General features: G+C 37.8%; 1 protein-coding gene and 1 pseudogene across 1 annotated transcript; both read right to left on the bottom strand.

Annotated features, from left to right (window-relative positions):
- Nucleotides 1-10,174: 10,174 nt before the first annotated feature.
- Nucleotides 10,175-12,080, bottom strand: LOC100665846 (olfactory receptor 2L13-like). Its single transcript, XM_003404962.3, has one exon. It carries the CDS (start codon nucleotides 11,161-11,163, stop codon nucleotides 10,225-10,227), a length of 939 nt encoding a protein of 312 aa, XP_003405010.2. The 5' UTR covers nucleotides 11,164-12,080; the 3' UTR covers nucleotides 10,175-10,224.
- Nucleotides 12,081-53,886: 41,806 nt separating this feature from the next.
- Nucleotides 53,887-54,943, bottom strand: LOC100665562 (olfactory receptor 2L13-like; annotated as a pseudogene).
- Between the last annotated feature and the right edge of the window lie 17,146 nt (nucleotides 54,944-72,089).

The raw sequence follows: 72,089 nt of genomic DNA, 5'->3' as shown, positions 1-72,089 counted from the left end.
TAATATGGTTATATCTTCTTGGTGTATTGTCCCTTTAATCATTATATAGTGTCCTTCCTTATCCTTTATGATGGGTTTAAATTTAAAGCCTATTTTGTCAGAAATTAATATTGCCACTGCTGCTCTTTTTTGATTGTTGTTTGCTTGATATATTTTTTCCATCCTTTGAGTTTTAGTTTGTTTGTGTCTCTAAGGTGTGTCTCTTGTAGGCAACATATAGATGGATCTTGTTTTTTAATCCATTCTGCCACTCTCTGTCTCTTTATTGGTGCATTTAGTCCATTTATGTTCAGAGTAATTATGGATAGGTATGAATGTAGTGCTATCATTTTGATGTTTTTCTTTTTTTAACGTGTTGTTGACAGTTTCTTTTTCCCACTTGATTTTATGTGCTGAGTAGATTTTCTTTATATTGTCATTTCCTCATATTTGTTATTGTTGATTTTGCTTCCGCTGAGTCTCTATTTTTCCTTGTATTTTATTTTGATGAGTAGGATAGTTTGTCTCCTTTGTGGTTACCTTATTATTTACCCCTATTTTTCTAAATTTAAAACTAACTTTTATTTCTATGTATTGCCATATCTTCCTCTCCATCTGGAAGGTGTATGATTATGTTTCTTAATCCCTATTTATTATTTTAATGTTGTCTTCTTTTATATAATAACATCACAGTTACCCTGTTTTGGGCTTTTTTTTTTTTTTTAATAATCTTGCTTTGTTTTTTTGGATTTCCCTGTCTGGGTTGACTTCTGATTGTTCTGCCCAGTGCTCTAATCTTGGGTTGATAACTGATATTATTGATTTTCTAACCAAAGAATTCCCTTTAGTATTTCTTGTAGTTTCGGTTTGTTTTTTACAAATTCTCTCAACTTGTGTTTATCTGGAAATGTCTTATTTTCACCTTCATATTTAAGAGACGGTTTTGCTGGATATATGATTCTTGGCTGGCAATGTTTTTCCTTCAATTTTTTAAATATGTCATCCCATTGTCTTCTTGCCTGCATGGTTTCTGCTGAGTAGTCCGATCTTACTCTTATTGGCTCTCCTTTGTAGGTGACTTTTCATTTATCCCTCTCTGCTATTATAATTCTGTCTTTATCTTTAGTTTTGGCAAGTTTGATTATAACATGTCTTGGTGAGTTTCTTTTCAGATCTACCTTATGTGGAGTTTGATGAGCATCTTGAATAGATATCTTCTCATCTTTCACAATATCAGGGAAGTTTTCTGCCAACAAACCTTCAACAATTTTCACTGTATTTTCTGTTATCCCTCCCTGTTCTGGAACTCTGATCACTCGTAGGTTATTTCTCTTGATAGAGTCCCACATGATTCTTAAGGTTTCTTCAATTTTTAAAATTCTTTTATCTGATTTTTTCTTCAAATATATTAGTGCCAAGTGATTTATCTCCGAGTTCAGAAATTCTAGCTTCTATTTGCTCAATTCTGCTCCTCTGACTTTCTATTGAGTTGTCTATTTCTGTAATTTTATTGTTAATTTTCTGAATTTCTGATTGCTGTCTGTCTATGGATTTTCCAGCTTATTAAACTTTTCATTATGTTCCTGAATAATCTTTCTAATTTCTTCAGTTGCTTTATCTGTGTGTTCTTTGGCTTGTTATGTGTATTGCCTCATTTCCTTCCTGATGTCTTGAACGGTTCTGTAAATTAAACTTCTGTATTCTGCAGCTGGTAGTTCCAGGATTGCACTTTTATCTAGAAAACCCCTGGATTCTTTGTTTTGAGAGCTTGGTGAGGAAATCATGGTCTGTTTCTTTATGTGACTTGATATTGACTGTTGTCTCCTAGCCATCTATAAGTTATTGTATTATTTTATGCTTGCTTACTGTGTCATAGCTGAAATGGTTGGAGTTTGCCAGCAAGGGCCTATTCTCCTGAAATAGGCCCATGCAGGTCCATGCAGAAGGAAAAGGTGCTCAAGGTCCACGGACGGTTTATGCCTGGACAGGAGCCGCTTCGGTCCTGAGCTCCCCACTTAATGGAGCTAGCAAATTACCTTTTAGCCCCAGTTGCAAATTTTTTCTTTCCCCAAGGCCAGGAGGATGGCTCTAGGTGCTCATCAGGGTCTGTCTCAGGGCTAGGGATTCAGCCGCTGAAGCCAGCTTGGGGGTGTAGGGGACGCAGTAAAATATACACAAGTACTTAGCTTTTGCCGAGAGGGCCGTTCTCCTCAGGTTCCGGAGGTGTGAGTAGGCTGTGTGGCTGGCTGCTTCTCCCTGAGGTAACTGCGGCCAAGCACTAGTACCAGCCTTCTGCCACCTCTGGTCCAGAAATGGTGCCTGAGGGCTCCCTGTGATTCAGGTCCAGTAACTCCTCTCCACTTCTGAACATTCTCTCTCTCCCCCTGCTGCTCAGTTTGTTGCCTAACCTTGCCTTTTATGCTCAGGGCTCCCAGCTTGTCACAAATATACTTGTTTCACTTGTTTTTTTCTGGTCTTTGTTGTAAAGAGGGCTCGCCAGAAGCGTCTGTCTATTCTGCCATCTTGGCTCCCCCTTCTCTAATTAGAACATTTTTATCACCTCCCAAAGTAATCTTGTACCTATATCAATAAGTCCCAACCCCACAACCGATCTTCCTATCCTTTCCCCACCACATCCTTCATCCAGTCCTATGTCACAACCAATTCACTTTGTGTTTCTATGGATTTTGTATAAGTGGTATCATATAAAAAGTGGTATTTTGTGACTGCCTTATTTTACAAGGCATAATATTTTTTTGTTTTTGAGGTTTATTCATGCTGTAGCATTTTTCTGTACTTCATCCCTGTTATTGCCAAGTAAATTCAACTGTATGGTTATACCCTGTATTGTTTATCCATTCATCTATTAATGGATATTTGTGCTGTTTCTACTTTTTAGGCATTAATGGTGGATTTTTTTAGAAGTACGTTGCTAAGCCTGTCTTCCAAGGTGTTTACGTGTGGACTCAAATCTCCAACCTTTAGGTTAGCAACCAAGTGCTTAACAGCTTGGAGGACCCCTCAAGGGACCCCCGCATTGCAAAGATCTTCCTTTTTAAGCTGCTATGTCATGTTTCTGGGGATGGAATTGTTTAAATCCTTTCTTTAATTTACCAGGATTTCTTAATGTTTTCATAGATCTTTTTTCATGAATTTTAGATGATTCTCTATACTTATCTTTTTAAATATTTTACTTGTCACATTATTTTTCTTCTGTTTCTTCCTGAGACTTCTCAAAAAGATATTAAAAGCATAGCTCAGGCTGCCTCTCAGCTGCTTCTTGCTATTTAGCACCAAATCAAGGCTCACTTTTCTTGATTTCCATCTTCTCCAGGATGTTGATACAGCAAGTCCACAGTGTCTGCTTAGGTTATAACACTTTTAGGAAAATTACTTTATAATGTTTTAACTAGATTTTTTAGTTGCCTTCAACTGGAAGGTTAATCAGAATTTACTAATTTGTAAGTATTAGAAATGTAAGTCTCCATCTTGCTTTTTTATTTAATGTATATAGAATTCTTCCCTATAAGACCATACTGAATTAATATGACAAAAATTACTCACTTACATAAGATATTTTACATTAGAGTAGGTATATCTGAGGAGACTTGGTGGTGCAATGCTTAAGAGCTATGGCTGCAAACCAAAAGGTTGGCAGTTCGAATCCACCACCCACTCCTTTGAAACCCTATGGGGCAATTCTACTCTGTCCTATTGGGTCCTATGAGTCAGAATTGACTCAATGGCAACGGGTTGTTAGGTAGTAGGTATGTCCCTAAGGGATGTTTCCAGAATTTGTATTATTAAGCCAAAGGGGAATTTTTAAATTTTGGCTTTACCAAAATTGTCCACCCTATAGGTTATACAAATTTACATATAATAACAATGTGTAAGAATGTGTTTCTGCCATCCCTCAGCAACACAACCCATTGTGTTTTAAGGTGTTTTGAGGCATCTGCTTTCTAGATGAATACTGATTTTTTTAGTGTAGTTTTATTTGCATAACTAAGACTGAACATCTTTTCACGCATTCTAGAGCCATTTGTATTTCCATTTACGTCAACTGCTACTCAATTTAATTACATTGTAGGTTTTATTGTTTCTTCCATTTTTTTTTTTTCTTTTTGGAAACCTTTGTATTTCAAGGGTCCCCATCTCTGTGTAATATAATTCAATATTCTTGTAAGTTGTATTCATCTTTTGTCTTTTTTTTATAATTATCACTGCCATCTAGAGATGTTTATAAATATTCAAATTTATCAATATGTCTCTTAGAAATTATGATTTTGGTGTCATGTTTTAAGGATTATTTGTAGTTAAAATTATTTTTAATTTTTTTCCTGATTTCTTCAGAAAGTTTGCTTTTTTAAAATGTATTTAATTTATTTTTGGAAGCAATATGTACAACCAAACTATCTCCATTCACAATTTCTACATGAATGGTTCAATAGCATTAGTTACATACTTCACGTCATGTCACCATTCTCACTCTCTACTTGTATTGTTTCATCACAGTAGGTTCCCTACCACTTTAAGTTCTCAACTGTGCTTCAGATTAGGTATTGTCTGCTTCAGCTCATAGAGATTATTATTTAAAAGAGTGCTATGCTGAGCTCAGACATTCTTTATTAATTAATTTAAACTGTTACTTAGTTTGGAGCCCTGGTGGCATGGTACTTAAGAGCTCAGCTGCTAACTAAAAGGTCGGCAGTTCAAATCTACCAGTAACTCCTTGGAAACATTTGACGACATTGGACTTGGAAACACTACTTGGATACACAACTTGGAAACACTAGGGCAGTTCTACTCTGTCCTATAGGGCTGCTATGAGTGGGAATCAACTGTAAGGCAATGGTTTTTGGTTGTTTGGTTTAATGATGGCTTCAGGGGATAGTACTGGCTCAAGGATTAAAGATTATTTCTAGGCAGTAGATTTGGGAGTTTCCCCAAGCTCAATTGATCCAGTACGTCTGGTTTCCATATGAGTTTGAAATTCTGCTCCACATTTTTTTTTTTTCATTCTGATCAGGATTCATCTGTTGTGTCCTTAATCAAAATGGTCAGTAATGGTCACCGAGAACTATCCATTTCTTCTTCTCTCATGGTAATGGTGACACTAGTTTATGGATATAGTTAGACATGCAGTCCATTTCCTTCTGATTCCTGGATCATCTTCCTCTGCTGTTTCCAGGCAAATAGAGATCACTTGTATCTTGGGTGGTCACTCACAAGTTTTTAAGACCCCAGGCACTACTCACCAAACTAGGAGGTAGAACAAAAACTCTGAAAACAATGTTAGGCCAATTGACTGGATAGACACGTGAAGCCATGAGTCAAAACCTTCAAACCAAGAAGAGTAATCGTGTGAAATATTTAGTTGTATCTAAGTAGTATCAACTGTTTTTTTTTTTTTTTCCCCTTGTGGTTAAAATAAGACAGTTTATTTGCCATTTTGCACCCCTTCCCTTTATTTCCCCTGGTGCACAGCTTAATGATGACAGGATGACAGCTTCATTAGTCTGATTGTGTACCCATTGCCTTTAGTTGATAACTAAATTTCAGATCACCATAGACAAAAATTCACTACTTCCCAGTGAGTGATTTCCCCTTTCCCTCCCTCTTCCCACCTCCCCTCCTAGTAACCACTAGTAACCATTGGTCTGTATATAATTACTTATTCTTGTCATTTCATATAAGTAAAACCATACAATTGTCCAGTCATAATTGTTTTATTTCACTCAGTGCAATGTCGTCAAGGTTCATCCATGTTGTAGTATATATAAGGACTTCATTCTTCTATTTCTGATTAGTATTCCACTGTATATACTTACCACATTTTGTTTATCCATTCGTCTGTTGAAGGACACGTGGGTTGTTTCCAGCTTTTTCCATTGTGAATAATGCTGCAAGGAACATCAGTGTACATATGTCTGCTTGTCTCATTGCTTTTAGGTCCTTAGGGCATATATCTAGAAGTGAAATCACTGGGTCCTATGGTAATTCCATGCATCCTGAATTGTATCATTTTACTTCTGCATAATTAATGTAAGATACCGTGTAACCATGAGTACATTCTGTGAGTTTTTATATGTTCTTTGTGACTGTTCCAGCAAATTATTGCACCTAGAAATAGAAAGTGAAATAATCGGAGAAGTGGGAAGGTGGAGGTATATTTTTGTCCCACAATGTAGGAGCCAGCCTTACTCTGAGTCTGGTTCACAATGCTTACAGTGTGTTAGGACCACAGAAGCATTAATCCCACAGGGAGCCAGAACTCTGCATACTTTGACTGAAATTATGTTAGGAATAATAACGTCGAACAGTGTGTCTTCTGATTGAGTTGAAAAAGCACCCTTCTTATTCAGAGAATAATGTTCAATTTGGCCCATGGTCTATTACAAAAGTTTTTACATGTAATTTGAAGTGTCTTAGGACTCTTTATACTGTGGGAGAAAGGGGAGAATATAGTTTTGCACAACTACATTCCCCTCCAAAATGCTTCCTGAGTGGTCCGTAACAGCATTTTTTTCTGTCCTAGGCTAAGATATTTGGGTGAGAAAAGTTAGAAATCTCAATGTCAATGTCCAAAATCTGATCCTAGAGACTATATTCAGAGCAGGAATAGGCACCTGTTATTTTTATTTTAATTCCAGAGGAAAATGTGATTCAAGTAGAGCAAAAGAATGAGAGGCATCTGAGATTGAGAATCCAGTACTCATTTCCTTGCCATTTAAGGAGGTAAAAGGAGGCTGTGGGCACTGATCCCTTGACTTTGCATAGAGAAACTATCTGGTTATACTATGCCTTGGTTCTGTCAGGAAACATGACCACAGTTTTTATGAACTAGTATTGAAGCTGTCACAGAGGCTTCCCCCACTCTAAGGCAGTTCTTCTCCCCCCTTATAGCTCACGAACTGCTGTTTCATTTGGCATCAAAGTCCCACACACAGCAGCCTGAGATCTCCACACATGTGTGGGACATGAAGCACTGTGGATGGAACTTGACCCAGACCTGAAGTTTGCTGGAGAGGAAGACTGTTCTCCTGCACACAGCTGCACCCAAGGCCATTTGCACAGCAAAAGTTCACTTCCTTTGAAAATGACTCAGCACATGGACCTTCAAATATGGACATGGGAGGGACCATGATGTCAGATTTTGGGTGCCAATCCCACTCACTGGAGACTGGAGGTCATAAAAGCTCCAAGTCCCCTGGTGCTGGGAGTGGGTGGTCTTTCAGCGGCTAGACCCTGCATTGCTCCTTGTTTGCACAAACAATAAATTTCCACTTTCTGTTTCCCTTGCACGTGGTGGTGTTGTGTCTGTCCTATTTCTATTGGCTAATAAATAAGACAGGACAAGAACCCATGTTCTGTTACAGTATCACATGTCAATAAGCACAGTTGAGTTTCCAAATGACACCATTAAGAAAACTGATGTCTCCAGCATTTGCATGTCACAGATATGGGCTATTCTGTTGGTATGTTGTTGTTTTTAGCTCCCATCAAGTCAGTCCTGACTCAACGTTATCCATACACAACAGGATCAGACCATTGTGATCCATAGGTTTTCATTGGGTCATATTTTGGAAGCGGATTACCAGACCTTTCTTCCTAGTTTTTCTTTGAAGCTCCACTGAAACCTGTTCAGCATCACACCAACATGCAAACCTCCACTGACAAATGGGTGGTGGCTGTGACTGAGGCACGTTGGCTGAGAAAAGAATCTGGGACTCTGGAATGGAAGGTGAGAATTCTACCACTGAACCACCACGGCCCCCTCTGTAGGGGAAACTCAGACCAAAATGGCAATGACAGTGTAAAGTGGGGATTAGGAGCCATGGCTTTAGATGCTGAGAAATCTGACTTCTAAGTCTAGTGCTACTTTTCCCAGCACTCTGACCCAAGGTAACTTTTGAAACAAAGTGGAAAAAATATCAGAACCACAGTTTTGTAGGGAGCTTTAAGTTGCATATACAGGTTATGCATTTACACTTAGTAAACATTAAACATTCAAACCAAAAACCATACCTGCCGCCACTGAGTCGGTTCAGACTCATAGTGAGCTTGAAGGACAGAGTAGAACTGCCCCATAGGGTTTCCAAGGAGTGTCTGGTGGATTCGAACTGCTGACCTTTTACTTCGCAGCCATAGCTCTTAACCACTATGCCACCAGGGTTTCCTAGTAAATATTAGCTGGTGTTATCATCCTGATTATTACTTATCTGCCATGCACTTTGATTTGGAAGGAAACACAGACATAAAAATGAGTGTCAATTTAACTATGGTGTCTTAAAAACATAGAAGTGGATGTTTGTGGAAGAATAGGTTACCTGTGGATGCGAGGAGATGGAAAGTGAATTTTTACTTACTTCTTAAAAAAAAAAGGCAGAGCTGATATTGGCAGACACAAAAAATGAGGAGTAGAATTTTTCATGAAGGGGAAATGGTTTTAGCAAAGTTTCAGATGTGTGGGGACATGAAATGCTACAGGTGCAAGCTAGAAAAAAAAAAAAAACAGGTGCAAGCTAGAGGATGGCAAAAAGTAAAGTTAAACATAATGTAGATTTCAGAAATATTTGAATATGAGTTTAAGTCTGGAACTTGTGAACCTAGCAGGGAATAATTGTCTTAAAAAGGCAGAATGACAAGATCATGTCTATATTTTAGTAAAATAACTTGGATGTTAATATATTTTAAGTTAAAATGAATTCCAGCTACCAAAAATGGGAAGATATTAAAAGAGTCCCTGGAAAGACATTGGGAAAGTGAGCTTCAACAATGAATACAGAGTGGGGGGGGGATAGTCTCTTCTAGGTCCCCATTTTTTTTTTCCCCCATGATCATTAAAAACTCTTCCTAAACAATTTCTTTGGTAAGTTTGAAGTAACTGAAGTTTATGAGTAAAATAACAATAATAAAACTTTCTTTAAACAAAACATGGTGATTTATTAGCATAGAATTTCAACCTCTGCAAAATCCCTATTTTCATTTTGTTTCAATGCTGTAGCCCCAAGTAGCTCTAGACAAATAACATATGTGACTACAAAAACTTCTTTAAGGTTATTTAAATACATATTTTTGTTCATTTGAATGTAGAATAAATCATCTATAATTCTCTTGCCCCTATCCAGGTCATTTACCTCACTTATAGCGATTCTCACTATAAGTCAGAATCAACTCAATGGCAATGGGTTTGGCTTTTTGGTTTTAAATTTATTGAAATAAAAAATTCCTAAGTCAAGAAACCACTTGCCATCGAGTCTACTCAGGCTCATAGTGACCCTATGTGTGTCAGAGTAGAACTTTGTTTCATAGAGTTTTCAATGACTGATCTTTCAGGTGTATATCTCTAGGCCATTCTTCTGAGGCACCTGTGGGTAGACTCAAACCACAAATTTTTCAGTTAGCAGCCAAGCACATTAATAGTGTTCATCGCTGGAGGACTCCAAATCAAAAAAGATCTCTCCAAATAGTCTTGTAAAAGGAGACTAGGAAAGGATGGACTCCAGATGTCAATTATAATCAAGATATACATGCTAAAAAGGAGTAAAACAAATAAACTCTTAAAAAGACAACATTAGCATACTTATTTTGGTTAGTTTATATCCAGTCACCCATATTTTATACACCACATATGTACTTTTATACACCACAGATATATTCTTTCCAAAACATATTCCTGGATGCTCTAAAATTGTGCTGTCCAACACTGTTGCCACTGGACCCATGTGGCTATTGACACTTGAAATGAGTATAGTATTAGATTACAATGTGCTTTAAGTATAATGTATACATAAGATTGTGAAGACTTAGAATGAAAACAATGTAAAAATATCACATAAATACTTTTATATTGATTACATGTACAAATGATAATATTTCAATATAATAATAAAACATTATATTAATAGTAATATATACACAAAACATACTATACTATATGTGTGTATGTATGTGTATGCATATATGTTATATGCATAGCATATGTATGTAATACATTGTAATAATAGAATATACAATAAAATCAATATAGATAAAATTTACATTAGTTACATTACTAATGTTTTGGTTAAATAAATATATTATGTAAATTAATTTCACTTTTGTTTAACTTTTTAATATGTCTACTAGAAAATTTAAAATTACATGTGTCTTCTGTTGTATTTCTATTGAAAAGCACTTCTCTAGGATGTTCGACACAACACAAAAAAGAAAATAAAGAAAAAGAAGTAAGAACAGCCATGACTATTCTTTCTTCGAAGAGAATATTCCAAACACTCTTGTCATGGCCCCCAGGACTTCCTTATTCCTCAGGCTGTAGATAATGGGATTGAACATGGGAGTGAGGATGGTGTAAAGAACAGCCAAAATCTTATCTTCTGCTGGTGAGCGGAGATTCTTGGGCTGAAGATAGGTGTACACAAATGGTGCATAGTATAAGGTAACTACAGTTAAATGAGTTGAACAGGTGGTGAAGGCCTTTTTTCTTCCCTCTTTGGAGCGCATATGGTAGACAGCCAAAAGGACTCTGCCATAGGAAGCAGTGATGCCAAGGAAAGGAAGGAGGAGAAAGATACTAGTGCTCACAAAAACCATGTACTCATAGAGCCGGGTAGCCATACATGCAAGAGACACCATGGCTGGGACATCACAAAATAAATGATCAATGGCCCTGGACTGGCAGTAAGGAATATGAAGGATATAGGCTGTGTGTGCCAAAGAGTTGATGGACCCCAAGATCCAAGATCCTATGATCATCTGGACACACATCCCTCTACTCATACGGTTGGGATAATGGAGGGGGTGACAGATGGCCACGTAACGGTCATAGGCCATGGAGGCCAAGAGTAAGCCTTCAGCACCGCCTGTTGTCAAGAAGAAGAAGCTTTGAAAGCCACATCCTAGGAAAGAGATGCTCTTCTGGCCAGAGAGGAAGTTATGCACCATCTTGGGGACGGTAGTAGAGATGTACATCAGGTCTGTGAGTGAGAGCTGGCTAAGGAGAAAGTACATGGGTATGTGGAGACGGGGATCCACACAGATGATGTAAATTATGGTTGAGTTTCCCAACGAGGCCAGAAAGAATACAAGGATGGTGAGGAACGAGAGCAGGATGCCAGTTTGATTTGCGGGAAAAAGCCCCAACAAAATGAAATCGTTAGAAGTTTGATTCCATTTCTCCATGAAAGCTTATTGTTTTAATTTTCTTGAAAGAAAAAAAAAATGAAGAAAGAAAGAACAAGAGCTTAAAAAGGAATTTTAAATTCATTAATGTTTGTTTACATTTTTCTTTTTCTAACTCTTCATCTTTTGTTGAATTCAGTTTTGGAATGGAATGTCCCAACCTCTTCCCAATGTATTATCTGGTAAGCAAGTGAGCAAGCCATGGAGAAAAGCAGTTTTTAAATATAAAATCTAGTACCATATACAATAAAGACAAACAACTGAAGACTCCCCTCCCTGGAAGGACTACTGGCCAGTCCCACTAGAAGTGATTTTTCAGGGGTCTCAGTCATTAAGAAAAAAAAAGAATTTTTGTGGAGTCAACTCTGACTTATTATGGCGATTTCATGTGTCAGAGTAGAACTGTGCTCCATAGAGTTTTTGGAGGGACCTTTGTGTGGATTCTAACTGTCAGCTTTTTGGTTACTACCTGAGCATTTAACAGTTTGCACAACCCAGATCCTGCATTTCCCCACCATCAATTGTATAGGGCATATGTACCATAATAACCGACGTATAACTCAGGAACTTTTTATATACTGAAATTCTACATCTTCTATTTCTAACCTTCTTCTGCATTGTTACTTTCTGGTCTTCCCTCCCTAACAGGCACTAAACCAGCCAGATAATCTTTGATTCTACCTTACTTCTCATGTTCTTTATCACTGTTGTGCTTTTTCTTAAAATACACCCACCATTTGAAATCACTGTCCTTGAACTGTAAAATCCTGCATGCCTACTGTTGCTAAGTACTATCAGGTTGATTTTCAACTCATAGCAACCCCATGTGACAGAGAAGAACTGATCCATGTGGTTTTCTAGACTGTAATCTTTATAGAAGCATATGACCAGGTCTTTCTCCTGTGGAGCCACTGGATGGGGTTGATCCTCCAACCTTTTTGTTAGTAGAAAAGCACTTAACAACTGTGCCACCAGGGTTCCCTCGTGCCCTATGAAATCCACACTATTTAAAAAATATTATTGAATATTACCTCATTCCTACTGATGTTTTCATTTTCTGGAGCCCTGTAGAACTTGAAATTAAATGCATACATTTTTCTATATAGCTTTTGTTTCTTTATGTAGATGAAGTGTGTGAAGTCACAGATTCTATAATATACTTTTTTAAATTTTATTTTCCACTGTCCCCATCAATAAGTAGTATGATAAGGGAGCTATAACAAGGAGCAGGGAGATTAAAACTAGTATAAACTGGAAGCTCTTAGATTCATAGGATTTTTTTCACTTTAACTCATTCGTTATAACCCTCCCCCAAATTCTGTAAATTTAGGCATAAATATCCACTTTTTTTTAAATAATAGAAGTACTATTCGTAGATATGACAAATAACTTCCTCAAACAGAGTTAACAATGTAATCCAAATTTACATCTTTTCTTGCTTTAAATTTTTTTTTTCATATCCCAAGATTGCTTATTGTTTGGTAAATGACTTTGTGCCTAGTGCCTAATTTGTCTCAATTTAAGTTGCGTAACAATTAACCTTTTGCAAGAGATTGGGGTTTACTCCATATTTGCAAATAGGCCAGAGCATATTGAGATTTTAAAAAAATGATTAAAATTTTTGCTAATGAGTCTGTTCTGTCTAAAAAGGACCTCACATGTGTCAGAGTAGAACTGTGCTCCACAGGGTTTTCAATAAGTGATTTTTTTGGAAGTAGATCAACCAGGGCTTTCTTTCCACATAACTCTGGGTGGCCTTGAACCTCCAAACTTTGCATTAGCAGCCCAGCTCCTTAACTGCTCTCACCACCCAGGAAACCACATGCAGAATCAAGAGGGCATTTATTTTCTTCTCCTGTAGTTTGATTTTCATATAGTAGATGGCAGCAGAGTCAGGCAGTTGCAAAGCTGTTCAACTAGAAAGGCAGATACAAGATGTATGCTCTGGCTTCTATATCGATTTATAGATTACATATGGTCACAATTATTTTAAGACCTTATTATGTAATGTCATGAAATTGAAATCAAATATTAATCATTTAGAATAATAAAATCAAGAAGAGTTAGAAGTAAAGAACTTATCTTTTCTGGTGAATTTTTCTAGCTTTTTATTCCCAAACATTTCTCTGGGAATATTGTAACTCAACCTTTCATAGCCTCTCTTTTTATATTTATGTAACCTCAATTCTGATAATTTTTTTTTCTCAACTCAGTTCCCTAAACAAACATAAACTGTGATTGTGGCATTTCTTGTATTTCTACTATATATACACTTTTATCCTTAACCCATTCTAGGCATGGGGTTTCCTGCCTTATGCTACAAGCTCGTGTCTGAAGAGAGAACCTGAATACTGTATTCCCTCCAGGTTATCCATTCAAATAGCAATCTTGGATTATTGATTTTGAAACAGGAAAGGGGAGCAATCAATGGTTTGCTATAATTCTTCACATCTGATAACTTAAAATCAACTGCTGCTTCATATAACTTTGATATAAATTTTTTTTTTTAAATGCATAAGTAAAATTGTGAGTTTGTGATAGAAAAACGCAAAAATTTTATAGCTGTCTTCTTGACAAATACTAACAGTGAAAAAGAAAAAAATCACTATCAGGGAACATGACAGATGCATGATACCATTGAATGAGGATGCTAGTTGGGATGGTAGCAGGTAGATGGGTTCATGGGGGTATTTCTTTTAACTTGTAGAAATAAGAACTGAGGATCTAACAGATAAAGATTGTCATCATCGTCAGCACGACATATTTATTCACTCAAAAAATATTCTTCAATTTTCTATTTACTGCAGTCCTGTTGGTACTGAGATGTACTGGCGATTACACCATACACCATATAAGCCCCTATAATCCTGTAGTTAAACTTTAACAGGTGATAAAAAAAAAACGAGTAAACTAAAACATACAATACAAGGTTATGTAACAATGAATGAAGTAAAATAGAGTAAGGAGCTAGAGCACTTTCAGGACATAAGAGATTTCAAGAGAGCCCCTATTAGGAAGCAATATTAGAACAGGTCTGGTTGAGGAATCCCAGAACCCAGTGCCGTTGAGTGGATGGTTGAGAAATAGTCTACCCAAAATGAACAGCAAGTGAAAAGCCTTGTAGTGAGAACATATTTATTTTTATTTTGAGGAAAATAAGAAGGAAACCAGTGTTTCCAAAGCACAGGGCGTAAGAGGGAATGGCATATGATACGGCAAATGCCAGGCCATGATGAGGATTTAGATTTGCTTCTGGGCAAGATGAGATGCCATTAGAGTGTGGAGTAATCTTACCTGTGTGTTAGAGATTACACAGGGTGCTCTGGGGTGAGCAAAAAGTTTCATTAAATGTACAAGTAGGAGACTGGTTTGGAGGGAATGGAAACAGGCCCAGGAAGAGAGGGGAGTGGCCTTTCTAACTGGTGTCATAGCAGTTATCCTCAGGGACCAGGTTCACAGGCCTTTAAAGCTAATGCTTCCTTTTGTGAGAATTAAATAAATAAATGCAAAACGCTTCATACAGGCCTGTGGTTTCTCCTCCAGGGAGCCTAACTGTCATTATAATAACCTTAATATAACCTTAAATCCAGTTACCATGGAGTCAGCTCTGACTCATGGAGACCCCATGTGCATCAGAGTAGAACTGTGATGCATAGGTTTTTCTAATGGCTGATGTTTTTGAAATTAGATCTCACTAGACCTTTTTCTGAGGCACCCTTTGGAGTTCAGTTTGTTTAATCATTAAGGGCTTCAGGCCCAGAAAGGTTAACTATTTTAATTACGATCACAGCACTCCAGAGCCCCACTTTGTAGAATTTTCACAGGTTCAGATTACCTCTCTGTTCACTGTAAAGTCATTTTTAGCTTTTCCAATTTGACACGGAACTGATCTGTTCTTTGTACGGCAGAAAGGGTTTGTCCAGGATTGGAAAACCGCATGTCCAAAATATCTCCCTGAGGTTAGAGCCAACCAAAACCAACTGCTTCAACAATATCATGGTGACTCACCTTGTCTGAAGTGCCTGAGTTTGTATTTTGGAAGGAAGTCATTCTATAATAGCAAAACTTCCTGTTAAGCGTCCACTGAATTATTTTAAAAACTTTTAAGTACCAAACTCTCCTCACATACACTCTCAGACTATGCTGAGAGATCATGCCACTAACCAATATGCTCTGCAATTAAACCAAAACCTCTTTCTGAGAACCTTTTCTTTATCTGCTAAAATTTACAAAGAGGAAATTGCCACAGACTCATTGTAACTTTCTTTCCTCATTAGTCCTGTCACTGGTCATCCTCTATAACATAAAACCTATGACCACATTTGAAGGTTCTTTTATTTAGGACTTTTTGGAATTAAAAAAATAACTTCATCCTGTTTTGTGCAATATTCCTCCATTTGTGTGTGTATATTGATTGCAAGCAGTCCCTGGATTATGAAAGAGTTCCTTTCCTAAACTTGTCTTTAAGTCAAATTTGTACATAAGTCAGGACACTTAGGTAGGGTTCATGTCTAACATCAATTAGTCAAATGTTTGTCTTAGTATATAGTAAATAGTCTGTTTCTATGCATAAAAAATGTAAGGGGAGAGCTTGCACTCGGGAAAGAAAGAGATGAAATGGATGATGTAAGGGGGAGGGGGAGAGCTTGCACTCGAGAAAGAGAATGGCAGGAAAGGGTCTCTGACTTGGCAGTCAAACGTTAAGCCATCAAAGAGCTCCAGCCCATAGAAGGGAAGGCGGCCCACAAGAAAAAGGAGTGGGAGGTAGTAGAAAAGGGTATAAAGCCCTAAGAAAATGACTGTATCAGGGCACTCAGACTCTCTCTCTCTCTCTGAGTAGCCTGTTTGACACTCCCTGGTCAAGTGTACTTTCGCTACTAACCCTCTGCTAGCTAATAAACCTCTGTTTGCTTGGCACTACTTGTCTCAGTGTTCAGATTCTTTCCTACACCGAAGACAAGAACCCAGGACATTTTCTCCGGGAACAAAAATATTAAAGAAACCCTTCCAGATCCACTAAAACATCTTTAACATAATAATACAGTAATAATAATAATGTTTTGATGAGCATCTCAAAGAGCTCCTATTTGTTATTAGGAACCTTTGTATGTATCTCAACTTTTTAACAGAATGGGCTTTATGTGGTTTGGTTTGAAACTAAGGTTGTATGTACCTCAGAAGTTCATATATGGGGAATTTTTTTCTTTCTAAGATCTTGCTTTCATGTTATCTTGTTCCAACGAAAATAGAATAAGCTATTTCACACCTAATCTAATCAAATTCCTGTAAGTTCTACTGTTGAAAGACAGAAGGATGAGCTGCTGTATTTTATATAGACAGCCTTACATCCTCAAGCCTTAGATATTCTTTTTTTCTCTGTTAATTGATCCCCAATGTCCAAGTCCATGGGGGCCATAACCCTGGCCATTTCAGTTGACTCTCTTTATTAGAGATCAAATCAGATATTCACTTAGACCAAAGCAATCTACCTGGAGAACTCTGTTTTATTTGGCTAGTACCCACAGTTAGGCAAAAAAGGAGGGCTTTATTACTCCAAAATATTATTTGAAAGCTATAAGGGATATTAGAATATATTATTAAAATATCCTCGCTTTGCATATAAGAGAGCTAAGGATTAAAGAAGCCAGATCCAACAGTGATTAGAAAGGTGACTTGGGGAAATTAGTTAACAGTCTACTTTGTTTCCATATCTGTAAGTCTGGGCTTAGGTATACTGTAAGAGTTAAATGAGATGACGTATGTTAAATGTTTAGATCGTGTCGGAGACAGTGAAAGGGCTCAACAGATTTTAGGATCTCTTACTATCCTGCTGAAACCATAGATTTCAAAACCATGAAGTGTACATTTAAGCTGTTTTTTTCTTAATTGTGTTTTCAGTGAAAGTTTAGAGTTCAAGTTAATTTCTCATACAAATATTTATACACATACTGTTTTGTGACATTAATTGCAATCCCCACAACATGACAGCACAGTCCTGCTTTCCATCCCTGGTCCCCTTTGTGCATTCCTGTCTCTTCCTGACTTCTCATCTTGCCTCTGGACAGGACCCACCCATTTGGTCTCATGTATTCAACAGAACTAAGAAGCACGCTCCTCATGTGTATTATTTTTTGTTTTATAGCCCTGTCTAATCTTTGTCTGCAGAGTGGGCTTCAGAAATGGCTTCAGTTCTGGGTTTAACAGAGGTCTGGGGGCTATAGTTTTGGAGGTTCCTTCAGTCTCTGTCAGACCATTAATTCTGGTCTTTTACGTGAATTTGAGTTCTGCTCCACACTTTCCCCCCACTCCATCCATGACTCTTTGTTGTGCTCCCTGTCAGGGCTGTCACTGATAGGGGCCGGGCCGGGCACCATCTAGTTCTTCTGGACTCAGGCTTGTGGAGTCTCTGGTTCGTGTGGTCCATTAGTCTCTTGGGCTAATATTTTCATTGTGTTTTTGTTTTCTTCATTTTCCTTTGCTCCAAGCAGGATGAGACCAGTTGATGCATCTTAGATGGCCATTCGCAAGCTTTTAAGACCCCAAACACCACTCACCAAAGAGGGATACAGAACATTTTCTTAAGAAACTTTGTTATGGCGTCTTCCATCTTTTTGGTATTGTGAACAATGCTACAATGAACGTGAGTGTTTATATGTCTATTTGCGCAGCAGCTTTTATTTCTGTAAGCATATTCCTAGGAGCGGGATTGCTGGATCATATTGTACTTCTGTTTCTAGCTTTTTAAGGAAGCACCAAATCATTTTCCAAAGTGGATTTAACATTTTACATTCCCACCACCAGTGCATAAGTTTTCCAGTCTCTCCACAACCTCTCCAACATTTATTATTTAGTGTTTTTTGGATTACGGCCAGCCTCGTTGGGGTGAAATGGTATCTCATTATAGTTTTGATTTGCATTTCTTTAATGGCTAATGATCATGAGCATTTCCTTATGTGTCTGTTAGCTGCCTGAATGTCTTCTTTGGTGAAGTTTCTGCTTGTGTTCTTAGCCCATTTGTTAGTTGATTTATTTGTCTTTTCGTTGTTGAGGTGTTGCAGTATCTTGTAGATTTTAGAGATTAGACCTTTTTGGATATGTCATAGCCAAAAACTTTTTCCCAGTCTGTGGGTTCTCTTTCTACTCTTTTGGTGAGGTCTCTTGATGAGAATAAATGTTTGATTTTTAGCAGCTCTCAGTTATCTGGTTTCTCTTCTGATGTTTGTGCATTGTTAGTTATGGTTTGTAAAGTATTTATGCCATGTACTAGAGCTCCTAGCATTGTGCCTATTTTTTCTTCCATGATCTTTATCATTTTATAATTTATGTTTAGGTCTTTGATTCATTCTGACTTAGTTTCTGTGCATGGTGCAAGGTATGTGTCTTTTTACAGATGGATATCCAGTTACACTACCACCATTTGTCAAAGAGACTGTCTTTTCCCCATTTAACTTTAGGCCTTCATCAAATCTCAGCTGCTCATATGTGGGTGGATTTATGTCTGGATTCTCAATTCCATTCCGTTGTTCTATGTATCTGTTGTTGTACCAGTACCAGGCTGTTTTGACTACCGTGGTGGTATAGTAGGTTCTAAAATCAGGTAGTGTGAGGCCTCCCATTTGGTTCTTCTTCTTCAGTAATGCTTTATTTATCTGGGGATTCTTCCCTTTCCAGATGAAGTTGGTGATTTATTTTTTCATCTTGTTAAAAAATGTCAGTGGAATTTGGATTAGGATTGTGTTGTATCAGTAGATAGCTTTGGGTAGAACTGACATTTTCTCAATGTTAAGACTTTCTATCCATGAGCATAGCATGTTTTTCCACTTATGTAGGTCTCTTTAATCGACTCGATGGCACTGGGTTACTGGGTTATGTCTCTTTTGGTTTCTTGTGTAGTGTCTTGTTGTTTTCTTTGTATAGGTCTTTAACATCTCGGCTTAGATTTATTCCTAAGTACTTTTATCTTCTTGGGGGCTATTGTAAATGGTACTGATTTGGTGACTCTCTTTGCAAAGTTCTCTTTGTTGGTGTAGAGGAATCCAACTGATTTTTGTATATTTACCTTGTATCCTGATACTTTGCTGAAATCTTCTACTAGTTCCAGTAGTTTTCTTGTGAATTCTATGGGGTTTTTTACGTATAAGATCATATCATCTGCAAATAGGGATACTTTTACTTCTTCCTGACCAATTTGGTTGGCTTTTATTTCTTTTCCTAGCCTAATTGCTCCGGCGAGGACTTCCAGCACAATGTTGAATAAGAGTGGTGAAAAAGAGCATCCTTGCCTGGTTTCCATTCTTAAGGGAAATGCTCTCAGACTCTGTCCATCTAGAATGTTGGCTGCTGGTCCTGTATAAATTTCATTTATTGTGTCAAAGGTTTTCTCTTTTATTCCTATTTTCCTGAGTGTTTTTGTCATGCATGGTTTTTGGACTTTATCAAATGCCTTTTCTGCAACGATTGATAAGATCATGTGGTTCTTGTCTTTTGTTTTATTTACGTGATGGATTACATTGATTGTTTTTCTAATGTTGAACCATCCCTGCATAATGAATTCCACTTAGTGATGATGAATTGTTTTTTTGATATATTGTTGAATTCTGTTGGCTAGAATTTTGTTGAGGGTTTCTGCATCCATGTTCTTGAGGAACATTGGCTTATAATTTTCTTTTTTTGTGTTTTTTTACCTGGCTTTAATATTAGGTTATGCTGGCTTCATAGAATGAGCTTGGGAGTATTCCATCCTTTTCTGTGCTCTGAAATACCTTAAGTATTACTGGTGTTAACTCTTCTCTGAAAGTTTAGTAGAATTTTCCAGTGAAGCCGTCCAGGCCAGGGCTTTTTTGTTGTTGTGAGTTTTTTTTTTTTTTTTAATTATCTCCTCAATCTCTTCTTTTATTATGAGTGTATTTAGTTTTTCTACCTCTATTTTTGTTAGTTTAGGCCAGTAGTGTGTTTCTAGAGATTTGTCCATTTCCTCCAGGTTTTCAAATTTGTTGGAGTACAATATTTTATTCTGTTATGATTATTTTTAATTCAGTTAGATCTATTGTGATATTGCCTGTCTTAGTCATCTAGTGCTGCTATAACAGAAATACCACAAGTGGATGGCTTTAACAAAGAAAAATTTATTTTCTCCTAGTCTAGTAGAAATCCAAATTCAGGTGCCAGCTCTAGGGGAAGTCTTGTTCTCTCTGTTGGCTCTGGAGGAAGGTCTTTGTCATCAGTCTTGCCTTGGTCTGGGAGCATCTCAGCACAGGACCCTCAGGTCAAAAGGATTTGCTCTGCTCCTGGCACTGCTTTCTTGGTGGTTTGAGGTCCCCAACTCTCTGCTTGCTTCCCTTTCCTTTTTATCTCTTGAGAGATAAAAGGTGATGCAGACCACACCCAAGGGAAACTCCCTTTATATTGGATGAGTGATGTGACCCGGATAAGGATAAAGTTACAATCCCACCCTAATCCTTTTTAACGTAAAATTACAATCACAAAATGGAGAACAACCACACAATGCTGGAAATCATGGCCTAGCCAAGTTGAAAAACACGTTTTTTGGGGGACATAATTCAATCCATGACATTGCCCATCTTATTTATTATTTGGGTTATTTGCTTCGTCTCCTGTTTTCATTTGCCATTTGGGCTGGTGGTTTGAATATATTGTTGATCTTTTCAAAGAAACAACTTTTCATCTTGTTGACTATTTCAATTGCTTTTCTATTCTCTACTTCATTTCTTTCTACTCTAATCTTTATTATTTCTTTTCGTCTGGTGCCCAAGGGCTTATTTTGCTGCTCTCTTTCTGTTTGTTTGAGTTATAGGGTTAATGTTCTGATTTTGACTCTTTCTTGTTTTGGATATGTGCATTTATAGCTATGAATTGACCTCTAAGCACTGCTTTTTCTGTGTTCAAAGTTTCTGGTAAGATGTTTTCATTTTCATTTGATTCTAAGAATTTCTGTATTCATTCCTTGATTTCTTCTATAACCCAATAATTTTTGAGCAAGGCATTGTTCATTTTCCATGTCTTTGATTTTCTTTTTCTTGCTTTTTCTATTATTGATTTCTACTTTTATGGATTTATAGTCAGAAAAGATCCTCTGTAATATTTTGATATTTTGAATTCTGCTAAGGCTTGCTTTGTGGCCTAAAATGTCTATTCTGGAGAATGTTCCATGTGTGTTGGAAAAGAATGTATACTTGGCCACTGTTGCATGGAGCGTTCTGTATATGTCTACGAGATCAATTCGATTGATTGTGGCATTTACATCTCCCTTGTCTTTATTGAGCTTCTTTCTAGATACTGTGTCTTTCACTGAAAGTGGTGTGTTGAACTCTTCTGCTATTATTGTGGAGCTGTCTATTTCTCTTTTTAATCCTGCTAGAGTTTGTTTTATGTATTTTTGAACCCTAGCATTAAGTATATATTAATTATGGTTATGTCCTCCTGGTGTATCGATCCTTTAATCATTATATAACATTCTTCCTTATCCTTTCTGGTGGATTTTGCTTCAAAGTCCGTTTTGTCAGAGATTAATATGACCACGTCTGCTCTTTTTTAATTGTTGCTTTCTTGATGTATTTTTTTACATTCTTTGAGTTTTAGTTTGTTTCTGTCCTTGAGTCTAAGGTGTGTCTTTTTTAGGCAGAGTAGAGACAGATTGAATTTTTTATCCATTCTGCCATGCTCTGTCTCTTTATTGGTGCATTTAATTCTTTTACATTCAGTATAATTATTGATAGGTATGAGGTTACTGCTATCATTTTGTTGTAATATTTTTTGTGTGTGGTGTTGACAGTTTTTGTTCCACTTAATTTTCTGTGCTGAGTTTTCTTCATATTTTTTCTTTTAATCTTTTTCATTATTGTTGATTTTGTGTTTTCTGAGTCTTTATATTTTTCTTCTTTTTTATTTTAATGGGTAGATTTATTACCTTCCTTTGTGGCTATCTTAAATTTAATTTTATATTCCTAAGTTTAAACCGATCTTTTATTTCTTTTTTTTTAAATAATTTTTATTGTGCTTCAAGTGAAAGTTTACAAATCAAGTAAGCCTGTCACATATAACCTTATGTACACCTTACTCCATACTTCCACTTACTCTCCCCCTAATGAGTCAACCTGCTCCCTCCTTCCAGACTCTCCTTTCATAACGATTTTGACAGTTTCTAACCCTCTCTACCCTGCCACCTCCCCTCAAGACAGGAAATGCCATCACAGTCTCAAGTGTCCACCTGATACAAGTAGTTCACTCTTCATCAGCATCTCTCTCCAACATATTGTCCAGTCCCTTCCATGTCTGTTGTCTTCGGGAAGGGTTCCTGTCCTGGGCCAACAGAAGGTTTGGGGACCATGACCACCAGGATTCTTCTAGTCTCAGTCGACCATTAAGTCTGGTCTTTTTCTGAGAATTTGGGGTCTGCATCCCACTGTTCTCCTGCTCCCTCAGGGGTTCTCTGTTGTGCTCCCTGTCAGGGCAGTCATCGGTTGTGGCCGGGCACCATCTAGTTCTTCTGGTCTCAGGATGATGTAAGTCTCTAGTTCATGTGGCCCTTTCTGTCTCTTGGGCTCATACATATCATGTGACATTGGTGTTCTTCATTCACCTCTGATCCAGGTGGGTTGAGACCAACTGATGCATCTTAGATGGCTGCTTGTTAGAATTTAAGACCCCAGACGCCACACTTCAAAGTGGGATGCAGAATGTTTTCATGACAGAATTTATTTTGCCAAGTGACTTAGAAGTCCCCTTAAGCCATAGTCCCCAAACCCCCACCCTTGCTCCGCTGACCTTCGAAGCATTAAGTTTATCCCAGAAACTTCTTTGCTTTTGGTCCAGTCCAGTTGAGCTGACCTTCCATGTATTGAGTATTGTCCTTCTCTTCACCTAAAGTAGTTCTTATCTACTGACTAATCAGGAAATAACCCTCTCCCACCCTCCCTCCTTCCCCCCCCCCATAACCACAAAAGTATGTGTTCTTCTCAGTTTATACTATTTCTCAAGATCTTGTACTAGTGGTCTTATACAATATTTGTCCTTTTGCCTCTGACTGATTTCACTCAGCATAATGCCTTCCAGGTTCCTCCATGTTATGAAATGTTTCATAGATTCTTCACTGTTCTTTGTCGATGCGTAATATTCCATTGTGTGAATATACCATATTTTTTTTAACCATTCATCTGTTGTTGGACACCTTGGTTTCTTCCAAATTTTTGCTATTGTAAACACTGCTGCAATAAACACGGGTGTGCATATATCTGTTCATGTAAAGGCTCTTATTTCTCTAGGGTATATTCCGAGGAGTGGGATTTCTGGGTTGTATGGTAGTTCTATTTCTAACTTTTTAAGAAAACACCAGACAGATTTCCAAAGTGGTTGTACCATTTGACATTCCCACCAGCAGTGTATAAGAGTTCCAATCTCTCCGCAGCCTCTCCAACATTTATTATTTTGTGTATTTTGGATTAATGCCAGCCTTGTTGGAGTGAGATGGAATCTCATCATAGTTTTAATTTGCATTTCTCTAATGGCTAATGATCGAGAGCATTATCTCATGTATCTGTTAGCTGCCTGAATATCTTCTTTAGTGAAGTGCATGTTCATATCCTTTGCCCAATTTTTGATTGGGTTGTTTGTCTTTTTGTGGTTGAGTTTGAACAGAATCATATAGATTTCAGAGATCAGGCGCTGGTCGGAGATGTCATAGCTGAAAATTCTTTCCCAGTCTGTAGGTGGTCTTTTAACTCTTTTGGTGAAGTCTTTAGATGAGCATAGGTGTTTGATTTTTAGGAGCTCCCAGTTATCGGGTTTCTCTTCATTTTTGGTAATGTTTTGTATTCTGTTTATGCCTTGTATTAGGGCTCCTAACGTTGTCCCTATTTTTTCTTCCATGATCTTTATCATTTTAGTCTTTATGTTTATGTCTTTGATCCCCTTGGACTTAGTTTCTGTGCATGGTGTGAGGTATGGGTCCTGTTTCATTTTTTTGCAAATGGATATCCAGTTATGCCAACACCATTTGTTAAAAAGACTATCTTTTCCCCAATTAACTGACACTGGGCCTTTGTCAAATATCAGCTGCTCATATGTGGATGGATTTATATCTGGGTTCTCAATTCTGTTCCACTGGTCTATGTGCCTGTTGTTGTACCAGTACCAGGCTGTTTTGACTACTGTGGCTGTATAATGTGTTCTAAAATCAGGTAGAGTGAGACCTCCCACTTTCTTCTTCCTTTTCAGTAATGCTTTACTTATTTGGGGTTTCTTTCCCTTCCATATGAAGCTTGTGATTTGTTTCTCCATCACATTAAAAAATGTCATTGGAATTTGGATCGGAAGTGCATTGTATGTATAGACAGCTTTTGGTAGAATAGACATTTTTACTATGTTAAGTCTTTCTATCCATGAGCAAGGTATGTTTTTCCACTTATGTAGGTCCTTTTTAGTTTCTTGTAGTAGTACTTTGTAGTTTTCTTTGTATAGGTCTTTTACATCTTTGGTAAGATTTATTCCTAAGTATTTTATCTTCTTGGGGGCTACTGTGAATGGTATTGATTTGGTGATTTCCTCTTCGATGTTGTTTTTGTTGATGTAGTGGAATCCAAGTGATTTTTGTATGTTTATCTTATCACCTGAGACTCTGCCAAACTCTTTGGGTTTTCTGTGTATAAGATCATGTCATCTGCAAATAGAGATACTTTTACTTCCTCCTTGCCAATCCGGATGCCCTTTATTTCTTTGTCTAGCCTAATTGCTCTGGCTAGGACCTCTAGCACAATGTTGAATAAGAGCGGTGATAAAGGGCATCCTTGTCTGGTTCCCGTTCTCAAGGGAAATATTTTCAGGCTCTCTCCATTTAGAGTGATGTTGGCTGTTGGCTTTGCATAGATGCCCTTTATTATGTTGAGGAATTTTCCTTCAATTCCTATTTTGCTGATAGTTTTTAATCATAAATGGGTGTTGGACTTTGTCAAATGCCTTTTCTGCATCAGTTGATAAGATCATGTGGGTTTTGTCTTTTGTTTTATTTATGTAGTGGATTACATTAATGGTTTTTCTAATATTAAACCAACCTTGCATACCTGGTAGAAATCCCACTTGGTCGTGGTGGATTATGATATGTTGTTGGATTCTATTGGCTAGAATTTTGTTGAGGATTTTGGCATCTATGTTCATGAGAGACATAGGTCTGTAATTTTCTTTTTTTGTGGTATCTTTACGTGGTTTTGGTATCAAGGATATGGTGGCTTCATAGAATCAGTTAGGTAGTATTCCATCATTTTTTATGCTTTGAAATACTTTTAGTAGTAGTGGTGTTAACTCTTCTCTGAAAGTTTGATAGAACTCTGAAGTGAAGCCATCCGGGCCAGGACTTTTTTTTGTTGGAAGTTTTTCAATTACCTTTTCAATCTCTTTTTTTGTTATGGGTCTATTTAGTTGTTCTACTTATGATTGTGTTAGTTTAGGTAGGTAGTGTTTTTCCAGGAATTCATCCATTTCTTCTAGGTTTGCAAATTTGTTATAGTACAATTTTTCATAATAATCTGATATGATTCTTTTAATTTCAGTTGGGTCTGTTGTGATGTGGCCCATCTCTTTTCTTATTCTGGTTATTTGTTTCCTTTCCTTTATTTCTTTAGTCAGTCTGGCCAATGGTTTATCAATTTTGTTAATTTTTTCAAAGAACCAGCTTTTGGCTTTGTTAATTCTTTCAACTGTTTTTCTGTTCTCTAATTCATTTAGTTCAGCTCTAATTTTTATTCTTTGTTTTCTTCTGGTGCCTGATGGATTCCTTTGTTGCTGACTTTCTATTTGTTCAAGTTGTCGGGACAGTTCTCTGATTTTGGCTCTTTCTTTTTGTATGTGTGCATTTATCGATATAAACTGGCCTCTGAGCACTGCTTTTGCTGTGTCCCAGAGGTTTTGATAGGAAGTGTTTCTTTCTTGTTGCATTCTATGAATTTCTTTATTCCCTCCTTAATGTCTTCTATAACCCAGTCTTTTTTCAGCAGGGTATTGTTCAGTTTCCAAGTATTTGATTTCTTTTCCCTAATTTTTCTGTTATTGATTTCCACTTTTATAGCCTTGTGGTCTGAGAAGATGCTTTGTAATATTTTGATGTTTTGGATTCTGCAAAGGTTCGTTTTATGACCTAGTATGTGGTCTATTCTACAGAGTGTTCCGTGTGCGCTAGAAAAAAAAAGTATACTTTTCAGCTGTTGGGTGGAATGTTCTGTATAAGTCTATGAGGTCCAGTTTGTTGATTGTAGCAGTTAGGTCTTCCATGTCTCTGTTGGGCTTCTTACTGGAAGTCCTGTCCTTCTCCGAAAGTGGTGTGTTGAAGTCTCCTACTATAATTGTGGAGGTGTCTGTCTCACTTTTGAGTTCTGTTAAAGTTTGTTTTATGTATCTTGCAGCCCTGTCATTGGGTGCATAAATATTTAATATGATTATATCTTCCTGGTGAGTTGTCACTTTAATCATTATGTAGTGTCCTCTTTATCCTTTGTGGTGGATTTAACTTTAAAGTCTATTTTGTCAGAAATTAATATTGCTACTCCTGCTCTTTTTTGATTGTTGTTTGTTTGATATATTTTTTTCCATCCTTTGAGTTTTAGTTTGTTTATGTCTCTAAGTCTAAGGTGTGTCTCTTGTACGCAGCATATAGATGGATCGTGTTTCTTTATCCAGTCTGAGACTCTCTGTCTCTTTATTGGTTCATTTAGTCCATTTACATTTAGCGTAATTATAGATAAGTATGTGTTTAGTGCTGTCATTTTGATGCCTTTTTATGTGTGTTGTTGACAATTTCACTTTTCCACTTACTTTTTTGTGCTGAGTTTTTCTTTGTAAATTGTGTGTTCCTTATTTTCATAGTAGTTGAATTTATATTTGCTGAGTCGTTATGTTTTTCTTGGTTTTTATTTTGACTTATGGAGTTGTTATACCTCTTTGTGGTTACCTTAATATTTACCCCTATTTTTCTAAGTAAAAACCTAACTTGTGTTGTCCTATATCGCCTTGTTTCCCTCTCCATATGGAAGTTCTATGCCTCCTGTATTTAGTCCCACTTTTTGTTTATCGTGATCTTTTACATATTCACTTCAATGATTCCCTCTTTTCAGTATTTTTTTTACTTTTTAAAATGAATCTTAATTTGTTTTTGTGATTTCCCTATTTGAGTTGATATCAGGATGTTCTGTTCTGTGACCTTGTGTTGTGCTGGTATCTGATATTATTGATTTCCTGACCAATTTCCTTTAGTATTTCTTGTAGCTTTGGTTTGGTTTTTGCAAATTCTCTAAGCTTGTGTTTATCTGTAAATGTTTTAATTTCACCTTCATATTGGAGAGAGAGTTTTGCTGGATATATGATCCTTGGCTGACAGTTTTTCTCCTTCAGTGCTCTATATATGTCATCCCATTGCCTTCTTGCCTGCATGGTTTCTGCTGAGTAGTCTGAACTTATTGATTCTCCTTCATAGGAGACCTTTCTTTTATCCCTGGCTGCTTTTAAAATTTATTTTTGGTTTTGGCAAGTTTGATGATAATACATCTTGGTGATTTTCTTTTGGGATCAATCTTATATGGGTTTCAATGAGCATCTTGGATAGATATCCTTTCGTCTTTCGTGATGTCAGGGAAGTTTTCTGCCAACAGATCTTCAGCTATTCTCTCTGCGTTTTCTGTTATCCCTGCCTGTTCTGGGACTCCAATTGCACTCAAGTTATTCTTCTTGATAGAGTCCCACGTGACTCTTAGGGTTTCTTCATTTTTTTTAATTCTTTTATCTAATTTTTTTTTCAGCTATATTGGTGTCAATTCCCTTGTCCTCCAGGTCCCCCACTCTGCATTCCAATTGCTCAAGTCTGCTCCTGTGGACTTCCTATTGAGTTGTCTAATTCTGTAATTTTACTGTTAATCTTTTGGATTTCTGAATGCTGTCTCTCTATGGATTCTTGCAGCTTATTAATTTTTCCACTATGTTCTTGAATAATCTTTTTGAGTTCTTCAACTGTTTTATCAGCATGTTCCTTGGCTTTTTCTGTAGATTGCCTTATTTCATTTCTGAGGTCATCCCTGATATCTTGAAGCATTCTGTAAATTAGTTTTTTATATTCCGCATCTGGCAATTCCAGGATTGTATCTTCATTTGGGAAAGATTTTGATTCTTTAGTTTGGGGAGTTGTAGAAGCAATCGTGGTATGCTTCTTTATATGGTTTGATATCGACTGCTGTCTCCGAGCCATCTATAAGATATTTTAATGATTTCTTTTGTATTTGCTCACTGAGTCTTATCTTGTTTTGTTTTCTTTCAATATACTTAGATGGGCTACTAGATTGCACTGTCTTGATTGTTGTAGCCCTTGAATCACTTATGTCCTATTACCAGCTGGTTTGGGCTGTTACCAGAACATAAACCTAAGAGTCCATTCACTATTCTTGAGTAGAATCTGATTTTGGGTCACCAATATGTGGTGTAGACTGTCATCTATCCACCTAGAGGAGTAGTGGTGATAGTTGTGTGCACCAGATTCTAGTAGCAGCAGGGGGTCACACTCCGGGGGTGGGGGCGGGATGCTGACAGGCTTCCCCCAAGTGTCAGTGAGGTAGGTGTGTCTCTATTCCTAAAGCACTTTTGTGGGTGGGCTCTGCAGCTGTATCTTAGGCACCCAATGCAAGTACCTCTACAGATTGGTAGGTGTCACCATCCTTAGACTCCTAAGCCAGGAGGCTAGGTGGTCTGGGGGGAGCTTCAGTCCTCAGTTCCCTGTTGTGGGTCAGTGAGGGCTCTGTTGAATATGCAGAGATAGCAGACCTGGGAAACTTGTCTTTCCAGTAATCAGCTAAAATAATTACAATCGGATCCCTATCAGAATTTCCTTTGCATTATAACGGCCACCTTGTTCTCTGTAGGGTGAAAGCCCAAGACTGTGGATCTCATATGCTTGTCTGGAGCTGATTCTGTATTTTTAGTGCAATTAGGAAAGGATTTTTGGTCCCTGGATTTTTTGTAGCTGCTTCTCTCAGGCCAGGAGAATGGGTTAGGAAAAGACCAAAAAAATAAAAAAGAAAAACTACAGAGCACTTCACTCTCTGGCTCAGGAAATTCCAATGTTAATGAAGGCGCCTGGGAAGGAGGGGGGGAGATCAGTTAAATAGGAGAGAGTAGCACCCCGGAATATAGACAAAGGTACTTATCTTGCTTGGTGATGACTGTTTTATCTGAGATTCCCAAGGGGTGTGTAGCCTGTGCGCGTTGGCTGGGTCGAGATTGCCCCTGAGGGTCAGGCCCTTGTCCTGTGCTTGTGCTGTCTCAGAATCCTTGGTCAGTTCCTCCACTCCCAGTCCAAAGCCCAGCGCCAAGGTTTCCCGGCTGGGACGTCACACTCCAGGCTCCCAAATCAGTTGCTGCCTCCCAGTGACTTCTCCTCCTGTCAGCTGCGTCACTGCGCTGCCTGTGTGCACTGGCTGGGCTTCCCCCAATGTCACTCCTGGGGGCTAGGACTGATCCCATGTTTGCGCCATTTCAGGATGCCGTGTTCAGCTCCCCTGTGCCCAGTCCAAAGCCTGGCGCCAAGGTTTTCTGACTGGTACGCTGGCTCCAGGCTCCGAAAGCTGTCATTGCTTCCCCGTGGTTGTTCGTTCTCAGTCTCTGTCACTCAGGTCAACTCTTTAGATCTGTGTTTGATGTACAGGGTTTGTAGATTGTCATGTATGTGATCGATTCACTTGTTTTTCCATGTCTTTGTTGCAAGAGGGATCCGAGGTAGCTTCTATCTAGTCAGCCACCTTGTTCCCACCTTGATCTTTTATTTCTTGATATTGCCTTAACTTCCTCTGCTTATGGAAGTTCTATGACTACACTATTTATTTCCTCTTTTATGTTTTGACTTTTTCATCATTTACATGTTGACATCTCTGTTTCCCTATTTTCAATGTTTTATTTTTCACTTGTTTTTGTGACTTCCCTATCTGGGCTGATATCTGGTTGTTCTCTCCTGTGTTATAGTCTGTGATGTTGACTGATATTGTTGGTTCTCTGACCACAGGACTCCCTTTAATATTTCCTGTAATTTTTGCTTGGTGTTTACAAATTCCTTTAACTTCTGTTTATCTGGAAGTGCTTTAATTTTGCCATCATATTTGAGAGATAGTTTCGCTGTCTTGGCCAACAATTTTTTCTTTTTCCTTCAAGGCTTTTTATATGTCATCCTATTGCCTTCTTGCCTGTATGATTTCTGCTGAGTAGTCAGAGCTTGGTGTTATTGATTCTCCCTTTTAGTTGACTTCATTTTTCCCTCTCTGCTCTCAAGATTCTATCTCTGTCTTTGGCAAGTTTGATTATAATAGGTCTTGGTGACTTTCTTTTGGTATCTACCCTGTGGGTTTCATTGAGTTGGCTGGGTAAATATCTTCTTGTCTTTCATGATATCTGGGAAGTTTTGTACCCTCAAATCTTCAGCAATTCTGTCTGTATTTTCTGTTATCCCACTCCCCGCCGCCAGTTCTGTTACTCCAATCACTTGTAGGTTTTTCTCTTGGTAGTGTCGCACATAACTTTTAGGCTTTCTTCATTTTTTAAATGATTTTTTCTGATTTTTCCTCAAATAAATTAGTGTCAAGAGATTTATCTTCAGTCTCACTAATTCTGACTTCCATTGCCTCGATTCTGCTTCTTTGACCTTCTCTTGAGTTGTCTAATTCTGAAATTATATTGTTAATCTTTTGGATTTCAAGTTACTGTCTCTCTATTGTTTGTAGCAGTATGTTAAATTTGTTGTTCTGTTCTGATATTGTTTTCTTGACTTTCTCTATTGCTTTGTCTGTGTGTTCCTTGGCTTGGTCTGAGTTTCACCTAATCTCCTTCTTGATCTGTTGGTGAACTCTGCATATTAAGATTCGTATTGTAATACTCCCAAAATGATTGGTCAGGCCACCATCTTGTAAGAGATTGGTTCATTTACTATTTGAATAAGCATCTTGCAGGGATTGGTATGTTTATTATCTGCATAAGGGGCTTCAGGGGGATTGGTCATTTTAGTATCCTCATGAACCAGTTGCAAAGGATTGATCAATTTATGGTCCACACGGTGGATGATCTTCAGTGGGATTGGGGAGGGAAAACTCCAACTTGCCCCCCCCATCTGACCCTAGCCAGAATTGACTGGGGAATCCCACCCGGTAGTTGACATTTACCCAGATTGATTAGGAAGCCTCACTTGTAAATGAAAAGGAGTACATGAGCTAGACTATAAAAACCCTGGAATCTGAGGACAGAGTTATCCTGATAGAGAGAAGAGCAACCCCACAGTCATCCTGAGAATTACAATCCCAGGGGAAGAAAGACCAAATAAGAGAAACTCATTACATCATACCTACTCACTCCATTTGTTTAGATTTGTACTCAATTGTCATTTTCTCAATAAAGCTTTTCTTAGACTTACTATTTAAAACTGCAACTCCATTCTCTCTATAAATGTGATATTCCCCTCCACATTTTTTCTGTATAGCACATTTATCCTCCTGGTGCTTATGATATTACACTTTATTTATGCACCCACTTTGTTGTATATTTTCTGTATAGCATCAAAACCAATGAAAGGGTAGAGATTTTTGTCTGAGACCTGTTGCAGTGGAGAGCTTGTCTGAAGCTGCACTAGTTGTGAAAGGGAAAGATGAGCTCCTTGGTTTAGGGACCTTCCCTGACCTCTCCCATATACCTTTCCCTGAGTTGTATCGTGAATTTCCAGATGTTCACCCTGAGTTTAATTCTGAATTGTGTCATATCACTTCTGCCTTATTACTCTAAGATGCCAAGTAACTGTTAGTATACTCTGTGAGTTCTTGTTTCCTCTTTGTGACTGTTGCAGTGAATTACTTTACCTAGAAATAGAAAGTGAAATAATGGAGAATTTGGAAGGTGAAGACATATTTGACCCCAACCTCATAGAAACCAGCCTTGTGCTGACTCTGGTTCACCATGTTACACTTACAGTGGGTTATGAACACAAATTAATTAATCCCACAGGGAGCCAGAACTCCGCTTTCTTTTCCTGAGTTGATATTAGGAATAATAATGTTGAATGGGGCATCTTCTGGTTGTATCAAGAAACTGGACATCTTAATCAGAGAATAGTGTTCACTTTTGGCCCAGAATCTTTTATAAAAGTTTTTACACGTACATTAAAATGTCTTGGGACTCTTTATACTCTGGGAAAAAGGGCAGAATATAGTTTTAAACAACTATCTGTCCATCAAAAAGGCTCACATGAATGGTCCATGACAGCGTTTTTTCTGTCCTGGGCTACAATCTTTTGGTTAGAAATAGTTAGAAACCTCAATGCCATTGGCATCTTCATCAAAAAGTTAAATAAGCCACCTTGATAAGGGCCCATTTCTGTTTAAAATTGGAAAATTGCAAGAGTAATGATAGAAAACTGTAGCATCTGGCCTCAAGACAAAAATAGCTAATCTGCCAAGAGATAGATTAGAAATGTAAATAACTTTCTTTCCTTGGAACCACTTATAGTTTAGTACATTTTCAAAATATAAATCTAAAATAAAAAGAAAAGAGTGTTTTAAGGGGATCAGAGTGGAATTCTTTGGAATTAGTGGCTGTGATAACAGCTTCCACTGATTCAGCCCTGTCAGATATTTTACAAGAGCTCATTCCTACTGGTCACCCAAGAGGATATATACGTTCAAACTTTAGAAGTTATTTCCTTCCAAGGTTCCTCCAACCTTTAGAATAGAACCCAAATCCCTTGCCATGAGCCAGCCCTGCTACTGCCTTGATCAAAGTGTTGTAATACTCTTTGACTCACTGCCTCCTGCCTGCCCTCTATTCCTCAAACATCAGTGGGCTCTGTGGTTCGTTCCCCAGATTGTAATATGGCAACTCCCTCATCAAATCAGATGAGGCTTTCTTGACCATATAATGCGTACTATAAATGTTTAGATCCCTGGGTGACATTAACAGTTGCACTTGTCTACTAACCTAAAGATTGATGGTTCTAATCCAAACAGCAGCACCCAGAAGAAAGGGCTGGCCATCCACTTCTTTAAAAATTGCAGCCAATAAAACTCCATGGAGCAGTTTTATTTTACAACATGAAGGGTCACCACAAGTCAGAATTAACTTTATAGTAATGGTTTTTGGGAAACACACCCTGGTGGCATAGTAGTTAAGTGCTACAGCTGCCAACCAAATGTTTGGCAGTTTGAATCTGCCAGGAGCTCCTTGGAAGCTCTATAAGGCAGTTCTACTCTGTCCTATAGGGTTGCTATGAGTCGGAATCAATGCAACAGCACTGGGTTTTGGTTTAATGGTTTTTGTTGTTTTTTACATATTTATGACTAACATTAGTACCTTGGCTCATAAAGTCACAGGCTGTGTCTGCTTGTCCATCACTTTACCCGTGATAAGAAGAGTGAAAAGCACATAGAAAGACTCAATGAACACCTTAAATAAATAAACAGTAACTGGCGGTGAATAAATTTCCAAGCAATCTCCCAATTCCATGTGAGTGATGAGAATTCTGGAGACCACATTTTAGCCTGTCAACATTTTGTTTTGTTTTATTTTGTAAAGAATAGTCTATTTGTTTACTTTCTCCAGGATTATATTAGGAAAGTGGTCATTTACTCCTTACTAAATGAGGAATCATGTTATCAGTGATTTTAAGAGATGAAATCTACAGCAAAATGTCCAAAAACTGGTACTAGAGACTATATTTACAGCAGGCATAGGCACTTATTATTATTTTAATTCAAGAGGGAAATGTGATTCAAATAGAGCACATGAATGTGATGCATCTTAGAATGAGAATCCAGAACTCAATTCCTTGCTCATTTAAAGAGATGAAGGGAGACTCTGGGCAATGAACCCTTGGCTTTATGTAGAGAAATTATCTGGTTATACTTTTTCTTGTTCATCTCAGGATGCATGTTCACAATTTCTCTGAACTTGTATCACATGTCAAAAAGCACAGCTGAGTTTCCAAAAGACACACTTAAGGAAACTGATGTCTCCAGCATTTACATGTCACGGCTATGGATTATTCTGTTGGGGTGTTGTTGTTTTTAGCTCCCATCAAGTCAGCCCTGAATCAAGACATCCCGTGCAAAGCAGGATCAGATCATTGTGATAAATAGGGTTTTCATTGGTTGATATTTTGGAAGAAGGTTGTCAGGCCTTTATTCCTAATCTGTCTTAGTCTGAAGCTCCACTGAATCCTGTTCAGCATCACAGCACCATCCAATCTTCAACTGAAAGTTGGTTGATGGCTGCCATTGAGGCACACTGGCCAAGAATAGAATCTGGGCCTTTTGAATGGAAGGTGAGAATGCTACCACTGAAAAACCACAGCTCCACCTGTGGGGGATACTCAGACCACAATGGCAATGGCAGGGTAAAGTGGGCATTAAGAGCCACGGCTTCAGATTCTAAGACATTTGGCTTCTAAGTCTAGTGCTACTCTTCCCAACACTTTGACACAAGGTAAATTTCACTACAAAGGGGAGCAAATATCAGAACCATAATTTTGTAGGGAACTCTAAGTTGCATATACAGAGTATGATTTTATACTTAGTAAACATTAACTGACTTTATCATCCTAATTATTACTATCTGCTATGGGCTTTGATTTGAAAATAGACACAGACGTAAATACGAATACTTGTCAAATGAACTATGTTATCTTAAAAAAACACGGAATTGGAGGTTTCAGGAAGGAAAGATAAGCTGTGTCTGTGAGAAGATGGGGAGTGAATTTCTAGTTACTTTTTTAAAAAAGGCACGACTGAGATTGGCAGACATAAGAAAATGTGGAGTAGAACTTTTCATGGATGTGGCTTTAGTAAAGTTTCAGATGTGTGGGGATATGGAGTACTACAGGGACAGGCTAGAGGTAAAGTGTATCCATAGCCCTAGGAATGCAGACTGAATGGCAGAAAGGTAAAGGTAGACATAATGTAGACTTCAGAAACATTTGAATATGAATTTGTTTGGAACTTTTTTGTGAATCTAGGAGGGAATCATTGTCTAAAATTATAAAATGACAAGATCACATCTATATTTAAGAAAATAACTTGGATAGGAATATACTTTATATATGAATGAACACAAATCACCAAAGCTAAAAAGATATTAAAAGATACCTTGGAAAGACATTTGGAAAGTGAGCGTGGCCAATAAACAGAGATTTGGGGAGGGAAGGTCTCTTCTAAGCCCACATTTTTTCCCCTAAAGTCTATAAAACCCTTTCATAGAGGGCAGAGCCAAGATAGTGGACTAGTCAGATGCACTAAGCCATTTCTCTGCAACAAAGACCCAAAAAAAACATGTAGAACAGACACAGTCATCAATCCTGGAACCTGAATTTTAAACAAAGTTATACAGTATTAGATCAGAAGCCACTGATAAGAAGAAACTAATAAAAAATGGTGACCAAGTAGAGAGGTGGAGTTTTTTTTTTTTTTAAATGCAGGACAAGATGGCTTAAACAATTGACAAAAATAAAGCACCAGATAACCTTCTGGTAGAAGAAAAGGCACTGGAAATATCTGACATGGAATTCAAATTCTAATATTTAGAGCTATACAAGAGATTAGGGAATAGATCAAGGAAAATACAGAAAAAAATTGAAAGAAAAAGGACAAAATAATGGAAAACACAAACAAAACAATCCAAAGCATAGCCAAAATCAAGTAAAATTCAAAGCCATAGAAAAATTCAGGAAAATAATACAAGAACAAACTCCAATATGAATAAAAAGTAGAAATTATACAAAAAAAAAAAGCAGAAGTTCAAAAGTAAACAACAAAATTTTGGAAATTGACCTCTCTTTAGAAGGTTTTAGGAGCAAATTTGAAACAACAGAAGACAGAAATGGTGGAATTGAAGGCAAATCCATTGATGTCCCTTTGAGGAAAAATCAGAGAAAACAATGAAGAAAACTTAAGAATTATGTAGGATACAATCAAGAACAAAAATTTGCACATGATTGCAGTTCCAGAACAGGGGGAGAAAATGGAAAACAAAGAGAGAATAGTTACAGATTCGCTGGTAGAAAACTTCCCTAAAATCATGAAAGACAAAAAGCTGACCATCCAAGAAGTTCAACAAACCCTATATACAATAGTCCTCAAAAGAAAATCAACAAGCCATATCATAATCACACTCTCCCAAAACAAGGACAAAGAAAGAATCCTAAGAACAGCTCAAGAATAATGAAAAATCACTTACAAAGGCGAAACAATAAGACTAAGTTCGGCAGAAACCAAGCATGCAAGAAGGCAAAGGGATGACATATATAAAACTTCGAAAGAAAAAGAAATGCCAACCAAGAATAATATATCCTGAAAACTCTGTCACATATACAATGGCAAAATTAGGAAATTTCCAGATAAAGAGAAACTAAGGGAATTTTAAAAACCAAACAAAAATTACAAGAAATATTAATGGAAGGACAGGGCCAAGACAACTGAGGGGTCCAGTGCTTCCGGTGGTCCTTCTTACAACAAAGACCAAAAAAAAAAAAAACAAGTGAATCGATTATATATGGCAATCTAGGAGCCCTGAACATCAAATGCAAAGTTGAGGAATCAGACTGAGTGGCAGGAGGAGGGAGAGATTGTTAAAAAGCAGTGAGGATTTTCTAGACCTGACCTGGTGAGAACAGCACCCTGCAGGCCAGATCCACTGGCATGAGCATGGTGAGGCAAGCAGGGGTGTTAGGGGCACTTTTTCCACAGCAGGAGAGATCAAGCAGAGAGTTCACTCACACCTCTAGAATCAGCAAAAATCCATGCTTTTGGAAAAAGTATTTTCATCTAATCTACCATGCAGACCAAAAAATACCTCATTGGAAAAAATTCTCTCTCATTTAACTGATTCTTTCCCACTGCGCAATGAGTTCTGAGCCATCTTCAGTGACAGCCATTTTCCTTGGGCTGGAAGTAGGACTGGTCGCACACCCTGAGCCATCCTGCTGGCCTTGGAGAAGGAACAAATTAGCAGAGGGAAAGCATAATCTGCCAGCTCTCCTAAACTGGAAAATCAGGGCAGAAACAGCTCCTTTGCCTAGGAGCTGGCATAAGTGGTCAACAGATCTCAAATGCCTTTAACCCCTACATAGCTCTGTGTGGGGCCATTTCAACAGCATAGGCCCTCATTAGCACAATAAAACAGGGTATATGCCTGAAATCTAACTTCAACTGTTTCAGCTATATGGTGGAGGCAGGTTTGTGATTTTGAAACCACTCTGCTTCTTAGGCAGGGTCTCCAACTACCCACATCAGAGGCCTGAGGACTGATGGATTCACCCACACCACCTAGCCACCCACAACCAACAGCATTGGGTGCCCATGGTCTGTCTGCAAAACCCACTCATCTAGGTACTCTAGGGAACAGGGACACACTTTCATCACAGACTCTCAGCAGTGGTTGACAGTCCCCAGCCTTGCTCAGCACATGAGCCCTTATGGCAGCCAGTTACCCATGCCTACACCAATCACCCCTGCTTGTCTAAGACTGTAGGCAAGAGCCTGCACCACACACTTGATGACTGACTACCTAGACACCTGAGCTGAATCCATACAAGAAAAGTAAACAGACGCCTGGGCTCATATAACTAGTAACAGCTCTAAGCACCTGGTGTCAGGGCCTTAGAGCTTCAAAGGCAGCAATAATCAAACTAGCTCACTCAAGCAGCCTATTTGGGCATATCAAAACAAAACAAGAAACTAGGACACGGTAAACAAACATAAGAGAAAAAAAATACAATAACAAATTGATGGGTGGGAGACATCAGTCAATACCAAATCACATGAAGAAGCAGACCACGAGGCTTCAGCAAGCTCCCAAAACAAAGCATCAAGGAATCTTCTGAATGAAGACAACTTCCTGGAACTACCAGAGGTAGAATATAAAAGGTTACTATAGAGAACTCTTCAAGAGATTAGAAAGAAGATCAGGCAAAACGGAACAAGCCAAGGAACACACAGACATAGCATTAGAGGAATTTAAGAAGGTTAGAGAAGAGCATAAAGACAATTTTAATAGGCTGCAAGAATCCATAGAAAGACAGCAACCAGAAATTCAGAAGAATAACAAAAAAAAAAATTTCAGAATTAAACAACTCAATACAAAGCATAGGAGAAGAATTGAGGCAATAGAAGTCTGAATTAGTGAGACTGAAGATAAAGCATTGACACGAATATATTTCAGGAAAAATCAGATAAAATAATTTAGAAACTGAAGAAACCCTAAGGATTATGTGGGACTCTACCAAGAGAAATAACCTACAAGTGATTGGAGTACCAGAACGCTGGGGACAACAGAAAATACAGAAAGAATTGTTGAAGATCTATTGGCAGAAAGTTTCCATGATATCAGGAAAAATCAGAAGATACCTATCCAAGATGCTCATTGAGGTCCACACAAGGTAGACTCCAAAAGAAACTCATGAAGATATGTTATAATCAAACTTACCAAAACCAAAGATAAAGACGGAATTTTAAGAGTAGCTAGGGATAAATGAAAAGTCACCTACAAAGGAGCATCAATACAATTAAGCTCGGACTACTCAGCAGAAACTATGCAGGCAAGAAGACAATGGGAAGACATATATAAAGCCTTGAAGTAAAAAAAAAAAAAAATGCCAGCCAAAAATTATATATCCCCCGAAACTGTCTCTAAAATATGAAGGTGAAATTACATTTCCAGATAAACAGAAGTGTACGGTATTTGCAAAAAAAAAAAAAAAAAAAAATTACAAGAAATACTAAAAGAAGTCTCCTGGTTAGAACATCAATAACATAACATAACAACCCAAGACTAGAACACAGGACAGAGCAACCAGATATCAACCCAGATAGGGAAATCACAAAAATAAATCAAGGCTAAAACTCTCAAAACAGGGAAACAGAGATGTCATTATGTAAAAGATTACACATTAAGTTAAAAAAGAGGGACAAAAAAATGCAGTCATAGACCTTTCATTTGGAGTGGAAGTCAAGGCAATAGAAAGACATAAAAGCTTGGTTTAACCTTAGGAAAATAGGGGTAAATATTAGGTAACCACAAACGGAAGTAACAATCCTACATTAAAAAATAAATAAATGAAGACCCAGCAAATACAAAAGCAACAATGAAAAAGAAGAAAAGACAATATATAAAGGAAAACTACTCAGCACAGAAAATTAAGTAGAAAGTGTTAACTCACACACACACAAAAGACATCAAAATGAAAGCACTACACTCATACCTAACAATCAGTACACTGAATGTAAATAGAATAAATACACAAATAAAGAGGCAGCAAGTGGCAGAATGGATAAAAAACACTCTCTGTCTATATGCTGCCTACAAGAGATACATCTTAGATTTAAAGATACAAACAAACTAAAACACAAAGGATGGAAAAAATATAACAAGCAAACGACAACCAAAAATGAACAGGAGTGGCAATATTAATTTCTCAGAAAATAGACCTTAAAGTAAAATCTACCGCATAGGGTATGGAAGGACACTATATAATGATTAAAGGGTCAATATGCCAGGAGACTACAACTGTAATGAATATTTATACGTCTATTTTTAGTGACAGGGCTCCAAAATACGTAAAACAGACTCTAACAGCACTGAGAAGACAGACAGCTGCACAATAATAGTAGGAGGCTTCCAGACACCACTTTCTGTGAAGGATAGAACATCCAGAAAGAAGCTCAATAAAGACATGGAAGATCTAAATGTCACACTCAACCAACTTGACCTCATAGACATTTACAGAATACTCCACTCAACAGTAGCCAAGTATACTTTCTTTTCCAATGTTCATGGAACATTTTCTAGAATAGACTACATATTAGGCCATAAAGCAAGCCTTAACAGAATCCAAAACATTGAAGTATTACAAAGCTTCTTTTCTGACCATAAAGCCATAAAAGTAGAAATCAATAACAGAAAAAGCAAGGAAAACAAATCAAACACATGGAAACTGAACACCTTGCTCAAAAGATACTGGGTTATAGAAGAAATTAAGGATGGAATAAAGAAATTCCTATAATCAAATGAGAATGACAATACATCTTACCAGAACCTTTGGGACACAGCAAAAGCAGTGCTCAGAGGTCAATTTACAACAAAAAATGCACACATCCAAAAAAAAGAAAGGGCCAAAATCAAAGAATTATCCCCACAACTAGACCAAATAGAAAGAGAGCAGCAAAAGCAGCCTTTGGGCACCAGAAGAAAACAAATAATAAAAATTAGAGCAGGATTAAATGAAATAGAGAACAGAAAAACATTTGAGAAAGTTAATAAGGCCATAAGCTGGTTCTTTGAAAAATTCAACAAAATTGAGAAACCACTGAAGAAACTGACAAAAGAAAAACGAGAGGAAGTAAATAACCCAAATAAGAAATGAGATGGGCAATATCACAACAGATCCAACTGAAATTAAAAGAATCATAACAGAATACCGCAGTAAATTAGAAAACCTAGAAGTAATGGACAAATTTCTAGAAACACACTACTTACCTAAACTAATGCAGAGAGAAACACTAATTAAACATATAACAAAAGAAGAGATTGAAAAGGTAATTAAAAAACTCCCTACAAAAAAAAAGCCCTGACCCTGATGGCTTCACTGGAGAATTCTACCAAACTTTCAGAGAAGAGTTAACAACACTATTACTAAAGGTATTTCAGAGCATAGAAAAGGATGGAATACTCTCAAACTCATTCTATGGAGCCAGCATAAACTGATACCAAAACCAGGTTAAGGCATTGCGAAAAAGAAAATTACAGACCAATACCCATCATGAACTTAAAAAAACATGAACTTAGACACAAAAATTCTCAACAAAATTCTAGCCAATAGAATTCAACAACATATTCAAAAAAATAACTCACCATGACAAAGTGGGATTCATAACAGGGTTGCAGGAATGGTTTAACATGTGAAAAACAATCAGAGTAATACATCAAATAAAGAAACAAAAGACAAGAACCACATGATCTTATCGATGGATGCAGAAAAGGCATTTGACAAAGTGCAACACCCAGTCATGATGAAAACTCTCAGGAAAATAAGACTAGAAGGGAAATTCCTCAACTTAATAAAGGGCATTTATACAAAGCCAACAACCAACATCATCCTAAATGGAGAGAGTCTGAAAGCATTCCCCTTGAAAGCAGGAACCAGACAAGGATGTCCTTTATCACACTCGTATCCAACATTGTGCTGAAGGTCCTAGCCAGAGCAACTAAGCTAGAAATAGAAATAAAGGACATCCACATTGGTAAGAAAGAAATAAAAGTATTTGTTTTTGAAGATGATATGATCTTATATACAAAAAATCCTAAAAAATCCAGAAGAAAAATACTGGAACTAATATAAGAATTCAACAATGTATCAGGAAAAAAGATAAACATACAAAAATCAGTTGGATTCCTCTACACCAACAAAGAGAATGTTGAAGAGGAAATCACTAAATCAATACCATTTACAAAAGCCCCCAAGAAGATAAAGTACTTAGGAATAAATCTAACTAGAGACGTAAAAGAGCTATACAAATAAAACTACTAGACAGTACTGCAAGATACCAAAAGAGACCTACATAAGTGGAAAAACATACCTTGCTCATGGATAGGAAGACTCAACATTGTGAAAATGTCTATTCTGCCCAAAGTCATCTTTAGATACAATGCAATTCTGATCCAAATTCCAATGCCATATTTCAATGAGATGGAGAAACAAATCACCTACTTCATACGGAAAGGGACAAGGCCCAGGGTAAGTAAAGCATTACTGAAAAAGAAGAGCAAAATGGGAGGCCTCACATTACCTGGTTTTAGAACTTATTATACAGCCTGGTACAACAACAGATACATAGATCAACATAAGAGAATTGAGAATCCAGACAAAAACTCATCCACTATGAGCAGCTGATATTTGACAAATGCCCAAAGTCCATTAAATGGGGAGAAGACAGTCTCTCTAACAAATGGTGCTGGCATAACTGGATATCTATCTGCAAAAAATGAAACAAGCTCCATAATTCACACAAAAGCTAAGTCAAAATGGATCAAAGACCTACATATAAAACCTAAAACGATAAAGATCATGGAAGAAAAAATAGGGAAAATGCTAGGACCCCTAATACATGGCATAAACAGTACACAAATCATTGCTAACAATATACAAACACCAGAAGAGAAAGTAGATAACTGGGAGCTCCTAAAAAATCAAACACTTAGGCTCATCCAAAGACTTTACGAAAAGAATAAAAAGACAACCTACAGACTGAGAAAAAATTTTTGGCTACTACAATTCTGATCAGCATCTAATCTCTAAAATCTATAAGATACTGCGAAGCCTGAACAACAAAAAGACGAATAACCCAAGTAAAAAATGGGCAAAGGATATGAACAGGCACTTCACCAAAGAAGTCATTTAGGTGGCTAACAGATACATGAGGAAATGCTCAGGATCCTTAGCCATCAGAGAAACGCAAATTAAAACTAAAATGAGATACCATCTCACCCCAAAAAACACAAAATACTAAATGTTGTTGAGGTTGTGGAGAGACTGGAGCACTGGTACACTCCTGGTGGGAATGTAAAATGGTACAATCGATATGGTGGTTCCTTAAAAAGCTAGAAATAGAACTACCGTATGATTCTCCAATCCCAATCCTTGGAATATAGCCTAAAGAAATAGGAGCTGTCACATGAATACAGATGTGCATACTCATGTTTATAGTAGCACTGTTTACAATAGAAAAATGATGGAAACAAGGTGTGAATCACCAGATGAATGGATTAACAAATCATGGTTATTCACACAGTAGAATACTAAAAACTACATAACTATAAAAAACAATGATGAATCTGTGAAATATTTCATAACATGGAGGAATCTGGAAGGCATTATGCCGAGTGAAATTAGTCACTTGCAAAAGGACAAATGTTGTATAAGACCACTATTATAAAAACTCAAGAAAAGGTTTAAACACAGAAGAAAACATTCTTTGTTGGTTACAAAGGTGGGGAGTGAGTGAGAGGGGTATTCACTAATTTGATAGTAGACAAGAATTATTTTTGGTGAAGGGAAAGACAATACACAATAAAGGATAAGTCACCACAACTGGACTAAACCAAAAGCTAAGAAGTTTCTTGAGTAGAACCAAGTACTTTGAGGGACAGAGTAGTAGGGCAGGGGTCTGGTGACCATGGTTTCAGGGGACATCTAGGTCAATTGGCATAACAAATAGTTTTAAGAAAATGGTCTGGATCCCACTTTGGTGAGTGGCTTCTTGGGTCTGAAAAACTAGCAGTTACCTAAGATTCATCAATTTTCTTAACCCACCTGACACAAAGGAGAATGAAGAACACCAAAGACACAAGGAAAATATGAGCCCAAGAGACACAAAGGGCCACTTAAACCAGAGACTCTATCAGCATTAGACTGGAAGAGCCAGATAGGGTCCTTCTACCACCAATGACTGCCCTGACAGGAAACGCAACAGAGAATTCCTGATGGAGAAGGAGAAAAGTGGGATGCAGAACTCAAATTCTGGTAAAAAGACCAGACTTAATGGTCTAACTGGGTCTGGCAGGACTCCAGAGGAAATGGCCCCTGGAACTCTGTTAGCCCAAAACTGAAACCAGTCCCGAAGCCAACTATTCAAAGATTGCACTGGTCTATGAGACATAAAATGATACTGGTGAAGAGTGCTTCTTCGCTCAAGTAGGCAAATGAGACTATGTGAGTAGCTCCTGTCCAGAGGTGAGATGAGAAGGCAGAGGGTGACAGAAGCTGGCTGAATGGACAAGGGAAATATAGGGTGGAGAGGAGGAGTGCCCTGTCACATTATAGAGTGAGCAGCTAGTGTAACATTAAAAATCTGTTTAAGCTTTTGTATGAGAAACTGACTTGAATTGTAAACTTTCACTTAAAGTACAATAAAAAAAAAGGAATATTAATGGGAGTGTTTTGGTTAGAAAATTCACAACGTCAGAAAACAACCTGAATCTAGGACACAGGACTGCATCAGCCGGATACCAAACCTAGAAAATGAACAATCAATGATAAAACAAAACTACAAGATTTCCAACAGGGAACCAGAGAGGTCAATCTATAAATGGCAACAATGTCAGAACAAAAAATGAGGGAATAAACGGTGCAGATATAGAGTTTGTAAATGGAGAGAAAGTCAAGACAAAGGTAAGTAATAAAAGCATGGTTCATACTTTTGAAGATAAGGGTAAAATTCAAGGTAACCACAAAGAAAGTTAACAAATCTATTCATCAAAACAAAAAAGGATAAAAACATAAAGACTCAATAAATACAAAATCTGCAATAATGAAAGAAATGAAAAGAAATTCCACAAACAAAAGCAACTCCACACAGGAAAGCAAGAGGGACAAAGAAATCATCAGCACCACAAAAAAACCATAACAAAATGACAGCAATAAGCTCATACCTATGGATAATTACGCTGAATGTGAACAGCTGAAATGCACCTGTAAAGAACAGACAGTGATAGGGTAGATTAAAAAAAAAAAAAAAAGACACACTAATATGCTGTCTACAAGAGACACACCTTAGACACAAAGACATAGATATATTAAAAATCAAGAGATAGAAAAAGTATATCGACCAAACAGCAGCCAAAAAAAGAGCAGGAGTGGCAATACTAATCTCAGACAACAGAGACTTAAAGGCAAAATTCACCATAAAAGACAAGGAAGACGTTGTGTAATGATTAAAGGGTGATGACATAAACTTAATAAGTATTTATGCATCTAACGGAAATCCTGGTGGCATAGTGGTTAAGTCCTATGGCTGCTAATCAAAGGGTCGGCAATTCAAATCCGCCAGGCACTCCTTGGAAACTGTATGGGGCAGTTCTACTCTGTCCTATAGGGTCGCTATGAGTCAGAATCGACTCCACAGCACTGGGTTTGGTTTTTTGGTTGGTATGCACCTAATGACAGGGCTCCAAAATACATAAAACAAACTCTGATAACAACACTGAAGAGAGAAAGTGACAGTCCCACAATCATAGTAGGACACTTCAACGCACCACTTTCGGTAAAGGCAGAGCATGTAGAAAGAAATTTAACAGAGACAAGAAGATCTAAAGGCCACAATCAACCCACTAGACCTCATATCTATATATAGAACACCCCACCCAAGAGTGGTGAAATTTACATTCTTTTCCAAAGCACATGGAACATTCTTCAGAATAGACCACATCTTAGGCCACAAAGCAATCCTCTAGAAAATCGAAAACATTAAGATAATACAAAACGCTTTCTTTGATAACAACAGCATAAAAATAGAAATTAATAATAGGAAGAGCAAGAGAAAAAAAATCATGGAAACTTAATAACAGCTTGCTTAAAAACCACTGTGTAATAGAAGAAATCAAAGATGGAATAAAAAAAAAATTCCTAGAATCAAATGAAAATGAAAACACATCATAACAATTCCTTTAGGACACAGCAAAGGCAGCACTCCGAGGTCAATTTACAGCTGTAGATGCTCACATCAAAAAAGAAGGAAAGACAAAATCAAAATGTTAGTTCTACAACTCAAACAAATAGTAAGAGTACAGCAAAAACCCCATAGCCACCAGAAGAAGGGAAATAATGAAAATGAGAACAGAAATAAACAAAATAGAGAGAAACAACAACACCAAAAGTTGATTCTTTGAAAGGATGGACAAAACATTGGCCAAATTGACAAAAGCAAAACAGGAAAGGAAGCAAATAACCCAAATAAGAAATATGATGGGGACATAACTACAAATTAAAAAAGAAAGAAGGAGAGAAATGTGATGGGGGATTTTACAACAACCCCAACTGAAATAAAAAAGGATCATAAGAGAATGCTATGAAAAACTACTCCAACAAATTTGAAAACCTAAACGGAATGGTCGAATTTCTCTAACACACTACCTACCTAAACTAAAACAAACTGAGGTAGAAAATTTGAAAAGGCCCATAAAAAGAGAAGACATTGAAAACATAATTAAAAAACAAACAAACAAAAAACTCCCAGCAGCAACAACAAAAAGTCCTGGTACACATGGCTTCACCAGAGAATTCCACCAAACATTCAAAAAAGAGCTTACACCAGTACTACTCAAACTTTTTCAGAACCCAGAGAAATAGGGGATTTTTTTGCATTCATTCTATGAAGCCAGTATATTTCTGATACTAAAAGAAGGCAAAGGCACACACACCAAAAAAAAAAATTACAGACCAATATCTCTCATGAAAGTAGATGAAAGAATTCTCAACAAAATTCTAGTGAATAGAATTCAGCAACATATCAAAATAAAAATAAGACAACATGACCAAGAGGGATTCATACCAGGTATGCAATGATGGTTCAACATTAGAAAATCAATCAACATAATCCTCTGCATAAATAAAACAAAAGAATCACATTATCATCTAATTGACTCAAAAAAGACATTTGATAAAGTCCAACATCCATTCCTGATGAAAACGCTCAAAAAATGCAAATAGAAGGGAAATTTTTCAACATAATTAAGGGCATGTATACAAATTTTTTTTTATATACAAAACCAACAGCCAGCATCATTCTCAATGAAGAGAGGCTGAAAGCATTCCCTCTGAGAACAGGAATAAAACGAGGATGCCTTCTATCACCAATCCCATTTAACGTTGTGCTGGAAGTCCTAGCTAGAGCTATAAGGCAAGAAAAATAAGTAAAGGACATCCAAACTGTTAAGGAAGAAGTAAAACTATCCCTATTCACGGATGATATGAAACCATACATAGGCTCCACAAGAAACAAATGGAACTAATAGATTCAGTAGAGTAGCAAGATACTAGATAAACATACAAAAATCAGTTGGATTCTTATGTACCAATAAACAGAACTACTAAAAGGAAATCAGGAAAGTAATACCATTTATAGTAGCACCTAAAAAAATAAAATACTTAGGAATAAATCTAATCAGGGATGTAAAAGACCTATACAAAGAAAACTACAAAACACTATCGCAAGAAACCAAAAGACATCTACAAAACAAAACAAAAAAGAAACCCAAACCCACTGCTGTCATGTCGATTCCGACTCATAGCGACCCTATAAGACAGAATAGAACTGCCCCGTAGAGTTTCCAAGGAGTGCCTGGTGGATTCAAACTGCCAACCTTTTGGTTAGCAGCCGTAGCACTTAACCACTACACCGCCAGGGTTTCCAAAGACAGCTATATAAATGGAAAAACATACCATGCTCAAGAATAAGTAGACTCAGCATTGTGAAAATGTTAATCCTACTCAAAGGGATCAACAAATAGCAGGCTATCTCTATCCAAACACTAACAGCATTCTTTAATGAGATGGAAAACATAATCATCAACCCAGATAAGTAAAGCATTATTGAAAAAGAATAAAGTAGGAGGCCTCAGTACCTGACCTCCGAACCTACTATACGGATATGGTAGTGAAAACAGCCTGGTACTGGTACAAGGACAGAAACATGGAAGAATGGAACAGAATTGAGAACACAGATGTAAATCCACCTACCTTCAGTCACTTGATTTTTTATAAAAGCCCAAATCCATTAAATGGAGAAAAGATAGTCTTTTTAACAAATGGTGCTGGTAAAACTGGGTGTCCATCAGTCAAAAAAAAAAAAAAAAAAGAAGGAACAGGATTCACACCTCACACCGTGCACGAAAACTAATTCAAAATGGATCAAAGACCTAAATATAAAACCAAAAACTACAAACATCAGGGAATTAAAAATAGGGTCAATACTAGGGGCTCTAATATATGGCACAAATAGAATAGAAACCATAACTAACAATAGACAAACACCAGAAGATAAAATACATAACTGGGGTTTTCTAAAAATTAAACACCTATGCTCATCAAAAGACTTCGCCAAAAAAGTAAAAGAGAATTTTACTTTTACTCTGGGGAATTTTCTTTTCTATGACATACGAGCAAAGGTTTAATCTCTAAAATCTATAAGATATTGGAACACTTCAACAACAAAAAGACAAAGAATCCATATAAAAAAGGGGCAAAGGTTATGAACATACCTCACCAAAGAAGACATGCAGGTGGTTAACAGAAACATGATGAAATCCTCATGTCATTAGCCATTAGAGAAATGTAAATCAAAACTACAGTGAGATACTATCTCACCCCGACATTAATGATGCTAATCAGAAAATAACAAAAGTTGGAGAGGTTGTGGGGAGATTGGAACTTTTACGCACTGCTGGTGGAAATGTAAAATGGTCAAGCCACTAAGAAAAATGATATGGCACTTCCTTTTAAAGCTAGAAATAGAGATACCACTTGATCCAGAAATCTCACTCCTAGGAATATATTCTAGAGAAATGAGCCGTCACAAGAATAGACATATGCACACTCATGTTCATGTAGTATTATTCTCAGTACCAAAAGATGGACACAACCTAATATCCATCAACAGATGAATGGTTAAACAAATTATGGTATGTACAAAAATGGTATACTATGCAGTGATAAAGAATAATGATCAATCTGTGAAACCTTTCACTACATGGATGAATCTAGAGGGTATTATGCTGAGTGTAATAAATCAATCAGAGAAGGACAAGAACTATGTAACACCACTATTATAAAAACTCAAGAAAAGCTTTACACACAGAAAGAAATAATCTTTGATGGTTACAAGGGAGGGTAGTGGTTAAGAGGAAAAAACACTAACTAGATAGTAGGTAAGTGGTAGCTTTAGTGAAAAGGAAAACAGTACACAGTACTGGGTAAGCCCGTACAACTTGACCAAGACAAAGTCTCAGAAGGGCCATAGACACAGCCAAATTACCCAAGGGACCAAGTTTCTGGGGCAAGGGCTAGGGGCCATGGTCTCAGGGGACGTCTAAATCAATTGCCATATCATAATTTATAAAGAAAATCTTCTATATCCAACTTTGGCAATTAGCGTCTATTGTTTTATAAGCCAGCTAAGATACATCCACTAGTCCCATCCTGTCCAGATAGAGGGGAATAAAGAAAAACAAAGACACAAGGGAAATGTTAGTCCAAAGGATTAATGGACCACAAGTACCACAATCTCCACTAGCCTGAGCCCAGAACAAATTGTCCCCTTACCACAAATTCACAAGTTAGAGCTGCCTCCCACAAACAGCCAATTCTTGAGACAGGATGAGGTGGGTAGCAAGAGCTTTATTATATATACCTGTATATGGAGACAGAGAGGAATGATCTCCTCCTGAAGTCGTCTGTCTCACCAGACTACTGATGGGTTCGGGTTTTTTTTTTTTTTTTTTTTGTGGAGACAGAGGGGAATGATCTCCCCCTAAAGCTGTCTCTAGCAACTGCAGTCCATCTGGGGTTTTACAGGGAAAGAGGGACATGGGTTTTAGGAACTTGTGGAATGTCCATTCTCTTTCTGTTTGGTTTCTACGGTCATATTTCAAACATATTGATCATTTCCTGGCATTATCCCATCAGTCTAGGGGGTGGCTGGCACCATCCTTCACCCTGTTTTTCAGGCTTAGATAGATATCACTTGTTTTTACATGGTCCTCTCCTTGGAGACTCTATGGGGCAGTTCTACTCTGTCCTATAGGGTCTCTATGAGTCAGAATTGACTCAACGGCAGTGGGAGGGGAAACATTGGTTAACATGTAACTTTTAGAGGAGTATACAGCAAGATCATACTTGCACACAGAGACAAGCTAGGGAAAGGAAAAATAGCACAGGTTCTGTTCAAGATATGGGTGAGCAGCCTGTTCCACTGCCACCACTGACCACTCTAATAGGGAGTATGATAGAGGGTCCCTGGTAGCAGGAGAAAAGTGTAGAACAAAACTCAAATTCACAGAAAAAGATCAGACTTACTGGTTTGATAGAGTCTGAAGAAACCCTGAGAGTATGGCCTCCGGACAATCTTTTAATTCAGAATTGAAGTCACTACTGAAGTTCATTCTTCAGCCAAACGTTAAGCAAGTTTATATAACAAACAATAACACAAGTGAGGAACTTGCTTCAAAGTTCATTCATGTGTAGGAGACTAACTGGGCACACCTGACCAAAAGTAAAGATGAGAAGGCAGAAAGGGACAGGAAAATTAGACAAATGGAAATGGGAAACCTGAGGTGGGAGTGTTGGCAACCAGTGTCACAAAATGATTTATATATTGTTTAATGAGAACTAATTTGCTATGTAAACTTTCACCTAAAGCACAATTAAAAAAAAAAAAAAAAACCTTCATAACCAACTTCATTGATAGGTTTAAAGTAACATGAGTTTATTAGTAAAATAACAATAATGAAACTTTTGTTAAACAAAACATTGTGATTTATTAGCATAGAATTTCATCTGTGCAAAGTCCGATTAAGATCATACATGTCATAGCTGAAACCTCAAGTCCCTATTTTGATTTTGTTTCATGCTGTAGTCAGCCAGTGGCTCTAGGCAAATAACATATGTGAGTACAAATAACTTCTTTAAGGTCATTTAAATATGTAATTTTGTTTATTTGAATGTAATAAGTTGTCTATAATTCTCATGCCCCTATCCAGGTCACTTAGCCTCAATATATTTATTGAAATAAGAAAAATCCTAAGTAAAAAAGCCACTTGCCATCAAATCTTCTCCAATTCATGTCAACCCCATGTATGTCAGAGTAGAACTGTGTTCCATAGGGTTTTCAGTGGCTGATCTTTTGGAGGTAGATCTCCAGGCCATTTTTCTAGGTGCCTCTGGGTGGATTTGAGCCACCAAACATTTGGTCAGGAGCCAAGCACATTAACAGTTTGTACCTCCAAGGGACTCCAAATCAAACAACATCTCTCAAAATAGTTTTATAAAAGGAGACTAAGACAGGATAGACTCCAGATGTAAATTATAATCAGATATATATGCTGTCAGATTTATATCAAGGAAACAGCTCACGCAGTTGTAGAGGATGGAAAGTCTTGAGCCTGTGGGTCAGGCTAGAGGCTTCTCCTGACTCATGTAGCTGCGGGGGCTGGCGAACCCCAGATCAGCAGGTCAGACATCAGGCCTATGACTCATAGCCTGTGGAGGCTGACAAATACTAAGTTTGGCGGGTAAGCTCATAGGCCACTGACTAACAGCCTGCAAAGGCTGACAAATCCCAAGATCAGCAGGTAAGCTGCTAGCTCAAGTCCCAAGAGCCAGAGGTCAAATGAACAGGAGCCAGCCGCAGGATCCAGAGACAGCAAAAATCTTTGAGCCTTGCCAGAAAGTCCACAAATGTTGGATGCAGGTCACATCACCAAGGAAACTCCCAAGACTGGTTGGTTACTCACAGCAGATCCCATCATGGAGGTAGTCACACTATATAGTTTCTCAGATTCTCACCATGGAGGTGATTACATCATTATATGACTGCCAGACTACATCAAAACTGCCAAACCGCTGAGAATCACGGCCCAGCCAATTTGACACACAACCTTAATGATCACACATGCTAAAAAGGAGTAAAACAAACAAGCTCTTATAAACACTACATTCGCATAATTCTTTTGGCTACTTTACATCCCATTGCCCATATTTTACACACCACATATATATTTTATGCCCTATAGATATATTCTTTCCAAAGCATTTTAATGGATGCTCTAAAGTTGTGCTGTCCAATGCTGTTGTCACTGCCACATGTGGATATCGGGCCCTTGAAATGTATACATTATAGTTCAAGTTGCAATGTATTTTAAGTATAAAGTACACACAAGATTGTAAAGACTTTAAATGAAAAAGGGTAAAAATATCACATTAATACTTTTATATTGATTATGTGGACAAAATATAACACTTCAATAAAATAGTATAACATTATTATATTAATAGTAAAACAAGCAGAAAACATACCGTACTAAATGTAATCCAAACCAAAAAACCAAACCCGTTGCTGTTGATTGTGACTCATAGTGACCCTATAGTGCAGAGTAGAACTGCCCCATAGGGTTTCCAAGGAGCGGCTGGTGGATTTGAACTGCAGACCTTTTGTTTAGCAGCCCTAGTTCTTAACCACTGCACTACCAGGGCTCCAATACAGTATATCCGATACCCACTGCCATCAAGTCGATTCCGGCTCATAGCTACCCTGTAAGGCAGAGTAGAACTGTCCCATAGAGTTTCCAAGGAGCACCTGGCGGATTCAAACTGCTTACCCTTTGGTTAGCAGTCGTAGCACTTAACCACTACACCACCAGGGTTTCCATACCCAACACAGTATATAATATATAGTGTCTACGACAGCACTGGGCATGCATATAATATATATGTATGTAATACAGTATATGGAAACCCTGGTGGAGTAGTGGTAAAGAGCTACAGCTGCTAACCAAAAGGTCGGCAGTTTGAATCCACCAGGAGCTCCTTGGAAACTCTATGGGGCAGTTCTACTCTGTCCTATAGGGTCACTATGAGCCACAGTCGACTCAACAGCAATGGGTTAATACAGTATATACACACATATTACACTATATTACAAACATATCATATGCATGGAAACTCTTGGTGGTGTAGTGGTTAAGTGCTACGGCTGCTAACCAAAAGGTCTGTTACCAGAATAAGGTTCTTGCCTCTCACCGGTCAAGAATGAGCAGGTAAGGCACATAGTTTTCCACAAGAGCAAAGCTTTATTGAAGAGGCTTGCAAGCGCAGAAGAGGAAGGCGTAGAGCAACACTTACCCTCATCTCACAGAACAAAAGATAGGCCCAAGTTTTTAAAAGTTCTTGGGCGGGAAAAGATTCATGTTTATTCATAGACACAGACGGGATATGTTAACTAAGGTGCGCGGGCAGCAGGTTTCCAAGATGGCTCCTGTCTTGGAGGCCTCTGGGAGTCATAACAGGACTTATTATGGGGTGTCATGCCTGCACAGTCTCCCACTCTCTGGGTTCGATTCCTGGCTGGGGCTGTAGCCCCTCACTGCCCCTGGTAGAAGGTCACACAGTGGTCACAGGTAGATGTTCTGCGCATGTCCCTGGGTCTGGTTTTCTCCAGCTGCTTCTGAAAGGCAACTTTAAAGAAGTTTGTGGGCTATTTTTAGATACCCTGACCCATTGTTCTGGGGAACTGCTTTGTTTCTGTGCCCTGCCCCATTTCTTGTTACTTTGCAGATTTGGGGGCCCCTAAAAAAAAAAAAAACTTTTAGTTTTTTTTTCTGTTCCTTGTCTTATTAAGTCTCTAGGTTCCACACTCAACCCCCATTACCTCCCTTACAATACAGTCTATTTCTCTTTTACTTGTTTCTCCTCTAACCACACCAGTCTCTTCGCTATTTTTCAAACAGGCACCCTCTAATCTCAGGGCCTTTGCTCCCTGTCTTAGTTCGGCAGTTCAAATCCATGTGGTGCTCCTTGGAAACTCTATGGGGGCAGTTCTACACTGTCTTATAGGGTCACTATGAGTTGGAAACAACTCACTGGCAAAAGGTTTGGTTTTGGTTTTATATTATAAGCATAGTATGGGTATGTAAATATTGTAATAATATAATATACAATTAACATCACTGTAGATAAAATTATAATTTTATATTAGTTACCATATTACTAACATTTTGGGTTAAATATATATATTATTTAAATAAATTTTTCTTTCATATAACTTTTTAATATGTCTAGTAGAAAATTTAAAACTACATATGTGGCATCTATTAAACGTCTATTGAACAGCATTTCTCTAGGATGTTCTTATCAACATGGATAAATAAAGAAAACAGAGTAAGCAGAGCCGTAACTGTTCTTTCTTAGAAAAGAATATTCCAAACACTCTTGTCATGTTCCCCAGGACTTCTTTATTCCTCAGGTTGTAGATAATGGGATTGAGCATAGAGTGAGGATAGTGTAAAAAATGGCCAAAATCTTATCTTCTACTGGTGAGCGGAGATTCCTGGGCCGAAGACAGGTGTACACAAATGGTGCACAGTCAAAGGTAACTACAGTTAAATGTGTTGAACAGGTGGTGAAGGCCTTTTTTCTTCCCTCTTTGGAGCACATATGGTAGACAGCCAAAAGGACTCTGCCATAGGAAGCAGTGAGGCTGAGGAAAGGGAGGAGGAGAAAGAGGCTAGTGCTCACAAAAACCATGCACTCATAGACCCAAGTGTCCACACGTGCAAGAGACACCATGGCTGGAACATCACAAAAGAAATGACCAATGACCCTGAACCAGCAGTAAGGAATATGAAGGATATAGGCTGTGTGTGCTAAAGAGTTGATGGACCCCAAGATCCACGATCTTATGATCATCTGGACACTCGTGCTTCTACTTATACAGCTGGGATAATGGAGAGGGTGACAGATGGCCACTTAATGGTCATAGGCCATGGAGGCCAAGAGTAAGCCTTCAGAACAGGCCATTGTCAAGAAGGAGAAGCTTTGCATACCACATTCTAAGAAAGAGATGCCTTTCTGGCAGGAGAGGAAGTTGAGCGCCATCTTGGGGACGATGGTAGAGATGTACATCAGGTCCATGAGGAGCTGGCTGAAGAGAAAGTACATGGGTGGGTGGAGACGGGGATCCACGTGGATAAGGTGAATCATGGCTGAATTACCCACAGAGGCCAGAAAAAGTACAAGGATGATAAAGAACAAGAGCAGCATGCCAGTTTGATTTGGGGGGAAAAGCCCCAACAAAAAGAAATCATTTGAAGTTTGATTCCATTTCTCCATGAAAACTTTTTGCTTTATCTTCCTTTAAAGAAATATAAAACAAGCAAAAAAAAAAAAAAATGAAGACACGAGAATAAAAAGGAATTTTGAGTTTGTTAATGTTTGTTTAGAATCCATTTTTTTCCCCCAGCTCTTCAACTTTTTAAATTCATTATTTGAATTGAACTTCCCAATCTCTTCCCTATGTATTCTCGGGTAAGCATGTCAGCAAGTCATAGATATACATGTGGTTTTTAAGTATAAAAGTCTAGTACCATACACAACAAGACAAACAACTAAAAGATTCCCCTCCCTGGAATGACTCCTGGCCAGTCCCATTTGACATGATATGTATTTCTTTAATGACATTAAAAAAAAATTCCTGTGGAGTCAATTCTGACTCCATCTCATGGTGACCTCATGTGTGTCAGAGTAGAACTGTGCTCCATAAGGTTTTTAGAGGCTGATTTTTCTGAATTAGATCACCAGACCTTTTTTCTGAGGCATCTCTCTGTGGACTCTAACTGCCAATCTTTTGGTTATCAGCCAGGCACTTAACTGTTGCACAACTGTTTGCATTACCCCAGCATGTATCAATTGCATGGGGCATATTTACAATAATAAGTGACATATATGACTAAGAAACATTTTTGTATGCTGAAATTCTACACCCTCTATTACCTAGCCTTCTTCTGCATTGTTACTTTCTGGTCTTCCCTCCCTAACTGGCACTAATCCAGCCAGAGAATCCTTGATCCTACCTTACTTCTCTCTCATGTTCTTTATCACTTTTGTGCCTTTTCTTAAAATGCACCCACCATTTGAAATCACTGTCCTTGAACTGTAAACCTACTCCATGCCTACTGTTTTCAGGTTCTGTTAAGTTGATTTTTGACTCATACCAACCCCATGTGACCAGCCCCTAGAGCCTTCTAGACTGTTACCTTTACAGGAGCAGATCACCAGGTCTTTCTCCTGAAACCTGCTCTGTGGCAAGGAACCTCCAACCTTATCAGCCAAGCCTTTAACAATTGTGCCACCAGGACTCCGTCATGTCCGACTAAATCCCCACTATTTATAAAATGTTATTTGAGTATTATCTCATCCGTACTAATGTTTCCGTGTTATGAAGCCCTGCAGAACTTGAAATTAAATGAACAGATTTTTCAACACAGCTCATTTCTTTATGTAGATAAAGCTCGTGTGATAAAGTCTCAGATTCTATAATATAAATTTTTTCATTTTATTTTCCTCTGTCCCCATAAATAGCTAGAATGATAATGGAAATATAAGAGGTGGTAGGGAGATTAAAACTAGTATAAATTGGAATCTTTGAGATTCAAAAATTATTTTAGTTTTTTTTTTCTTAATGTTACCTTGTTTGTTATAATCCTTCCCCAAATTCTGTAAATTTAGGCATAAATATTTACTCTTTTTGAAAAAAGTAGTATTCGTATATGTGAAGAACAAGTTTTTCAAATACAATTAAAGATGGAATCTGAATTTACATTTGTTCTTGCTTCAGATTTCTAGGTTTTCCATATTCAAGTTTGCTTAGTGTTTGGTAAATGACTTTGTGCATAGTGCCTAATTCAACTCAAGTTAAATTGCATAATAATTAACCTTTTCCAAGAGATAGGGTTTATTCCATATGTCCGACTAGATCAAAGCATACTAAGATTAAAGAAAAAAAAAAATGTTGCCAGGGAGTCCATTTGTGTTTTCCTCAACTCTGTCCCCTTAACAAACATAAATTCTGATTGTGACAATTTTTGTATTTCTACTGTACATAAGCTTTCATCCTTAACCCAGTCTAGGTGTGGGATTTCTGGCCTTAGGTTATACGCTTCTGCCTGAAAGGAGAACCCTGATGCTGCATTCCCTCCAGGGTATCAATTCGAGTAGTAATCTTGTATTACTGGTTTTTAAACAAGGAAGAGCAGCGATTTATGGTTTGTTGTAATTCTTCACTTGGTATCTTAAAATCAACTGCTACTTCATATAACTTTGATAAGCATGAGTAAAATTGTGAGTGTATGATAGAAAAAGGGAAACATTTTTATAGCTGTCTTTTTAGCAAATACTAACAGTGAAAAAAATGCAACATCAGGGAACATGACAGATGCCTGATATCATTGGATGAGAGTGCTAGTTACAATGGTAGCAAGTAGACGGGGCCATGGGCTGTTTCATTTAACTTTGTAGAAATAAAAACTGATGATCTAACAGATAAAGACTGTCATCATCATCATACAATGTTCCCCAAATTTCTATTTTACTGCAGTGCTGTTGGTACTGAAATGCACTGGTGATTAAAACATACAAGCTCCTGTAATCATGTAGTTAAAATTGAATGCATGATACAGTAAACTCAAACATACAATATAATGTCATGTAACAATGAATAAAATAGAGTAGGGAGATAGAGCACTTTCAGATACAGAAGAGATTTCAAAAAGCCTCTATCAGGAAGCAATAATAGAACACGTCTGGTTGAAGAATATTCTACCCAAAATGAACAGCACATGAAAAGCCCTGGAGTGAGAATATATTTAGTTGTTTTTTTTTTTTTTTTCCCCCAGGAAAAAGGCAAGGAAACCAGTGTTCCCAAATGACAGGGCATAAGAGGGAATGGCATAGGACATGCGGGCATTTGTGTAGCAAATGCCAGGCAATGAGGTTTTATATTTGGTTCTGGGTGAGATGAGATGAAATGCCATCAGAGTGTGGAATGATCTATGTGTGTTTTAGAGATTACACAGGGTGCTCTGGGGTGAGCAGAAAGTTTCAAGCAAATGTACATGTATGAGACTGTTCGGAGGGAATGGAAACAGCCCCAGGAAGAGAAGGGATTTGCCTTTCCAGTTGCTGTCATCACAGCTTTCCACAGGGGTCAGTTCCACAGGTGTTTGATGCTAATGCTTCCTTTTGTGAGAATTTAGTAATAAATGCAAAACGCTTCACACAGGCATGTGGTTTCTCCTCCAGGAAGCCTACTTGTCATTATAATAACCTTATTATAACCTCAGATCCAGTTACCATTGAGTCAGCTCTGACTCATGGAGACCCCATGTGTGTCAGAGTAGAAGGGTGCTCCATAGTGTTTCTAATGGCTGATCTCTTTGCAATTAGATTACCACATCTTTCTTCTGAGGCAACCTTTGGAGCTCAATTTGTTTAACCATCAAGTGGCTTCAAGCCCAGAGAGATTATCTATCTTAATTAAGGTCACACCACTCCAGAGTAGCACACTGTAGAATTTTCATAGGTTCAGATTGCCTCTTTCTAAACACTAAAGTCATTTTTGGCCTTTCCAATTTGACATGGAACTAATCTGTTCTCTGTACGGCAGAAGGGGTTTCCCTAGGATTGGAAAACCGCATGTCCAAAATATCTCCCTGAGGTTAGAGCCAACCAAAACCAACTAGCTTCAATAATATCATGGTGACTCACCTTGTCTGAAGTTCTTGAATTTGTATTTTGGAAGGAAATAATTTTAAAATAGCAAACTTCCGTTAACAGTCCATTGAATCATTTAAAAAACTTTAAGCACCAAACTCTCCTCACATACACTCTCAAACTATACTGAGAGATCATGTCACTAATCAATATGCTGTGCATTAAACCAAAACCTCTTTCTGAGATAAGAATCTCTTCTTTATCTACTAAAAATTACAAGTAGGAAATTCCCAGAGACTCATTGTAACTTCCATTCCTCATTGCTCCTATCACTGGTCATTTTCTGTAAAATAAACCTATGACCATTTTGAAGGTTCTTTTTCTAGTACTGTTTTTTTTTTTTTGGAATTAGAAAATAACTTCATTCTCTTTTTTGCTGTATTCTTCCACATGTTGATTCCAGGCAGTCCCCAGATTATGAAAGAGTTCCCTTCCTAAACCTGTCTTCCATGATCTTTATCGTTTTAGATTTTGTATTTAGGTCTTTGATCCATTTTGAGTTAGTTTTTTTTGCATGGAGTGAGGTATGGGTCTTGTTTCATTTTTTTGCAGATGAATATCCAGTTATGCCAGCACCATTTGTTAAAAAGCCTGTTTTGGGCCTTTGTCAAATATAACTGCTCATATGTGGATGCATTTATGTCTGGATTCTCAATTCTGTTCCGTTGGCCTATGTATCTCTTGTTGTACCAGTACCAGGCTGTTTTGACTACTGTGGCGGTATAATAGGTTTCCAAAACCTGTCTTTAAGTAGAATCTGTACATAAGTCAGAACAGTTAGGTAGGGTTCAAATTAACATCAATTAGTCAAATGTTTGTCTTAGTGTATAGTAAATAGTCTGCCTTTCTATGCCAAAAAACATTAAAGAAACACTTCCAGATCCACTAAAATATCTTTAACATGAGCATCACAAAGGAGCTTCCATTAGTTATTACGAACCTTTGTGTACACTTCAAATTTTTAGCATAATAGGCTTTAGGAGGGGTTGTACATATCTCAGAAGTTCATATCCTGGGGATGGCTTGTAGTTCTGAGATCTTGCTCTTGTAATCTTGTTCCAATGAAAGTAGAATAAGCCATTTCACACCTAATCTAATCAAATTCCCATAGGCTCTACTGTTGAAAGACAGAAGGGTGAGTTGCTATATTTTATATAGAAAGCCTTGTATCAGAAAGCCTTTTTGCCCTTTAATTGATCCCCAACGTCCAAGTCCATAAGGTCCAAAACCCTGGTCATTTCACTTGATTGTGCTTACTGGAGATCAAATCAGATATGCACTTATATCAAAGCAATTTACCTGCAGAACTCTGATTTCTTTTGGCTAGTACCTACAGTTAGACAAAAGAGGATGGGCTACATTGTTACTCGATTAGGGTCCGTGCCCTGGAGCAGTGGAGCCAATGATACATACTCCAAGTCAGAAAGAGTGAGTAAGTTTATTAAGGAGATGTATACAACACCGGGGACCCAGCAGCAACACCGGCTGTCTCTGGGGAGTCCCAAAGAGCAATTTTACATTTTTACATTATATAGAATCTTACAAGGGTTGGAAGTGTCTTTGTAGTTACTTGGCCAGAAGTGTGGTCAAGAGGAGTTATTCATTACAGAATAGTGACAGAAGATGCCTGACAGACATGTCCTTATTAGGCTAAAGATATAAATATCAGATACCTGGGCTCTAATTTTTCTGTGGGGGTTGTAAGCCACAGATGGTCAGACTTAACGAAAGATTGTTTCCATCAGTTTAAAACCAAGAACAAAGTCATTAAAATTTGGTCAAAACAAAGTCATTAGCAGAGGTATGTGAAGGAGGGGGCAGGCAGAGGTAGGAGAAAAACTTGCAGGTTCATCATGGCATTAGTTATGTCAAGCTCTCAGTTGCCCATTTTGATATAGGAGAAAACATGCTGGGGAATATATGGGGTCATATTCATTACTCCAGAATATTATTTGAGAGCTATTATATTATATTATTAAAATATATGAGAGAACTAAGGATTAAAGAGGCCAGAACCAACACTGTTTAGAAAGGTGATTTGGGGAAATTAGTTAGCATTCTAGTTTGTTTCCATATCTGTAAGCCTGGATTAAGGTATACTGTAATAATTAAATGAGATGATGTATATTAAATATTTAGATAGTGTCTAAGAGAGTGAAAGGGCTCAATGGATTTTTTGGATCACTTATCATCCTGCTGAATAGGTTTGCAAAACTAGAGAAGTGTTCATTTAAAACTAATTTTTGACTGTCAATTTTGGACTCTTGCATTTACATTTATTTAAAATGTGGTCACTTATCCTTGGGAGAGATGATAGAATATTATTTAGCAAGATTGTATTCAATAAATATTAGTGCCTTGTGTGTGTATGTCTGTGTTTGTGTGTGTGTGGCATTTGTGGTTCAGTGGTGGAATTCTTGCCTTCCGTGTGGGAGACACTGTTCAATCCCCAGCCAATTCACATCACCAATGTGCCCCACGGGCAGCCACTACCCTTCTGTCAGTGGTGGCTTGTGTGTTGTTATAATGGTGAAAATGTTTCAGCAGAGCCTTCCAGACTAAGACAGAATAGAAAAAAAAAGCTCTGGCAATCTACTTTTGAAAATCAGCCAATATATACCCTATGGATCACAACTATTCCATCCACAACTGATCACAGGGTTCGCACACAACCAAACAGTATTTCCATCTGTTGTGCATGGGGTTGCCATGAGTTGGGGGCTAATTGGATGAGAGTAAACAATACGAAAACATATATATATATATATATATATATATGAGAGAAAAAAATATATATGTTACCGGAGAATAGTCTCAGTTCTTGTCTTCGGTGTAGGAAAGAATTCAAACACTGAGACAAAGAATGCCAACCAAGCAAGGGGTTTTATTAGTTTGTTGTTGTTGTTGTTAGGTGCTGTCGAGTCAGTTCCGACTCATAGTGACCCTATGCACAACAGAATGAAACACTGCCCACTCCTGAGCCATCGTTAGAATTGTTGTTATGCTTGAACTCATTGTTGCAGCCACTGTGTCAGTCCACCTCGTTGAGGGTCTTCCTCTTTTCCGCTGACCCTATACTCTGGCAAGCATGATGTCCGTCTCCAGGGACCGATCCCTCCTGACAACATGTCCAAAGTATGGAAGACACAGTCTCGCCATCCTTGCTTCTAAGGAGCATTCTGGTTGCAGTTCTTCTAAGACAGATTTGTTTGTTCTTTTGGCAGTCCACGGTATATTCAATATTCTTTGCCAACACCACAATTCAAAGGCATCAATTCTTTGGTCTTCCTTATTCATTGTCCACCTTTCACATGCATATGATGTGATTGAAAATACCATGGCTTGGGTCAGGCACACCTTAGTCTTCAAGATGACATCTTTGCTCTTCAACATTTAAAGAGGTCCTTTGTCAGTTTGTGGTACTGTAGGGGCTTGCGTGTTGCTGTGATGCTGGAAGCTATGCCGCCAGTATTCAGATACCAGCAGGGTCACCCATAGAGGACAAGTTTCAGCTGACCTTCCAGACTAAGACAGGATAGGAAGGACCCGGCAGTCTACTTCTGAAAAGCATTAGCCAGTGAAAACCTGATGAATAGCAGCGGGACATTGATATAGTGCTGGAAGATGAGCCCCCCAGGTTGGAAGGCACTCAAAAGATGACTGGGGAAGAGCTGCCTCCTCAAAGTAGAGTTGGCCTTAATGACGTGGATGGACTAAAGCTTTTGGGACCTTCATTTGCTGATGTGACACGACTCAAAATGAGAAGAAACAGCTGCAAACATCCATTAATAATCGGAACCTAGAATGTACGAAGTATGAATCTAGGAAAATTGGAAATCGTCAAAAATGAAATGGAACACATAAACATCGATATCCTAGGCATTAGTGAGCTGAAATGAACTGGTATTGGCCATTTTGAATTGGACAATCATACAGTCTACTATGCTGGGAATGACAACTCGAAGAGGAATGGTGTTGCATTCAAAAAGATGTTTTATTAGTTAGCAGAGGGTTAATAGCGAAAGTACACTTGACCAGAGAGCATCAAGCTGGCTGTTCAGAGGGAGAGTCTGAGAGCTCCGATAGTCATTTTCTTAGGGTTTTTATACCCTTTTTCTCTTATCTCTCTCTGTTAACATTTAACAGCCAAGTCAGGGACCCCTGTAAAGACTATTTCTTTTAGTTAGGGACCCTATCAATTTAGGGACCCCTATAGGGATCATTTCCTTGGCTTAACATTTAACTATGTAGGGACCATCTTATTGAGGAATGTCACCACTCCTTGTCTCTTCCTCTTCCGGAGTGCAAACTCTCTCCCTCTCCCCTATCAATTTAGGGAGCCCTATAGGGACCATTTCCTTAGCTTAATGATTAACTAGGTAGGGACGATCTTATTGAGGAATGTTACCACCCCATCTCCTCTTCTTCCTGAGTGCAAGCTCTCCCCCTCCTCCTTACATATATATGTATATATGTATGTATGTATGTATGTATGTATATACATGAAGTACAAAATTAAACAGATCGGTTCCATTGGTTTCAATTTTGGAAAAGTATTATTGATAATCACACACACATTCATTTAGTGGTATTAGTCTTTTATTGATAACATCTATATTTTTCCCGTGCAGCGTAGTGCTCCTTGCAGAGACCTGAAAAGTCTTTCCCCATCGCCCTGTTAAACACCATTTTCAGCTGGTTACCACATCTGAAAGCTCCACAAAGATCAATGAAACAGGCTGGAGAAAAGCCCACACCATGCTGACTCATCTCAGCCTCAATTTGTGAACACAAATCTCAAGTTGGCCCCTCTGCAATACCAGGATATGCCCCTAGTCTCTGAAGATGTTCTCTCTCCTAACTACTACCCCTCACCTATTCCTTCTCCCCAAAACTCAAGTGTAATTCCACAATTCTGATACTCATAATCAATTTGCTAAAATAAAAAGAGATCAATCAGAACTTGATTGTAAAAATGATATACATATATTCTAAAAATGTGGAGGAAATCTGTTCTTTCTAAAAATGTAGGAGAAAATATTCAAAGAACTAATGACTAAAAACAATGAAACATCTGAGTCTTTAGATTTGAGATTGAAAGATATCCCAAGGCAAAGGAAAAATAAATCAGAACCTAGATATAATTTAATGAAGCTTCAGTACATGAATACAAAGACAAAATATAGTTAAAAACCACCAGAGAATAAAGACATGGTCTACCTAAAATAAATAAATCAAATAAGTAAAATATGGCTAAAGGTTTATTTCTTTAAAAAATGATGGAAAGAAGTTTTTAGATTTAATACATCATTAAATATTTTTAAGTTCAAAAACTTTAATAGGAAAAACAAGAAAATAATATCTGCTATCACCATTTCTATTCATATTTCTATTTTAATTTTTAACTAGCCTAAAAAAAAAACAAAGAGGAATTGATAGAAACTAACAAGAAAGTTTAGCAATGATCTTAGATGAATTTTTAAAACCACTTAATTAAACAAAGTTTTAGAAAATTTATTTTATAAGGTACAAGTTAGATAAGAACAAAACCATACACCCAAATTTCATTTCAGGTGGATTAAGTCATTCATTAGAAAGGCAAGTTATTAAAATTTTTAGGAGAAATTAGGGAAAATATGCCAATGGTCAAAGAGAAGAGACTGAATCTTTAAAACCAAGAAGTCCAAACAGTACAGAAAAACACTGAGAAATTTAAATGCATTTGTTAAGAACCTGTTCTCAAAGTCTTTTCAAAGAGAGTGAAATATAATGTATAAACTGGAAGAAAGTATCTGTGTCCATAGTACATAAAGAATAGTTACAAATAGTCACAAATACCAATAGAAAAAATGGATAAATGGCATGAATAAATATTTTCAGAGAAAAGGAAACAAATTGCTCCTGAAGAAGTGAAATGGTGTTCAAACTTATTAGAATGAAAGAAATACAAATTATATCTAAAGTATAATTCCATTCCAAAGTCATGAGATCAGAAAAATTCAAAAGTCTGTCAGTACCAAGCGTTGGTTAGAATGCAGAATAATAGGGGCATTTAGATACTTAATAGCTATTTAACTTGGATGCATGAATGTTAAAAACTACCAATATCCAATTTAAAAGATCTACAGCAGAATATTGATACTTGGCATTTTGAATAGGATAGTTCTATGTGTAGAATGGAAACCCTGATGGCGTAGTGGTTAAGTGCTATGTCTGTTAACCAAAAGGTTGGCAGTTCAAATCCACCAGGCGCTCCTTGGAAACTCTATCAGACAGTTTTACTCTGTCCTATAGGGTTGCTATGAGTCAGAATAGACTTGAAGGCAGTGGGTTTTTTTTTTTTTTTTTTTTGGTTTATGTGTAGAATGTTTAGCAACAATGACCGCTAATGCCTCCCCTACTCTTAGTGGTTGTGAAAACCAAGCATCCCTCACACAATTCTAAGAACCCTCAAAAAAAAAAAAAAATTGTTGCCCAGTCAATTCCGACTCATAGTGACTGTATGGGGACAGAGTAGAACTGCCCCATGGAGTTTCCACGGAGCGCCTGGTGGATTTGAACTGCAGACCCTTTGGTTAGCAGCCATAGCTCTTAAGCCCTGTGCCACCAGGGTTTCCAGAACTCTCAAAGGAGTATGTTGCTGTTAGCTGCCTTCGAGTTGGTCCCAACTCACGGTAAGCCAATGCACAATAAAATGAAACAGTGCCATTTTCATGATTTGTTATAGATCAGATCTTTGAGATCCAGAGAGTTCACTGAATCATTTTCAGGAGTAGGTGATTTTCAGGCCTTTCTTCTTAGTTCCTCTCTGCCTGGAAGCTCTGCCAAAAGCTGTTCTGCATCATAGCCACATGCGAGCCCCACTGACAGATGGGGGTGTCTGCGCATTAGGTTCATTTGCCAGAAGTTGATCCCAGGTTTCCCACAAGGAATGCGAGAATTCTACCAATGAACCACCAATGACTTCCAAAGGGGTAGAGCAGCACCTCTGTGAGTATCATTTCATGAATCAGTGGTCCTTCCATTACTTAATTGATTTGTTCTCTGTACTTTGACTTCTTGGTTGTTGTATCTTGGAGCATCTTATTTTGGAGAGCTCCTCTAGCTTGCCTGCAGTTTGCAAAGAGATCTTAAAACAGTATTTAAGTCTCTCATAATTCTTTCCTTCTTTTAAGAACAATGTTTGAGTTTGAGGCTAGCCATGATCTTCCAGATGACTTCAGATAAAGATGAGACCAAAGCCATCTTCACATTTCCTCTCTACTGACCTTAGACACCTTGTTCATGAAATCACCTTCTTTGATCCATCTGACCCCATCCATTCCTTTCTTTACATTGTTGTTATGCTCTGTGCTGTGGTATTAAGACAGGGAGCAAAGGCCCTGAGATTGGAGAATGCCTGTTTGGGGACTAGCAAAGAGACTAATGTGGTTAGAGGAGAAGCAAGTAAGAGAGATAGGCTATACTATCAGGGAGGTAATAGGGAGTTGGGTTTGGAACCTAGGGACTTATTAAGACAGGGAACAGAAGGGCCCCCAAATCTGCAAAGTAACAAGAAATGGGCCAGGGCACAGAAACAAAGCCATTCCACAGAACAACGGGGCAGGGTATCAGAAAATAGTCCGCAAACTTCTTTAAAGTTGTCTTTCAGAAGCAGCTGGATAAAACCAGCCCCAGGGACATGCGCAGAACATCCACCTGTGACCTCTGTGTGACCTTTCACCAGGGGCAGTGAGAGGCTGCAGCAGCAGCTGGGAGACTGCGCAGGCACAACACCCCGTAATAAGTCCTGCTATGAATCCCATAAGCCTCCGGGACAGGAGCCATCTTAGAAAGCTGCTGCGCAGTGCTCCATAGTTAACATATCCCCGTTTGTGCCTGTGAACAAACATGAATCTTTTCCTGCCCAAGAACTTTTAAAAACCCAGACCCAGCTTTTGTTCTGTGAGGTGGGGTATACATTGCTTTAGGCCCTCCTTGTCTCCATTTGCAAGCCTCTTCAATAAAGCTTTGCTCATGTGGAAAACCCTATGTGCCTTACCTGCTTATTCTTGACCAAGAACCTTATTCCAGTAACACTATGTCAAGTTTTGAATATTCCGTATGGAGTCTGAGGTAGAAGAATGGAACCAGGATTCTGTGTAAGGAATATGGGGAAGGGAGTTGTTAGCTTACTAGTTCTATGCACTGGTTTCCTTACTCTGTCAACAGATCAGCTTTAAATCAGAGCCAGTTTGAGACATGCTCAGATTAATTTTCTGCAAAAGTGTAATCTACATGAGTTAAATATATAACTTTCATACAAATATAGACTTACTATCTGTCCAAAAGGTATTTAATTCATCAAAAGAGAAGCAATAAAATATTATAGCTGATTTAAAGTATATTTGAGTTGAGAAACGGTTTTTTTCATTCTTGTCCATGTAGTGCTACAACCACTTTTGATTGTTCTTCAGTAAAATTTTATTTGTGTGTGCGGCAGTGGGTTGGAGTGGGTGATGTTAATGATATTGTTTAATAATTTCTGCATTCTGTTGACTCACCTTTCTTTGGGATGGGTACAGATATGGATCTCTTCCAGCTGTTTGACCAGGTAGCTGCCTTCCAAATTTCTTGGCATAGAGTGTGCACTTCCAGTGCTGCATCCATTTTCAGGTCTGTCTAATCTTTGGCTGAAAGTTTGACTTCAGGAGTGACTACAATTCTGAGTTAGCAGGAATTTCAGGGGCCATAGTCTCAAGGGTTCCTCCAGTCTGTGTTAGACCAGTAAGTCTGGTCTTTTTTTTTTTTTATGATTTTGAATTTTGTTCTACATTTTTCTAATGCTCTGGCCAGTTCCCTGTCAGAGTGATTAGTGGTCATTGCCAGGAACATCTAGTTCTTCTGGCCTCAGGCTGCTGGAGGCTGTGGTTCATGTGATCCATTAGCCCTCTGGACTAATATTTTCCTCGTGCTTTTGGTCTTCTTCATTCACCTATATTTCGAATGTGACGGGACAAATAGATGTATCCTGGATTGCCACTCGCAAACTTTTAAGCCTCCAGACTCTACTTACCAAAGTAGGATGTAGAAGATTTTCTTTATGAACTATGTTATGTCAATTGTCTAAATGTACCCTGAGACCATGATCCCTAGTCCTCAGCCCAGTAACTCAGTCCCTCAAGGTGTTTGGATGTATCTAGGAAGCTTCTATGACTTTGCCTTGATCAAATTGTGCTGACTTCAATATATTGCACTCTCTCTTTTGCTGCAATAAAGTTAACACTTGTCTACTACCTAGTTAGTGATTTCCCTTCCTCAACACTCACCTCCCTTGTAATCATCAAAGTTTTTTTTTTTTTTTTCTGTGTGTAAACATTTTCTTGAGTTTTTATAACAGTGGTCTCATACAATGTTTGTCCTTTTGTGACTGGCTTATTTCACTCGGCATAATGCCCTCCAGATCCATCCATGTTGGGATATGTTTTGCAGATTGATCCTTGTTCTTTATCATTGCATAGTATTCCATTGTGTGTATGTACCGTAATTTGTTTATCCATTCATCTGTTGGTGGGCACTTAGGTTATTTCCATATTTTTGCTGTTGTGAATAATGCTGCAATGAACATGGGTGTCTACATGTCTATTCTTGTGATGACTCTTATTTCTCTAGGATATGTTCCTAGGAGTGGGATTGCTGGATCTTACTGTATTTCTAGTTCCAGCTTTTTAAGGAAGCATCATATCATTTTCCACAGTAGTTGTACGATTTTATGTTCCTACCAGCAGTACACAGGAGTTCCAATCTCCCTGCAACCTCTCAAACAGTTGTTATTTTCTATTTTTTATTAGTGCCAGTGATGTTGAGTTTAGACGATATCTCATTGTAGGTTTGATTTGCATTTCTCTAATGGCTAGTGATCGCCAGCATTTCCTCATGTGTCTGTTAGCTACCTGAATGTCTTCTTTGTTGAAGTGTCTGCTTATATCCTTTGCCCACTTTTAAATTGGATTATTTGTCTTTTTGTTGTTGAGGTGTTGAAGTATTCTACAGACTTTAGAGATCAGAACCTTATTGGGGATATCTTAGCCAATTTTTTTTCCCCCTGTCTGTAAGTTCTCTTTTTTCTCCTTTGGTGAAAGCACAAGTGTGATCAGCATAAGTGTTAAATTTTTAGAAGCTCCCAGTTATCTCATTTATCTTCTGGTGTCTGTGCGTTGTTAGTTATGGCTTGTATTCTATTTATACCATTTGTTAGGGTTACCAAGGAGCAGCTGGTGGATTTGAACTGCTGACCTTTTGGTTACCAGCTGATTTCTTAACCATTTGCACACCAGGGCTCCAACCTGTTACGAATTCCACTTGGTTGTGGTGTATTTTTTTTATTCGATACATGATTCTATTTGCTAGTGTTTTGTTGAGAATTTTTGCATCTATATTTATGGGAGATATTGGTCTGTAATTTTCTTTTTTTGTGGTATCTTTGGTGGTAGCTTTGGTATCAGGGTTATGCCAGCTTCATAGAATGAATTCAGGAATATTCCTTCCTTTTCTATGCTCTGAAATAGTTTGAGTAGTGCTGGTGTGAGCTCTTCTCTGAATGATTGGTAGAATTCTCCAGTGAAGCCATCTGGGCCAGGGCATTTTTTGTCGGGAATTTTTTCTTTACCTTTTTTTTATGAGTCTGCTTAGTCTTTCTACCTCAGTTTGTGTTAGCTTAGGTAGGTAGTGTGCTTTGTACAGATTTCTTATCCCACTGCAAGCATATAGAATGATCAGGCCTTGGAACTGCTTCAAAATGGTTCAGCCATGGCCAATGAAACAAAACTGAGATGGAACTGAATTTTTTAAATTTGGGTAATACAAAACACTATCAGGAAAGAGAAAAACTATGGGTTAAAGCCCTGGAATGGGAGACTCATAAGAGGCACGTGAACCCTTTCAGGAGCCTAATACCTGACATTGCACTGTGGAGGGTGACATACATTCAAAGTGGTGTGATTGGCCACCACCTTTGAGCTAAGCACTGCTGTTTTCAATTCAGCAGATCACGAGATTTGGTTTCTATGCTATGCACACTCTGTCCTTGCTTTCTAAGAGGAAGATTACTTTTCTAACAGGGCTTTAATCCATAATTTTTCCCATTCTGGTTAGCATCCAGTTCATCCACATTTTAAAAATTTGGATCCACACAAGCACTGCAGCCTCCATCAGAAGACTGAGTGCAGCACAGCTAAGTCGTGCCCAGATACCACCACTGACTGCTCTGACAGGGATCACAATAGAGGGTCCCAGACAAAGCTGGAGAAAAATGTAGAACAAAATTCTAACTTACAAATGCACAAACAAAAAGACCAGGTTTACTGGTCTGACAGACACTGGAAAAACACCGAGAGCATGGCCCCTGGACACTTTTTTAGCTAGCTCAGTGATGAATTCACTCCTGAGGTTCACCCTTCAGCCAAAGAATAAACAGGCCCATAAAACAAAATGAGAGTAAATGGGTACACCAGCCCAGCGGCAAGGACAAGAAGGCAGCAGAGAACAGGAAAGCTGGTGATTGGGAACCCAAGGTCCAGGAGGGGAGAGTGTTGACATGTCATGGGGTTGGCAACCAACGTCACAAACAATGTGTATACTAATTGTTTAAAGAGAAGCTAGTTTGTTCTGCAAAGCTTCATCTAAAATACAATTAAAAAAAAAAGAACGATATGACTATAATGAAGGGGAAAGTCAAGAGAACGATGGAGAAGCCAGTTATAAGCCTTAACAATGATGGAACCCACATATCTCTGGACTTTTTATGTGTTCAAAATAAATCCCCATTCTTTACACCAAAAAAATTACAATAGAAAAAAAAATTGGGGTCCATCCTGGTATTGCTTCGTTGACCATAACTGAACTGGGCTGAACTGGTTTGAAGCCCTGAGGATGATCTTTAATGTTTCAAATGTCTCCACCTGGTCAAACTGAAATTCAAATATGTTTTAAGTAAGAGGGGACCGATTAGTTAAATTAAAATCTAATATTTATATGATCTAATTCTAGAAAGTCAATGAAATAAATAAGAAATATACATACATATATACATATATCTACTTAGGAATTGCATTAAAACTATGTTCTAAAATCACTAGCAATTGTATTATGTATTAAAAAAAAAAGCCTTGAGTAACAAATGCAGCACCAATTAAGTTAAACTAAAAATGTACCAGTTAGAACTAAAGAGCAAAAATAAATAAGATGTGCTGCTGTGTGTGTGGATATTCAGGATTTAGCTGCTGTAAGCTGAATCAAACCTGCCATCTTCCTGGATTCTTGTGCCCACAAAGCTCACCCTTTCTGTTCGCTGGCACCTAAGAATGCAGGGGATGCCCTGACCCTCTGGACCTTTGCCCTGAGCTGCACATGGAACAGCAAGTGCAAAGGGACCACTTGGAAAAACTTGGATTTCAAACTCTGATTTTACCAACTTTTCCCTTTTGTCATAATTTTCTTTTCTTAGATCACTGAGCTTTCTCTTGGTTGGTACAATTACCAGCCAACTTTCTTGAGTGTTTTTATCTCAAGAGCTGATCCACATTTGATGGAAGGATATGGAGCTTCCCAATTTCTTCTCCAAGTCTTTAGCCATCCATATTCATGCCGGTGTTAAAGTTCTGATGTGTAAGGCTGTTTTTTTAATACACTTTGGGGTGTATCTTCACTGTAAATTATAACTTCCTTCCTCCATTTTTTTTTTTTGAGGTTATAATTTATGTTCTTTGTGTAGTTTAGGCAGTATCTGCAGTTTCAGTGGAAACTTTCACACTGTGCAAGTTCACACTGTAAAGATGCTTGCTCTGCTTAGAGACTTTGAATTGGAACTGAAAGCACCTAGGTCATGTTGAAACCTATACAATTGAGAGACAAGAAACCTGGGTTCCCAGGCTCTTTAACAGCTTCAGGTCCTGAAGCTTCAACATTATAAATGATATTTGAGGTAAGCAGTGCCTATCCTAAATCATGTTACTAAAGTTTTTTTTTTTTTTTTTAAGGCCAGACTATCCTATGAGGTTGACTATCCCATGGAGTTGCCAATCTTATGAGGTTGTTAAATCAATTTTAACTGAAAAACCTAAGCTTAGACAGATTACAGGGCTTCTCCAAGGATATAGTTGCTGGGTTGGATTTTGAACCAAAATTACCTGAATCTAAGTATAGTTGGTTTTGTTTCATTGTGCTTTATTTTGGTAAAAAAAAAAAAAAAATCTATATTCCTCAGTGTGGACACTTTTAACATCATTATTTAAATTTTAATTCCTTTTTGTTTTGATTATATAACACAAAAATTTGCCATTTTAACCATGTTTTTATTTGACATTATTTATTAATGTAAAGTATACGTAAGAAAACAGTAGCCATTTCAACCTTTTTTACCTGTACAATTCAGTGACATTAATCATGTTGACCATGTTGTGCAACCATCACCACTGTCCTTCCTTACTGGAAATTCAGTGCTCCCTGAGCAATAATTTTCCTCTTTTCCTCTTCCCTCAGCCTCTGGTAACCACTAATAAACTTGGTCACTATGAATTTACCCATGGAAGTAATTTTATTATGCATATTTCATACATAGGAACATGAAAGTAATTGATAATTGTTATTCATAGAATGGGTAAAGAGTAAAATAGGGTAAAAACAAATACAAAGTGAAACTGCCCAAGATTAGGAATTGGTAGTTTATAGGTTATCGGAGCACTGAAATTCAGTACAGGATAGAGCCAAAATTCAGCTGCTTATGTAAAGCAGC

Source organism: Loxodonta africana, chromosome 2 (assembly GCF_030014295.1).
Source record: "Loxodonta africana isolate mLoxAfr1 chromosome 2, mLoxAfr1.hap2, whole genome shotgun sequence".
In the NCBI taxonomy this organism is placed as follows: domain Eukaryota; kingdom Metazoa; phylum Chordata; class Mammalia; order Proboscidea; family Elephantidae; genus Loxodonta; species Loxodonta africana.
The sequence above is the reverse complement of the archived record's forward strand: the minus strand, read 5'-3'. Positions and strand labels throughout refer to the sequence as shown.

Excerpts from the sequence above, each read along its gene's own strand:
- LOC100665846 (XM_003404962.3), bottom strand. The coding sequence starts at position 11,163 with ATGGAGAAATGGAATCAAACTTCTAACGATTTCATTTTGTTGGGGCTT.